This window comes from Sprattus sprattus (genome assembly GCF_963457725.1).
Source record: "Sprattus sprattus genome assembly, chromosome: 1".
Taxonomy (NCBI): Eukaryota; Metazoa; Chordata; class Actinopteri; order Clupeiformes; family Clupeidae; genus Sprattus; species Sprattus sprattus.
Genome location: NC_137920.1, coordinates 33507419 through 33579507, shown reverse-complemented (window position 1 = coordinate 33579507; position 72089 = coordinate 33507419).

Genomic DNA, 72089 nt, shown 5'->3' with positions numbered 1-72089 from the left:
AAGGTAGGTGCATATCATAATAATAATAATAATAATTAATTTTATCTGTTGATTTGTCATTCCACTATGTCAGTGATGCTTTTATTTGAGTGTTTTCTTCTGATGTTTCATTAATGATACCATGCATTCCTATGTTACCATGTTTGTTTCTGCACAGATAGAAACCAGGGACGTGCAGTGAGGTTCAGAGCTGGTGAGGCACAGAAACCGGAAGTGATTACGTCATTTTGAGCTCTAGTTTAAACTATATATATAATGTATATATACATGTATATATGTCTATGGTTTTAAAATTGTCATCTGATCAGAACTGAAAAAACGTTGTTTTATTGTCTAATACCATTATTTTCAAACGATTGTTTTTTTATTGTATTATGATGAGTTATTAATAAGATATTAATAGTTGCAAGCTAGTGTATGTAGCCCTCCCACCAATGATATGGCTCATTTCATTTTGTCTGGAGAAAATATAACTACGGTGGTGGGATGCTAATTTAAATGACCATTTAACCAACTCGGACAGCTTCGAAAAAACAATTCCATATTTATTTACACAACATATTAACATGTAAACAGTTAAACACCGCATACATAGCACACAATACCAAAATGTTCTACTGGCCAGTATAATTTAAAGTTGGTGCACTTTCGTTGGAGCTCATAACCGTCAGTTTGAGGTGAAACAAAATGAATCCACTCACGATTATCAGTATAGATCAGTGGAAATCCGTTGTCCTCTTCTTGAGTGAATGCAGTCAGTGGCTAGTTTAGCTCAGGATTAGCACCTACCTAGTCTGCTCACAACTTCAAGGCAACTTTCCTGCATCAACAGCCTTTAGGTTCTTTAGGTTCGTGTTGCGCATGAATATGTAGTCCCGTTGGGAAACGTGAAATACTCCAATGCAAATGTGTAATACTACTGTGTTAACTTAAAATACTTAAACGTTCTTAGTTAATTCAACATGCCTCAGGTTAGCAATGCAATCTTCCATTTTCGCTGTCAAACTCAAGTAGAGAAGTGAAGAAGAAAATCCAACGTCATATTATATACCCAACAAGTGCCCTCTCGCTCGCCACCCTTCTTGAATCCGTGGTAGTGCGTGCCTCCCTTGCAATATTTTTCAATGCGTTTTCAGCTCAACTCAAAAGGTTCTACGCTTGCGCACGCATGCGTAAAACCCAGTTTGGAGTGATTTCGCAATCCTAGGGGAGGCACTGCCTACCCTGCCCATAGACTGCAATGCATCTGCCTCCCTTGACCGCACGTCCATAGCTCATTGGCTGATCACTGGGAACCGGAAATGTTCAAATTCAGCGATTTTGATAATAAAAATGCTCGAAATGATCGGAATCATGCAGAAATGACACTCGTAACACAGATAACTACAGAAATATGAATATTTATTTTATAATACATAAATATATATGATTATTATACAAAAAAATAAATATTTTTTTTTTAAATATTTTTTTTTTTTTACTTTTCAAAATGACAGGTGAGGCTCTGCCTCCCCTGCCTCCTATGACTGCACGTCCCTGATAGAAACCCATGTCATTTTTGTAGTGACCTTTCTACCCTCAACTCTGTGCCCTCTCTGTATATTCAACTTTGGAAGGACTAATAATAGCATGTCATGTAGATTGTCCGACTGTTGCAGAGCAGGGCACAGGTGCCATGTTTCATGTCGCTCAGATTTTAAAGTAAAATATCTATCACTTTGTTAATATAATTTCCCTTGTAAAGAAACAAAGAGTATTTTTGTCTTTTATTTATAGCATTTTGTTCTGTTGTATTAATGGCATTATAGTAAATGTGTCCTTTACTCTCCTGTAAAAATGCATGCTACACTTTTCTCTATTTTTACTAAAGTCCTGTGTGTAGTACACTGCGTGAAAAAAAGAGGTGTATCCAGCAGTTTTAGGACAAAGTAAGTGCCTGTGAAACCCTGCTGTTTGAAGGACGTATTTATTTTTCAGGAACCCACATGACCAGGCACGTGCACAGATTGACCCCAAGTGGTGCTCAAGCACCAGCCCTTGTGCCCTGGTTGAGAAAAAGTGCCCTTTTTTGCTGGAGACCAATTTTTTTTTCATTCATCAATATTTTTTTAATACAAATTAGTCTCTCGTCATCAATTTCCCCAAATGTGTTTTGATATCTGATGGGGCATTTATTTGAGTTCTTGTGAGAATTTCGCCCCGACATGCTCCGCGGCATAGACATAGAATAAGTATTCTTTGACTATGATCTGCGGTGCTCACAAGCCCCCTCCGCGCCCCTCCCTCCTCATCCCCCACATCAGTGTTGAGCGGCAGGCCAACCGGTGCAGCCTGACCTGCATCAGACAAACAGGTAATGACGGTGTTTGTGCAATCCCCCGATGTTGTTTGTTATAAATTAACAACGACATAAGTGCCTCTACGTCTGAAAACCGGACTGGTCCGACGTTTCCTAAAAAAATAAACAGACAACTTACTTGATTTGAAAGCATTGTCCAGCTGTTTACTGACGTTTGTCAGGTTTAATGACATTATTTGTCTGAAAGTGCATATTTTGTGTTGTATAAATGCCGTTTAGACAATTTCGAAAGTATGTTGAATTTATGTTTATAAATGTCACGAGAATTCACAGCTAGAAAATAGCAGGTAAACTATGCTAGCTCTCGGTGTCATGCTATCCTTGTCCTTCATTGTTTAACGTGATATTTGTGTATCTCTTCGTTTTGCCTGTTTTACAACGATCAAACTTGTATGAGTAATTGCAGATGGTGAAAAAGAGTAAAATAAGGGAAGTGTAAGCTAGCTGTCTAATCCTGCCAAGAGGGAACACAGGCTGAGAACAGCATACTAAGTGTAATGCTGCTTATGCCTTAACCTTCAGAAAACAGTTAAATTATTATCCACAACATTGATTTATCTAATTTACAAAATTTGCAGCATAATGCCAAAAAAGACAGACTCAAGAAGCAGATGGACAGTGAACTGCAGCAAGCAGCTCAGAGTAGCCGCACCCATTTAACTTGGATCAGGCCATCAAGGAGCCAATCAAATGAGGGAGAATCAGTTACCCTACCTGGTCCAGAGGAGCCCAAGTTCAGATTCGATGCACAAGCATGGTGAGGTGGACCAATTACAGAAAAAAGGCACTCCAGACATCATTTGATGTATCAGACGTTAAGGGAGTGGAAGCCAATGAGCGAGAGAGATTTAATTTAAGTAATAATTTTGGTGATGGGCGCCCTTCTTTTTTTTTTTGAGCACCTGCCCCCCAAAATGTCTGTGCACGTGCCTGCACATGACCATAGTCATTAGTTGATGGCTTGGCCTTTCAAACGCTTATAACAGTCAATGGTCTGAGGGGGGCTTGGTAATGAAGGTTGCCCCCCCCCCCACCCCATTAGTAGTTCAGGGGAGTAGGTGTTAATGTTAAATATGTGCTTTGGAAATACTTCTATTCTTGTGTCTGACTGACACTTAAGTACAATTCTCTAAAACCGTCTGACATGACGTGCTTTTTCACATACTGTATGTTGTTAGAAAGAAGTCAAGTTTAAGGGACTCTGAATGACCAAGCAAAGAAAAGCTGATAGCAGAGACATCTGGGTGTGGTCTGGCTTTATATAACAAAAGAAAAACACTTATATGATATGAAACAGTTTATTGTAAAATAAATCTAAAGTATATATAATCTAGAAAAACATATGTCAATGTTGCAGATAACTGGGGCTGTAAAAAATAAAACTTCATAGCACTGTCATATAGTAAGTAGTAATAGCTGAATGTTAACTCAAGAGGAATTTAAATTCTCCCATACTGATGGGACTGGTAAAACAATAAACAATACCCTCAAACTTAATTAATGTGGTTTTAGGAAGCGAGCTCATCTTCACACACTTAACACTGGGTCTCTCTCGGCAACTCTTATAAAACTTTGGCTGAGCAGTCGGGAGAGAAAATGGCTGTCATAAATATCAGTCACCACACTGCCATTCTTAAAATGGTGGTCAGAAGGCTTCACAACCACGGTCTGCACTTCGGTGCACAAAGTTCTCACCAAGGTTATGCATGATGTGATGGGCTAGTGCAGAGTGAATAATACCGTCTCAGTTAATGTACTTTGTAGTTTTACAGCATTCTTTCTTTTGAATTCACAATGGGGGGGGGAGCGCACAATAGAATGTTTCAAATCAGACACAAAAATGACAGTGATGCTTTTATTTGTCTTTGTTTAATTTGGATGTTTGCTATGTTTGCATGTTTGTTTCTGCACAGAAACCCATGTCATTTTTGTAGAGACCTTTCAACTTTAAACATTATGCCCTCTCTGTATATTTAGCTCTGGAAGGACAAATAATAGCATGTCATGTAAATTGTCAGACTGTTGCAGAGCAGGGTACAGGTGGCATGTTTCATGCCACTTACAATTTAAAGTAAAATGAACTTTTTTAACATTATTATTATTTCTTTTTTATATATGGCATCATAATACATGTGTCCTTTACTCTCCAGTAAACTTGCATACCAGACCTTTCTCTATTCTCACTGAAGTCCAGTGTGTAGGAGTTGCTTAATGTGAGTGTGAATGTTACATGGAACACCACTGAAATAGGTTCAGCTTATCATTTAGAACTCTTTAATATCATTTCTGTTCTTTATTAATCCTTGGTAATCAAAAACCCAGATGTTAACTAAACTCTGCCTATGAAAATTGAACAGTGTGAGTGTGTGATGTTTTGTTATTGCAGGGAAAGTGAGATGTGTTTTAAAAGCATGCTCATGTTGAATGCAGTATTTCTTCTGAGGCTGCCAGGTACAGTGGACATAATTTAATACTTCCAAGATATGCTAGGATAATATTGCTTATACACACTGTAAACCCGAACAAGTTCAGAGAACTCAAAACTTTTGATGTAACCGATTACATAAGAAAATTTGAGTACATACTGTATATTATTTTTTTTTAAGTAAACTTAACTCAAAAATTATACATTTTTATTCCTTCATGTATAATTTTTGAGTTAAGTTTACTTAAAAAATATATATTTGTACTCACATTTTCTTATGTAATCGGTTACATCAAAAGTTTTGAGTTATCTGAACTTGTTCGGGTTTACAGTGCACTTTAAATGTATGAATGTGTTTATATAATACATGTATACTATTATTTGATAACCTGTCATGAAGTTTATTAACACTGTTATTTTAACATATTTATTTTACACTCCCAAACTCCCCACACACAGGCATCAGAATGTATCATTACAATACCTGATTATCTCGTCTTTTATCCAAATTGACTCTTCATTGTGTTTCAGGTGTTCAGTGTGGAGGGAGTGTGACCTACTCCTCCCCACGAGTCTGTGGCCTTAAAGGGGCATCAGTGGTCCTGCCCTGCATATATGACTATTCTTGGGAAAGTGGTGGAGACACATATATTGGAGGAGAGTGGTATAAAGATCAGAGTGGGATAGTCAGAGTACACAGTAACTCTGATTATCCTGACTGCAGTCTGAAAATAGACAAGCTTTCAGATGATCACTTTGGTGTTTATTACTTTAGATTTTACACAGCTCTTCACCCGAGTTGGATAACAGGCGGATCTGGTGTTACAGTCTCTGTTACACGTAATGATGAACATACAACTTACAATTTGTCTACTGTTTTCTCATCATAATGGAAATTATATTCAAGGTTAGAGCCACAATGCCTTCTAACCTCTCTTCTCAGACCTGCAGGTGAAGGAGGATGCTGTTGTAGGGAAACAGAATCAGACTGAACTGACGTGCAGCACCTCCTGCAGCTTGAGCTCTAACACTCAGTATGTCTGGTACAAGAATGGACAGCCTTTACTAGACAAAACCACAGCCTCCATACCACTAGACATAAGCAAACCCTTTGAAGTCAGTTACTCCTGTGCTGTGAGAGGTTATGAGGCTCACCGTTCCCCTGCAGTGTGTGAGTAGGGATTTAACTCAAGAACATTACATGACTATTCAATGCTAATTACAAAGGATACTTGGATCTGAAGTTTTATTCAGATTCAGCAGAAAAACTTATTTTTACTCAGGCAACTTGTTTTTTATATTCAGATAACCACATAGATGCCTCTCATAATGATAATCATAATGTGAATGTGTACACTGTTTAATACTCATACTTTACACCTGGCTGTAGGTGCTCCACAGTGTTGGGGTGTGACCTACTCATCTAACAGCATCTGTGTGCTGAATGGTTTATCAGTGGATATTTCCTGCACTTACAAATATCCCAGAGCTCACCGCATCAACACAACCTTCTGGTTTGACAAGCAGAAATCACGGCATCTCCCAGTAGATTTAAGTTTGGATAAAGACTATCAAAACCACACAGAGTATGTTGGTAATAAAGAAAATAGTTGTACCCTGAGACTAAAAGACATGAGAGAATATGGAGAATATGCCTTCAGGTTTACAACAGAACAGGGGGAGGGTTTCTCTGGATTACCTGCAATCAACATCTCTGTTACAGGTAGGCCCTTTTACTATTTTGATGATGACATGTGTATATAGTACTGTGTCCCCCTTCACATACTATATCCTCCAGTTCTGCAGGTGTTGATAACTCCTGAAGCAGTGAAAGAGGGAGATAAAGTGACACTCACCTGTAATACAACCTGTATTCTGAGTAACAACACCACCTTCATCTGGTACAAGAACCGACAGCCTGTGACCTTCAAACACACAACCAGAGACAACAGCCTGCATCTGAACCCAGTCAGCAGTGAGGATGTGGGCAGTTACTCCTGTGCTGTTAGAGGACACGAGAGTCTCTCCTCCACTGATGTGTTTCTCAAAGTCCGATGTTAGTTACTACAAATTACTGTAAATGTGTACAGATGTGTACAAATGTGGTTCAAAACGTATTCCATATAAAATATATGTCTTGATGTTTATTTGTAGGCCTACAGTTTATGTTCTAACTGCTACAAATATCAGATACAGCAATGAAATGTCTTCATTTGTCACCTGCTTGCTTTTGTTAATTATTAAGATTTAACTTGCATACATTTTAACAGACGAGCCAAAGCATGTCTCAGTGTCTATCAGTTCTGGGGAAATACTGGAGGGCAGTTCTGTGACTCTGACCTGCAGCAGTGATGCCAACCCACCAGTTCACAACTACACCTGGTATATGAGGACTGGAGCTGGATCTCTTATTAGGGGCACAGGTGACAGCATCAGCTTCAATGTGACCTCTGATTCCAGTGGACTTTACTATTGTGAGGCAGAGAATGAAGTTGGCTCTCAGAACTCTACTGGAATTGCAATTTCTACAGAAGGTCAGTGTCGTGTAGTTTAATGAGAATACTAAAATGTATCTCTGATTGCTCACAATTTTTTTTGTGATATAATGCTTGCATTGATGATCAGAAGAGACTTGAAACAGCTGTTAATGGTGTTATCATCTTGCCACATTATGGCATTCAGAATGTGAAGCCGTTAGCTTTGCCTGCAAAGTATTACTTACAGCACTGTTGATAATATTACATGTATTAACTGTTTTATCATCAAGATTTTCATTTACCCGTAGAAGTGACTGGCATCATCCTGCCAGCTATTATCACCATATGCATCGTTCTAGCTGTCTTGCTGTTACTTGGATTGGTGTGCTTGAGGTGATTCAGTGAAGTTTGCTTTCTATGAAACAATTTTGTGAGAAACAGGCATACCATGTATGATAACTGCATATTATTTCTTTATATGAATTTATATAACTTTAACTCTTTAACATCACCTATACATGCATATGTCCCATCTACAAAACAGGAAGCAGAATGATGAAATGACTGCAGATACAAGGAATACAACTACTGACATGGAGGTGAGGAACTTGGTGCTCAAATTCCTTAGCTGTATTCTGTTCTGAAATGATTACATTTGTACTCTCCCCATATGAAATATCTGGCACCAGCCAAGCCTAAATTGCCTCAAGTATTCTTCCACCTGAAATCAGAGTTTTATGTCACCATTGTGTCTTATTGTCCATTCACCTTTGCATTAGTCATGATGCAATCTGTTCTCTTTCCCGATCAGAATGACGCAGGTCTCTTGTACAGCACTGTCACAGCAAGGGCCACGACCTCTGACCCCGCACAGAGAGTGCCCACACCTGATCAAAACGACGTTCAGTATGCCAGCGTTCGCATCAATCGCTCCAGAACACATGAATTACCACTTAACACCACTGTCCAGAAGCCTCTAACCTCCACGCAGGACAACGATGTTATCTACTCATCAGTCCAGTTACTTAGAGGGAGTTCTGCCACCAGGTGGGCATGTCTGCTGTTTTAATGCTCAGTAGCCAAACTGCAGCAATGTTATCACACATATTATACTTAAAATGTTGCTGCTTTGTCACAGTCCAACCCTTATTCCTCAGACTAGATGTGTAACAGTACTGCATGCTGTTGTGTGTCTACAGGGCTGACAATGACGTGATTTACAGTGCGGTCAACAAACCCTGACAAGCTTGTGACACAACAGACCAGAAATACCCTCAGGTGATTATAGATGTCCATCAGAACTAGACATGCTCTGTCCTTACAAGATATCCTTTTTAAGTATAACCTTTAGTGTGACATTTGTTAGTGTAACTTTCTGTGTTTCTATGTTGTTATTGCCAAAAAGCAGATGTGTGTGTGTGTTCCATTGTAATAAATCATGACATTTGAACTGTTCACATAGAAGAGTGGATAAGTAAACGTCATGGATGGAAGAAACTTATTATAAATATTTACAGAATTTGGCCTTTAAACTGAACATTTACATAAAACCTTAAAGCTGAGAACTTAGAAATTGAAAGACATTGACAATACATTGGATTTACACAAGTAACACAAACTGTTTATATTTTGGAAAGCATGAAGAAAAACTTTACACACTCTAAGATTTGCATTATTGGTATTTTGTTTAACAACCTTGTATTTAATTGCTGTTTCATACTGTATTATTGGAGAACGTCTTTGTTCTATACATGCTCAAGAGAAAATTTAAGTAACCTTTTCCTTATAGAAGATATTTAAGATATACACTCAAGTCTTTAACAGGGCTTGATTGCTGTTTAGAAACCTTACCTGAAAAATGTACAGCTATAATCTAACAATCTGATTTAAGAAAAATAAAAGATTATTTTATCACACTGTGTGTTCCTAATACTCCAGCCTTCCTTCACTAAAGTTGTTTCTTGGATTATTTGTTTGTCTCTCTATCAGCAGTAATATGTAAAAAATATATATTTTTTAAAACACTTGCCCGCTTTCTGTTAAACTTGGTGAAGGGTTTAGCATGGGCCAAAGAAGAACCAATTATATTTTGGAGCGGATCCAGGAAGATTGTGAGATAGGGCATTAGGCCTTGGCGGAGGTCTGCACTCTCTGTGTGAAACCTTGTGACCTTCTGAGTCCTTCTAGCTTGTTAAGAAACCCAGCCTGCTCAAATCATCCTTAAGTAATGATCGCTATACTTTCTACTCTGGGTGTGGTCTGGAAAATAAGCACTACCTACTACTGTGTGATGTCCTTAAGCTCCACAGCAGAATGGTGGTTCAGTGCTCACTGCTGAGTGTTTATATGGTGGGAAGGTGGTGGTAAACCCCTCACACAACGAAGAAAGTACTTAGAGGTACATAGACAAGATGGAACAAAAATTAACAAACATAGGCCTATTAACACAAAGCAACAAAACATAAATCACTTCATCGGCAACACAAACAGGTAGCATCTGATACAAACACTTGAAATTAATATTTAAAAGAGAGAAAAAAAAAACACACAAAAATAAGTAATATTCCAAACAAAGAACTGAAGGTTGAACTCCACAAACGTGTTCTTGTTATGAAATGCAAAATGACTAACACAAACACTTGTGTATAATCATATAGCCTGAAGATGACTATCATGCACTGTTGTGCTTATATGCCAACCTGTTATGAGAAAATACATGACAGATGATGCCCACCACAATTCAGCTCGATTGAATAGCTTTTTAGGGTAGTCAGTCATAGCAGTCAGGCTCGACACTAACATGTTTGTGTTCAATCAGAGAATTTGCACACCTGCAAACTTGGGGTCAGGAGACCTGACCTTTTGTTTTGACCTTGGACTGCACAGATGCATACACACATACGCATCCCACCAGTAGACACAGGTAAAAATACATGTTTACATGCTCTCACAACCACTGCACGTTTCTAGAGTGTTATATTGTGTGCAATCACCCTACAAACACACTCCTGAAACCTACTGGCTTTGCTGTGAATTCCTTTTTAAAAGATTGATGGATCATTCTGTGGAGCAATCACCTGTGTAACCAGCCGCAACGTGCTGCTGTTCCTGAAGAGGGCCCCAGAGGACTGAAGATGTGAATTGCAGAGACCTGATTGGACACAACACTGCATGATACAAATGAACACACAAAAAAGATTTTTTTTCTTTATTTAAGTATTTCTCCATTCATCTGAATTTGAGGTTTGGTAGTGATTTGTTGAAAGGCCTTTATTTATTTTATTCTCAATGCCATTGTTCATTTCACAACAGATTAAAAACCCATGTGTTTTTTTAAAGATTTATTTCTGGCTTTTTAATGCCTTTATTTGGACAGGACAGTGAAGTGTTATGACAGGAAACGAGGCAGAGAAGAGGTGGGGAGAGGACCAGAAAAATGACAGCAGGCCAGACTTGAACCTGTGTCCACACAGGCAAAGGAGCCTGTAAGTGGGGGGCTTATCGGCTTGCGCCACCCCCAAATGTGTTCTTTTGATTTGTCACGTGCTGGCATACTGTAAGTGGCACTTTCAAACAAGCAACCAATTAGCCACAATGAACCAGTCTGTCAATTCATCAATTAAATAACATCTGCATGTAAGTTATTTATCTACTTATCTTGTGTTCTCTCATTTTCTGTGCTGAGCAGCATGGCATCTCTGGCTGCACAGCACTTCAACCACAAAGTCAGAAACAGGAAGTGGCTCAGGACCCTCTGTGCATCAAACACACCCACACACTTACTGCTGGTCTGCTGGTGTGATTAAGTTTACACTTACTGATGATTTTATTTTAATATCTTTTAGGTTATTAATTTGTAACTGAATTCTGAATCTGAACTTGTGAAGTACATTCGCTTTGCACTACTAACTATTGCATCCTGGCAACAAATGTACAAAACAGGTGGATGATTTGACTGGGGGGAGAGTGGTGCAAAGAGCTGAGAGGGAGGGTGAGAGGAAATGGCAACTTGAAAGGTCCAAAGTGTGACCTGATTCTTGACACACTTTCAGAAAGCCACCCTGGTGTTTATCAATTTCAATTTTACTCAAGCCTAAAAGAGCTGGGTAACATGCTGACCTGGTGTCACTCTCACATTCACAGGTACTGAAGAATATATCAAATATGCACATTAGATTATTTTACTCTGTTTATAGAGTCAGTGGATTACATTTCAGGATGCAGATTTCAGGATGAAGCTTTCATGAATGCTTACCTGTTGTCTTAGACCTGCAGGTGAAGGAGGGTGCTGGGAAACCGAATCACACTGAACTTACCTGCAGCACCTCCTGCAGCTTGAGCATTTTATCAGCTTTTTCTTTCGACAGTCACATGTCCTCTTCAGTCTTTTAATCGAAGTTCTGGTGAGTGAGAATTTGGCAGACGACTCTCCGTTAGAAGGTAGGTGTCTATACTTTCATGTGTAGTCATAATTATGACCATGATGCTTTTATGTGAGAGACAATTATTTTTTTATTCTGATGTTTTACTAATGATATCATTAATTTACCTGGTAGCATGTTTGTATCTACATGGATAGAAACCCATGTTGTGATTGTAGAGACCTATCTAAACTAAACTCTGTGCCCTCTCTGTGTATTCAACTTTGGAAGGACAAATAATAGCATTTCATGTACATTGTCAGACTGTTGCAGATCTGGGTACAGGTGCCATGTTTCACGTTGCTCACATTTAAAGTAAAATATCAATTTAACTTTATTAACATTCATTTTTTGTCTCTCTTTTAAATATAGCATTTTTTCTGTAGTCTTACTGAAGTCCAGTGTGTAGTAGTTGCTTCCACCTTTTCTGATGTGAGTGTGAAAATGGCACTGAACACTACTGAAATGAGTTAAGAAAGTAGTAAGGACAGCCTGTGAGCAAAGTCAAATCTTTAAGATCTTTTCTGATATTAATTCAACCTCGTTAATTAAAAAAATATTTCCCTATTTTCTAAACTCTGCCTTGCAATTTAATAATTTAGTATTATTTGATTTTATTATTACAGGAAAAGTGAGTATGAGTGTGAAAAGTGTGTTTTAAAAGCATGCTCATGTTGACAGCAATATTTCTCCTGAGGCTTCCAGGTACAGTGGACAACTTGCAAGATATGCTGGGATGATATCGCCTTTAATGAGTGTTTATTCTTCAGATGAATCATCCCCTTTAATGAGTGTTTATTCTTCAGATGAAATCTGGACAGCTTTAAACTATAGAATTATTTGAAATAATATATATCATGTATAATCATTTACATTACCAGTGTTATTTTAAAATATGTATTTGTTACTCCCAAACTCCCCACACATGGCCATGAGAATTAATAATTGCAATACCTGGTCAGTGCCAGGAAAATACTCTTCTCAAAGCTTTCTGCATTTTAATCTTTTGTCCAAATTGACTCTTAATTGTGACTGTGACAGGTGTTCAGTGTGGGATACGTGTGACTTACTCCTCCACACGAGTCTGTGGTCTTAAAGGGGCATCTGTGGTCCTGCCCTGCAGATATGGCTATACTTGGATTCATAAATATTTAAAAGGAGAGTGGTACGAAGATAAAAGAGGGAGAGTCAGAGAACACAGTGACTCTTATTATCCTGACTGCAGTCTGAAAATAGACAAACTTTCAGAAGATCACTCTGGTGTTTATCACTTTCAGTTTTACACAAACATACACCCAAGTTGGATAACAGGCAGACCAGGTGTTGCAGTCTCCATTACACGTAATGATGAACATATACTACTTACAATTTGTTTTATTTTCTTTGATCATAATGTAAATGATATTTAAGGTCAAAGCCACAATGACTTCTTACCTCTCTTCTCAGACCTGCAGGTGAAGGAGGGTGCTGTTGTAGGGAAACAGAATCACACTGAACTGACGTGCGGCACTTCCTGCAGCTTGAGCTCTAACCCTCAGTATGTCTGGTACAAGAATGAACATCCTCTACAAGACAAAACCACAGCTTCTATACCACTTGACTCAAGCAAACCCTTTGAAGTAAACAGTTACTCCTGTGCTGTGAGAGGTTATGAGGCTCATCGTTCCCCTGCAGTGTGTGAGTAGGGATGTAACTCAAGTACATTACATGACTATGGGCCTCATTTATAAAACGTACTTACGCACAGAATTGATCTTAGACTGTGCGTGCGATCAAATCCACGTCTAAGTACAGATTTATAAAAACCGTCTTAGACGTAGAAAAGGACGTATCTCTACGTCTGGTTTTAGTTCGTGTAAGTACATTTCCTTGTGGCAATACTGGAGTACTGCAGGAATTTAGAACTCAAAGCGCCGACACAAAGTTTCATCATCATCAATTAAACTATTAGAACAATTCACACATGAATGAGATTCACGTCTAATAGGTATTCCGTTTTAATTTCACAAGTGTAAAACATTTTGCTCAATCTATAGCCTATAGAAAGTCTTATAGTGGCATGGTTTCCATTAGGAGATATGGCTGCATTGGCGTTGTTAGAGGATATTGCCAACTGCGCAATAAGGAGAGAAAGGACTTTTTGACACAAGATGATGTATGGTTGATAAGCAGGTACCGCTTGCCGAGAGCGTTGTGCCCAAAATGAATGACCTCTCGTCTACAGAGGCGCATCAAATGCAACCAGGCCATACACGTTCAGGTTTTGGCTGTTGGATTCCTGGCTACAGGAACGTTCCGAGGAGAAATTGGAGACCAGTCGAGCAATCCCCGTCATCATTAAGCAGAATTTTGCCCGATGTTCTTTGCAGTATTATCCCTCTATATGTGTTGTGCACACTCAAACAGCCTAGGAAGCCCACTTCAATACAGCACATGCCCGTGCGCGGTCGGTAGTGGAGCGCACCAAAGCCATGGTGCTGCTGCCGTAGATGCAGCTACTGGTGCTTCGGAGACGTGTCTACTACATTTCTTATACTTTGCTTTTGCCATTACGCCACCAGACAGGCTTTCTAACGATTTTTTTGGCCCGCATCTGCTGTTCCATCAGCAGAACGTTGATGTCAACCTCACTTTAATTATTCTGTTTACATGTTTCTTTCTTGCTTGCCACTGTCACGGAGAGTTTGTGCATTGAGGATGCGCTCTGTTTGTGCATTGATAATATGTTGATTAGATTAAATAGGGGCGTTTTGAAGGCGGAGATTCAGTTGCGCACAATTTCACGAGCATTTGTGATTTATAACCGAAGGATTGGCGTACACGTGTTTTTTGTGTGTACGTCTGTTTCCTGTGGATCTCACTTACGCTCATTTCAGGAAATGTCTTAGACAAAATGTAGGATGGTTTCTACGCAACGTTTTATAAATGAGGCCCATTTTCATATCAATTACAAAGGATACTTAAATCTGAAGTTCACTTTTCTTCAGATTTAGAGGAAAACATAACATTTGTTTTTGTATATACAAATTACCACATAGATTCTCACAATCATAATGTGTGTGTGTACGTGGATAGATATGGTGTTTAATACTAATATTTTCCACCTGGCGGTAGGTGCTCCATCTGAACAGTGTTGGGGCGTGACCTACTCATCTAACAGCATCTGTGTATTGAATGGTTCATCAGTGGATATTTCCTGCACTTACAAATATCCCAGAGCTCACCGCATCAGCACAACCTTCTGGTTTAACAAGCAGATATCAAGCCGTTTCCCAGCAGATCTGAGTTTGGATAAAGACTATCATAACCACACAGAGTGTGTTGGGAAGAAAGAGAATAATTGTACCCTGAGACTGAAAGACATGAGAGAGAGCCACTCTGGAGAATATGCCTTCAGGTTTACAACAGTACAGGGAGAGGGTTACTCTGGATTACCTGGAGTAATCATCTCTGTTACAGGTAGGCCCTTTAACTATTTTGGTAATGATATGTGTGCACACATAGCACTGTGTCCCCCTACAAATAATATATCCTCCAGTTCTACAGGTGTTGATAACTCCTGAAGCAGTGGAAGAGGGAGAGAAAGTGACACTCACCTGTAATACAACCTGTATTCTGAGTAACAACCCTATCTTCATCTGGTATAAGAACGGACAACCTGTGACCTTTAATCACACAACCAGAGACAACAAGCTGCATCTGAACCCAGTCAGCAGTGAGGATGTGGGCAGTTACTCCTGTGCTGTTAGAAGACACGAGAGTCTCTTCTCCACTGATGTGTATCTCAAAGGCCGATGTAAGTTACTAGACGTGACTGTAAATGTGTACAGATATGTAGACATTTGGTTCAAAACGCATATAAAACACATTGTACATACATTATTTTTGTCTATGTTCTAATCTAACTGCCACTGAAATCAGAGACATCAATGAATTGTCTTCATTTGTCACATGATTGCTTTTGGTATTTATTAAGATAAAACTTGCACACATCTTAACAGACAAGCCAAAGGATGTCTCAGTGTCTATCAGTCCTGGGGAAATAGTGGAGGGCAGTTCAGTGACTCTGACCTGCAGCAGTGATGCCAACCCACTAGTGCACAACTACACCTGGTATATGAAGACTGGAGCTGAATCTTTTATTAGGGGCACAGGTGACAGCATCAGCTTCAATGTGACCTCTGATTCCAGTGGACTTTACTACTGTGAGGCAGAGAATGAAGTTGGCTCTCAGACCTCGACTGGAGTTGCAGTTCATGCAGAAGGTCAGTGTTGTGTAGTTTAATCACAATACTTAAATGTATCACTGCATGTTATAATGCTTGAGTTGATGATTAGGATGATGTTTGAATCAGCTGTTTTCATCATCTTCCCACATGATGGCATTCAAGATGTAAAACCATTTAGCTTGTCCTGCAAAGTATCACTTACAGCACTGTTGATAATGTTGCAAGTTACTGTTTCATTATCAAGTCTTTCGTTTCCCCTTAGAAGTGGCTGGCATCATCCTGCCAGCTATTATCACCATAATCATCATTCTTGCTGTCCTGCTGTTGTTTGGGATTGTGTATATGAGGTGATTCAGTGCTTCCTCTAAAATAATCTTGTTCAAAAACAGGCATGTCATGTGAATTGCTAACTGTATATTATTTCTATGTATTGAATATATATTACTTTCTCTCTTTGGTCTACTCTGACAGGGCAATGCAGAATGTTCATCCTTAAACTGTAGCTTATTAATATGAGCACTGACAGCATATTTTATGAGGCTTACTCTGTTTCTTCATTCAGTAGATGTAAAGGAGTTGTGAGAAAAAGCATAATAAGCCAAAAGGTACTAAGAATCTTCTAAAATCCTTAAAATAAACAGTAAAAAAGTGACATGCTTGGTGACAATGAATTGGGTTTTGTGACGTTGTAAAATAATTTCATTCTACCAACATTTTCATAGTCTGTCCATTCTGATGCCCATGATGAGACAAACACAGCTCTCAACCCCAGGAGCACATCCTCTGAGTATGACACTCTGCAGGTAAGTCATCCTAGACTAATGATAGCACTGCCCTTTGTAAAACCTTAACCACCATCTATCAAAGTAATCAGTCATGACATTGACAATGTCCTCTGTGTTTTAACATACTTCAAAATGTGAGGAATGTGAGTGACACCTACATGCCTCTCCAGAGAACAGCTCAGGCCTCAGTGTATGAGACTCTGCAGAGAAGAGAGGTGCCATAGTCAGAGATGGAACTGAAAGATCTCGGGATGAGATGCCAACACAAACCATGACTTCTGGACTCTCCATATCATACTCACTGCTGCCACAGTCTTACGTTGTTAAGGGATCTTATTATCAGTGCTAACTTTTCCCTTGTTTTCCATGCTAGGGACATTTAATATTTATCCATTGGTGTAGGTCTCTATGACTCTCATCATCATTTAGCACCAGTCAACCTCTAATCTAATCACCTTTCTATTGCATTGGGTAATGAATGCATTGTCGAAGTTACATGTATGTGTATTTTTCTTTTAACCTACACATCCTTAGTTTACCCGCGTGGCTTAGTTTAAAAACATGGCTTATTTGCACAATTTGTCAGGAGCCGTGGTGTCAAGTTCTCTGGATTCTTATTTGATTTTATTTTCTTTAATGTATATCAGGTATGACACAATTCAACGTTTTGGATCACTGTGATCTATGTTGTGAATGAAGTTATCCTCCAGAAATCTGTATTCTGTTTGTGTATTTGATTGCGTACTAAAAAAAAAATCTGTTTCTTAATAAAACTGTTGTGTGCATAATGTTGGAAATGTCCTTTTTTGAGGAGCAAGTGGTCTTTATATGTATGGGGACTTGAAGGGTGGTGAATAAACTTGTGTACGGATAAAATAAAAGAACATTCTTCAACATTCTTTAGTGCTGTAGCATAAAGTTGGCCCTGGTCCTGGTTCTCCCTCCTTGGCCCCGTCCTGCTCCCAGCTCTGGTGCCTCCTCAAAGGGCAGAGGGCCGGTGAGCGGGGGGCCGCTGATGTTGTGGAACAAAACGAAGGTCTGGCTCTTGCCTCCACTGCTGACCAGGCTGGACTCACTGGAGATGGTGTTGGACACTGTGTGTTTGGTGGGTTGCCTGTCTGTCTGACCTGTCCTCGGAGGCAGGGTTGGGAGATGTCTACTGTGTCCCGTTCACAGCTGCCTGGAGGTCGGGGGGGTCTGTGGTAGATAGGATAGCCTGTTTCTCCCTGACCATTCAGAGGCTTGGGAGGATAATTGATTTCTTACTCACTGTTGCTGTGTAAGGCATCAGGTTGTCATCCATCGAGTTGGCGACTGACTCGGGCGAGCCCTGCAAGCTCATGAAGGAGCTGGATTTGGGAGTCCCGATCTCGCTCACGACTTTGAGACCTGATCAGCTTCCCCATTTTCATCGCAATCCAGATGCCTCATCTGTGGTGTATGCGGGTTTTGGAGCGTAAGTATGTGTGTTAATGTGTGTGTAAGCGTGTTTGTGTGCATGTGTTTGTGTATGTGTGTGAGTAAGTGTGTGTGTGTGTGTGTGTGTGTGTGTGTGTGTGTGTGTGTGTGTGTGTGTGTGTGTGTGTGTGTGTGTGTGTGTGTGTGTGTGTGTGTGTGTGTGTGTGTGTGTGTGTGTATATTATGGGGGAGTTTAAACAGCCTCTTTAGTCATGACTGAAGATGTGTAACATCGCAAATTGCACCCGAATGAAACAAGTAATGATAAAAGTTTTTTAAAAAAACATATTTCTCATAGGTTGTATGAGTAAACTGTACCCTTTTGTGGTTGAGGGGTCATCGAACTTGAACAGGTCCATGATCGTTCCCTTCAGTTTCTCTTTTTCTCAGTTCATTCAGTTTGTCTCTGAAAAAGAAAAAAAAAGCACCCTTAGGTGAGACTAAGACATTATTGTCTATGACACCTTTAGTGTCCCTCAACTATGGATGGGGAAAAAACAACTGTCTTAATCAGAAATAAGAGCCTGGTTGTGTGCTAATTACATATACCTTTGCAAAGCATAAGATCGTCAGCTTGGTGTGTAACTGATAACCAACAAAATGCAGTGAAAATGCAGTCTAGTTTAAGTACTTTTATAAGTCTAACATCAGTTTACAAAGAGTGATGAGGGCCATCACTATGGTTGTGTGAGAGTTCTACCTCTGAGACTGAGACTGGCTTTTTGGTGATATGGTTAGAATGCATGGCTATTAGAGGCTGAGGGAGACGGTTGGGGGATGACAGGTTAACACCAATGAGGCCTTTCCTTACATATACTGTCTCTGCTCCACGTGGAACAGGTCCTTGCTCTCCGCGGTCTGCTCCAGTAGAGTCCGGTTTTGTAGCATCAGTGTCTGGATCTGGTCCACAAGGTGCCGGTTCTCCTCCTCCAGTTTTGTGAGGAGAAGACGTCGGTGTGTATATTTTGGATAACATGCTTGTTGCACCAGAATGTCCTAATGCTAGTTGATTGCAACTGAGACTCAATCCAATGTTAGTATCACATGTTGCTTGTCATTTACTTCTACAATGCCAACATCATCAGGATGCGACATTATTAGAATACTGCTGTTTATGAGAGCAATACATTTTCCCCATAGATGGTGCTGCCATCTACTGGTGATGGAAGATATGACATTCCAAATTCATGTGAAAATGAATCACAATGGAGCTAGCACAGGGAATAGTAGAAATAGCTGATGGTATTTAAGCATCACACAGACCCATTATTCAGTGGTTCATAACATTAGAATGTTAATATTGGCAAGAAAGTCTACTGCCACCGCAGCCTAGCATTCTTCATAAAAAGGTAGTTGCATTCATTAAAATGATTTTATCTTTAAAACAGGAACAAAAGGCGGGAGAGGGGTTCCACATATATTTACTGTATCATCTAAGAGGTTTTACTCGTCTAATGGTCTGAAGTATGACAGATTAGTTTCAGAGATAAGAAGAAAAAGAGAAACACAGAAAACCTTTGGAAACAGGAACATCGCAGTGTGGTTGACACCAGTCTTGTACAAACATCTGAATATGTGACCAGGGCTAAAATACACACAATGTTTGAAACACCAGCGACATAAGTTATAAATTACAGTAAATGCATAGACTACTACGCAATGCAATACATTTACCATTTTACAGTTTTAGTCCAAAGATAAATATTTTTCAGGTATTAATCACTTCATCATTATTACATTAGTGTCTTTGTCAATGTGCTCGGTTTGATTGATTTACTTAAATGTAGCTTTATGGACACATATTGCACATGGTCAAGTCTAAAGTGTAACAATGCCTTTTCTTGTTACTTATATTAGAGTGGGTGTTTAATATCCACAAATAAAGGGGGAAAGAGGTTAGTTAAGTAAATGTTTTCTTTATCCATAGTCAGTTCATACCAAATTCTACTTATTTTGATAAACAACTTTTGCAACTTCTGTGCATTGTTAATGTAACACATAGCCTGTATTTTTTCTCTTATTCCCTCTCATGATATGAACCCACACTTTAGTCCTTGTTATGTTTCAGTTTATTTTCATGTTGCTGTGGTTGTGTCCCCTGCACCACTAGTCAGCCTCACCACACCTCACCTCACGGGGGTGAAGAGTTCTTCCTCCCTGACGTCAACTGCTCTAACCTCGGCCCTGATAGAAATACATTGACAATGAATTGGAGAATGTGGCGTCATCTTCATTTCACTGTGCAAAAACCCACAGTGCAAAAAGAGAAGCATTTTATCAGCTTTTGCTTCAACAGTCACACGCTCTTTTTAGTCTTTGCGTTGAAGTTGCCGTTAGTGGGAATTTGACAGAAGCCTCTCCGCTAGAAGGTAGGTGCATATCCATTCATGTATGACAGTGACTGGGACAGTGATGCCTTTATTTGAGTTTTTTTTTTATTCTGATGCTTCACTAATTTCACCATGCATTGTTACCATGTTTGTGTCTGCACAGATAGAAACCCATGTCATTTTTGTAGAGAACTTTCTACTCTCAACTCTGTGCCCTCTCTGTAAAGTCAACTTTGGAAGGACAAATAATAGCATGTCATGTAGATTGTCCGACTGTTGCAGAGCAGGGTACAGGTGCCATGTTTCATGTTGCTCACATTTTAAAGTCAAATATTTATCACTTTGTTACTATACATTTTCCTTTTAAAGAAAAAAAATAGTTTTTTTCTCTTTTATCTATAGCATGTTGTTCTGTTCTGTATTTATGGCATCATAGTAAATGTGATTTTACTCTTTTCTCTATTCTTACTAAAGTCCTGTGTGAAGTACACTGCATGAAAAGAGCTGATCCTGTAGTTTTAGGTCCAAATTAAAGGAATTTAAAATTGTTCCATACTGATAAAATAATACTCTCAAACTTTGTTACTTGTTATGTGCTTTTGGGAAGAGAGCTAATTTTCACAGACTTAACACTGGGTGTCTCTCAGCAACTTATATGAATCTTTGGCTGAGCAGTCGGGAGAGAAAATGGCTGTCATGAATATCCGTCACCACACTGACATTCTTAAAATGGTGGTCAAAAGGCGTCTCAACCACAATCTGCTCTTCGGTGCGCTAAGTTTACACCAAGTTTATGCATGATGTGATGGGCTAGTGCAGAGTGAATAATACCGTTTGAGTTAATGTGCTTTGTAGTTTCAATGGTGATTTTTAGCATTCTTTCTGGTGATCAGATTTCACAATGGAGGGGAGCGCACAATGGAATGTTTCAAATCAGACAAAACTATGACAGTCATGCCTTCATTTGAGAGACAGTCATTTTTGTCACTTTTCTACTCTAACTCTTTGCCCTCTCTTGTATTAAATAGTAGCATGTCATGTACATTGACAGACTGTTGCAGCGAAGGGTACAAGTGCCATGTTTCATACCACTCACAATTCAAAGTAAAATATCAATTAACTTTATAAAAATTCATTTTCCTCTTAAAGAAAAATAGTTTTTTTCTTTTTTGTACATTTTGCATTTTGTTGTGTTAATAATAGTAAATGTGTCCTTTACCCTCCTGTAAACATGCATGCTAGACTTTTCTCTATTCTTACTGAAGTCCAGTGGCAATGTTGATGCTTCCACCTCTTCTGATATGAGTGTGAAAATGACACTGAACACTATTGAAACTAGTTAAGACAGAATAAGCAACCTAAACTCTCTGATAATAATGGATCTTCATTAATCAAAAAATCATTACTTTTCCTAAACTCTGCCTTGATATTGAATAATGTTGTATGGGGATGTTTTATTATTGCAGGGAAAGTGAGAAATGTGTTTTAAATGCATACTCATGTTGACTGCAATATTTCTCCTGAGGCTGCCAGGTACAGTGGACATAATGTAATACTTCAAAGATATGCTAGGATGATATCGCCTATACACTATATATCTATACTATTATTCGAAATCTCATCGTAAGGTATACTTAGAATATTATTTTAACATAGGCATCAGAATTTATAATTACAATACTTGGTCAGTGCCAGGAGAATACTCTTCTTAAAGCTGTCTGCAATAAAATCTTTTATCCAAAATTAATCTTAATTGTGACTCTTTTTCAGGTGTTCAGTGTATATGGAGTGTGAACTACTCCTCCACACAAGTCTGTGGTCTTGAAGGGGCATCACTGGTCCTGCCCTGCAAATATGACAGTTCTCCAGATGATATATATTTCGAAGGAAGGTGGAATAATGATAAAGGAGGGACAGAACACAGTAACTCTGAATATCCTGACTGCAGTCTGAACATAGACACACTTTCAGATGATCACTCTGGTGTTTATCACTTTTATATTCGCAAAAGCCAAAGTGGATTTGGAGATTGGATACAAGGCAAATCTGGTGTAACAGTCTCCGTAACACGTAATGTTGAACAAACCCAACTTACAATTTATTTTATTTTTCCTGATCATAATTTATATGATATTCAATTTGGAGCCACAATCACCTCTAAACTCTCTTTTCAGACCTGCAGGTGTTGATAACTCCCAAAGCAGTGAAAGAAGGAGACAATGTGACACTCACCTGTAAAACAACATGTATTCTGAGTAACAACCCCACCTTCATCTGGCACAAGAACAGACATCCTGTGACCTTCAAACACACAACCAGAGATAACAGGCTGCATCTGAACCCAGTCAGCAGTGAGGATGTTGGAAGTTACTCGTGTGCTGTTAGAAGACATGAGAGTCTCTTCTCCACTGATGTGTTTCTTAATGTCCGTTGTAAGTAATTACCACTGACTGTTAATGTGTACAAATGTGTACAAATGTGGTTCAATACTTAACACATATAAAATATATTGTGTCTTGTTGTTTATTTGTAGGTCTATAAGTTCTAACTGCTACCGATTGTCTTAATTTGTCACATGATTGCTATTGGTATTTATTAAGATAAAACTTGTACACATCTTAACAGACAAGCCAAAGAATGTCTCAGTGTCTATCAGTCCAGGGGAAATAGTGGAGGGCAGTTCTGTGACTCTGACCTGCAGCAGTGATGCCAACCCACCAGTGCACAACTACACCTGGTATATGAGGACTAGAGCTGAAACTCTTATTAGGGGCACAGGTGACAGCATCAGCTTCAATGTGACCTCTGATTCCAGTGGACTTTACTACTGTGAGGCAGAGAATGAAGTTGGCTCTCAGATCTCTACTGGAGTTGCAGTTCCTACAGAAGGTCAGTATTGTGTAGTTTTATGAGAATACTAAAATGCATATCTGCCTGTTCAAATTCTGCTGTTTGTTTACCTAATTCTGGTGAAGAAGTGGTTTAATGCTTGTGTTGATGATTAGAAGTTGGAGATTCAATACAGCTCTGATGGCATTCAGAATTATAACTCAGAAGCAAAGTGTCAGTTACAGCACTGTTGATAATATGACATGTATTTACTGTTTCATTATCAAGTCTTTTATTTTCCCTTATACTAGATGTGGCTGTCATCATCCTGGCAGCTGTTATTACCATAATCATCATTCTTGCTGTCCTACTGTTACTTGGTGTGTTAAAGAGGTGATTCAGTGAAATTGGCTCTCTTTTGTGCAAAAACAGGCACACCATGTGTATTGCGAACTGCATATTATTTCTTTGTAATAATATAACGTTCTCTTTGTAGTCTACTCTGACAGGGAAATTCTCAATGTGCATCCCTTTGCTGTAGTTTAATTATATGGGCACTGATAGCAGATTGTATAAGGCTTACTGTGTTTCTTCATTCAGTAAACGTGGGGGAGCTGAGAGAAACAGCAGAATAAACCAAAGGGTAATACGAAAAATGTAAAATCCCTAAAATAAACAATCAAAAAGCTGCATGCTTGATGACAGTTATTTGGGCTTTGTGAAGTTTTAGAATAATTTCCTTCTACGAATATTTTCATAGGCTGCTCATTCTGATGCCCATGATGAGACATACACAGCTCTCAACCCCAGGAGCACATCCTCTGAGTATGACACTCTGCAGGTAAGTCATCCTAGACTGATGATCTCAGCCTTACCATGTATGGTAATTTTACCAGTAATAGAACTGCCATATATAAAACCTTAACCATCATCTATCAAAGTGTTCAGTCATGACATTGACGATGTCCTCTGTGTGTTAAAATATTTCAGAATGTGAGGGACACCTACATGCCTCTCCAGAGAAGAGCTCAGGCCTCAGAGTATGAGACTCTGCAGAGAAGAGAGACAGCCAAGTCAGAGATCGAGCTGAAGGATCTCAGGATGACACCATGACTTCTGGTCTCCCCATCTCATACTCACTGCTGCCACAGTCTTACATTGTTAATGGATCTTATTATCATTGCTGACCTTTCCCTTTTTTTTCCATGATAGGGACATTTAAGGTTTCTTTGGTGTAGGTTTCTATGACTCTCATCATCATTATTTATCACCAGTCATCCTATGATCTAATCAACTTACTTTGGGTAATGTATGCATTGTAGAATGGATATACATGTCTGTGTATTTTTCTTTTCATTTACACACTCTTAGTTTGCCCATGTGGCTAACATTAAAATGTGGCATATCTGCATCATTTGTTAGGGGCCTTGGGGATAATTGTAATCTATGGTGATGTCCATAATGATGTTTTATCCTTTAGAAATCTCTTTTTTTATTTGTGTATTTGATTCCATTTATTGTTCTTTTTACTTTATTGTACTTCATGTTGATATATATTTTTGTATTTGCCTCTTAATAAAACAAGAATGTTGTGTGCATAATGTTGTTAATGTCTTTTGTTGAGGGGCTAGTGGTCTTCATATTTATGGGGCTTCTAATGGGGGGTTAAGCTACAGATCAAATAAAATACATTTCTTCAGCATGCATTATTGCCGTAGCATAAAGATACCGTAGCATACATCCTAACAGTGGCAGTTAGTTGGGGTTCCCTGTCTTCTTTTGAACATGCATTTTTGCATGACAGGGGTCCAGAATTTTCTTTCTTTTTTGTGTACAAATAAGAAAACAATACAGAATGATACAGTATGGTCATTTATCAATATCGTAAGAAAACATGAGAAAAATAACGTATTAGAAATATAACACGTCTCTGTGTATATTTTTGATCAGGTGTTCTGCTTTGAATGCTGCCTCTCTCTCCCTCCATTTACTCTTTTACTTTCTGATTTGATCATAGACACACCATGGACCTTTCTTTCTACTAAACCTATAGCATCTTTTCTTTGTGTGTGTGTGTGAGTGTGTGTGTGTGTGTGTGTGTGTGTGTGTGTGTGTGTGTGTGTGTGTGTGTGCGCGCGCGCGTGTGTGTGTGTGAGTGTGTGTGTGTGTGTGTGTGTATAGTGTGAGTGTGTGTGTGAGTGAACTGGTGTGTGTGTTTGTGTTTGAGTGAATTGGCGTATGAGTGAATATGTGTTGATGGAAAGATAAAATTAGCGAATGAGTGTGTGAGTGTAAGTTAGATAGTAGATTTCATTAGTCTGTGAATTTGTCCCTGCGAGAGCATGTTACCGGGTTTATCAAAGAGAGACAGCCAGAATTGGACAACGTGGCTAACTCATCCCCTCCCCCGTCTGTCTGTTTCTCTCTCTATCTCTCTTTCTCTATCTCTCTTTCTCTGTCTGTGTGTGTGTGTGTGTGTGTGTGTTAAACGTAGTACTCAACAGCAGTACAGCTGCAGCAGCATGTGTATATGTGTGTGAGTGTGTGTGTGTGTAGGTGTGTGTGTCTGTGTGTCTGTGTGTGTGTTTGTGTGTGTGTGCAGCGGCTGTAATTTCCAGTGGACAATGTGAAGCGTGTGGTTGCCGAGGTGCTGTGTGAGATGGCTGTGGTCGAGCGCTCAGCCGAGGCCATCGACTCGGAGGGAGCACACACACAGAGACTCACACACCAGGGAATGGCTGCACAAACACACACATTCGCCCCCTCAAGCAGAAACAGGTAGACATACATACACACAGGATATATACATACATCCATACATACATACAAACATGTAAACACACACAGGAAAGGTGATAAGTGCATGGAGAGAGGGATCTGCTAAACGAGGGAGGAAGCGTGAGTTCGGAGTGGAAGAAACACGTCATTCCTCGTCTTCACCGCTGTAACTCAATTTTGATGTGATTCTGTTTCCTCAGGACTCCGGATATGCATACAGTATATGTATTAAACAACAACAACAAGCTCGTCGGGCATATCCTGGCAGGCCAAAGAGAGGCACAGCCCTGTCTCAGAGAGATAGAGAGACCGGGCTCACTCCCAGACTGCAGCAGACGAAAAGTAACGCATTACTGTAATTCAACTACTTTTCACTGTAACGAGCATGTAACGAAGTATTATTTTAAATCAAGTAGCGCAGTTACAATTACTGAAATTTAAATGAGTTTGTTACCTGCGTTACACTCTTTTGTTAAAAATTAGACAAGACAAGATAGGCCGACTTTAGCTGCTTCTGATCTTACGTTGCAGGACCTTGGTGGCGCAACGAATGAGCATTTAACCCAGAGTTAGAAAAAAATTTGCCGGTCAAAGTAACCGGCAGAGTTTTCATTATCCGGACATTTTAATTATAAGCCGCCGGTAAATATCTATTACTGCTTCTAAATTAGCCTATTGAAGAAAACTGGCGACAGGCTATGTATCTTAAAGAATGACATACCGGAAGGTGTGGGCGTGGCAGACCCTCAAACTTTGCCAACTTGCCAGTGCTTGCCACAAAACACAAAGTATCTTATAACTCTTGCGTACATTGTTTGATCCAGAGAAAATGTCTTAGGGTGGACGCTGGATCCGGCCCCAACGCGTACATATGCCTGACTGATATCACCTATAGCGCCACCTGTTGGTGGTTGGAAACTTCACTTTGTTTCCACACCTCGCATGTGACTGAACCAATTTACACACACAAAACACATAAAAACACACAAATACACTGACAACCATGACTCATTCTGTGCCCAAACCTACTGAACAGTTCGGTGGTCATATTTTGTAATGCTTTGCGTTACGTCTAGTTTTGTATTAACGTCTAGTTTTGTGCGTGTGCGTGTGCGTGCATGCATGTTTGTGCAAATCCGTAAATGAGATACTGCAGGCTTTGCACAACCCAAAACCTAAACCTTCAGAGGAATGTTGAATTACGATGAGGCTGTGATATAAGCCACAGTCAGCCATAACCACTGAAGTGCTTGGGCACCTCAGACTCATCTGGAGTTCATCGGTTCACACTGCAAAACAAAATGGCCTATAGTATTCTGTTGGTAACACAAAGAGATATAAGTTAACACATATTCAATTTGATGTCGGTGAAAAACACCCCTTAATGCATGTAAGCAAGACTTATATTTGAAAATAGATTCTACATTTGTCATTGATATGTTGATGCCAACCACTCACTTATCCTGGAATCATTCATCAAAATTCTAGATTTCTTCTTCCTGCCATTGTGGACTTAATATCTGTAAATGGCTAATGTGGTTGGAACCTCCGGTGTGTTGATGTCTTCCTGCAGTTATTTAATTATTCTGTCAGGTCTTGAAAGCTCCCACTCATTTGATGGTCTCAGGCCAATGAAAATGTGAGGCCGAATTCATTGAATGTATCGGTGAACACCGTACATGTCATGACTTATCCAGTAGCCGATGGTATGTCCATGAACATGCCCCATTATGCATCAATCCATCCCTAATTGCCTAAAGTAATACTTGGACCAATCCTACAATAATTATAGAAACTGTGCCTCTGGGACTCAAAATGAGAATGTGGGAAATGTCTTTGAGATATTACAACAAAAAAGACTGGAAAAGAGTATAACAGATGGATTATTTTAGGTTGGAGGTATTAAGACCAAGCGGGCAACCAATCAGCCAATCAATCAATGAACCAGTCAGTCAATTCATCATTAATGGACATCTGCATGTTATTTCTCTACTTATCTTGTTCTCTCCTTTTCTGTGCTGCACAGCATGGCCTCTCTGGCTGCTCAGCACCTAGACCACAAAGTCAGAAACAGGAAGTGGCTCAGGACCCTCTGTGCATAACCCACACTCACTAACAGTCTGCTAGTGTGAACAAGTTTATACCTGAGGATTTTATGTTTAGTAAAAAAGTTAAAAAGCTGCATGCTTCGTGACTTGCGCTTTGTCAAGTTTTTCTCAACCCCAGGTACACATCCTCTGGGTATGACATTATGCAGGTAAGTCATCCGATGTGACTGATGAGAGAATGTTTTTGTCTATTGGTCTGAAGTATGACAGACTAGTTTGAGAGAGTTGAAGAAAAAAACAAACACAAAAACACCCTTGTGGTTAAATGGAAACAGGACATAACTATGTGGTTGAAACCAGATATCTGGAGGGCTAAAAACAGAAAAACAGACAGGGCGTACAACCCTAACTAAGACACTAGTTCTTTAAGATACTACTTAAGAATTGCTGTCAATTCATAGAATATTAAGTTTAAAAAGGTATGATGCAATCAATTTACTATTTTGCAGTTTTAGTCCAGAGATAAACCATTATTTATCAGGTCACATTATTGTGTTTTTCAATGTGCTTAGCTTAATTCTACTTCACTTAAATGTAGCTTTGAGGATGCACATTGTCAAGTCTCAAGTGTGAAGCTGCCTTTACTTTACTTGTCACTTATATTAGAGTGAGTGTTTAACGTCCATCAATGAATTGGGAAAGAGGTTATTTAAATTCACTGCTCCAGGAGACCAAAGTTCATGTCAGTAAGTTAAATTAATTGGGAGGCATGGGTTGATGTGAACTACGCTAATCCATGAAAGTTTGGCCTTGTCTTTATCCATAGTCAGTTCATACCAAATTGCCACACTATATTTGTTTTGATTAAAAACTTTTGTGCACTATTATGTGACACATAGTCTGTATGTTTTCTCTCTCTCCCTCTCATAAAGTGAACCCATGCCTTTGTCCTTGTTACGATTCAGTTTATTTTCATGTTGCTGATGTGGTTGTGTCCCCTGCACCACTTGTCAGCCTCACCGCACCTCACCTCACAGGGGGGTGAAGAGTTCATCCTCCCTGATGTAGATTGCACCAGGCTCTGCCCTGATGGAAACACACTGACAGCTAATTGGAGTTTGTGACGTAACACTCATCTTCACTTTACTGTGTGTAAAAACCAACAACGTGGAAAGGGAAGCATTTCATCAGCATTTTGTTTCAACAGTTACACGTCCTTTGTGTTGAAGTTGGCAGAAGCCTCTCCCTTAGAAGGTAGGTGTCTATCCGTGCATGTACTATATTAATAACTATGTGATCACTTTATTTATGAGATAGTTCTTTGTTTTATTCTGATACTTTACAAATTTCACCAGAAATTCCTATGTTAGCGTGTTTGTTTCTGCACGGAACCCATGTGATTATTGTAGACACTTTTCTACTCTAAACGCTGTACCCTCTCTGTATATTTAACTTTGGAAGGATAAATTATAGCATGTCATGTAGATTATCAGATTGTTGCAGAGCAGGGTGCTGGTGCCATGTTTCATGTTGCTCACATTTTAAAGGAAAATATGAACTACCTTTATAAACATTTATTTTCCTCTTAAAGAATATTTTTTTTCTCTCTTTTAAACATAAATAGTTTTTGTGGCATCATGGTGAATCTGACCTTTACTGTTCTGTAAGCATGCTTGCTAGACTTTTCTCTAGTCCAGTGTGCTGTAGTTGCCACTTTTTTTGATGCGAGTAAAAAATAAACCTCAACTCTTTCAGATCCTTTCTGATCTAAATTCGTCCTCGTTAATCTAAAAAACATCACATTTCCTAAACTCTGCCTGTAATGTAGTATGTGATTTTTGTATTATTGCAGGGAAAGTGAGAAATGTGTTTTAAAAGCATGCTCATGTTGACTGCCATGTTTCTCCTGAAGCAGTCAGGTAAAGTGGACATAATTTATTAATTACCAGACATGCTAGGATGATATGGCCTATACACTATAAAAGTACAAATGTATGAATGTGTAAAAAATCTATACTTTTATTTGAAATCATGTCATAAGGTATGCCTACAGTGTAATTTTAACATATTTATTTAGCCCTCCCAAACTCCCCACTCTTATTACAATACCTGATCAGTGTCAAGAAAATACTCTTCTCAAAGCTTTCACCATTTAAATGCATGGATTCGATGTGACTGTGTTTCAGATGTTCATTGTGGAGCGAGTGTGACTTACTCCTCCACACGAGTCTGTGGCCTTAAAGGGGCATCAGTGGTCCTGCCCTGCACATATTACTATTCTTGGGGTCATATATATATGAGAGGAGAGTGGTATGAAGAGAAAAGAGGGAGAGTCAGAGTAACTCACAGTAACTCTGATTATCCTGACTGCAGTCTGACAATAGACAAACTTTCATATGATCACTCTGGTGTTTATCACTTTCGGTTTTATACAAACCTACACTTGAGTTGGACAACAGGCATATCTGGAGTTAAAGTCTCCATTACACGTAATGATGAACATATACAACTTACAATTTGTTTACATTTTTCTGATTATAATGGAAATGCTATTCAAGGGTTAAGCCACAATGACGTCTAACCTCTCTTCTCAGACCTGCAGGTTAAGGAGGGTGCTGTTGTAGGGAAACAGAATCAGACTGAACTGACCTGCAGCACCTCCTGCAGCTTGAGTTCTAACACTCAGTATGTCTGGTACAAGAATGGACAGCCTCTACAAGACAAAACCACAGCCTATATACTACTAGACTCAAGCAGACCATTGAACAGTTACTCCTGTGCTGTGAGAGGTTATGAGGCTCACCATTCCCCTGCAGTGTGTGAGTAGAAATGTAACTCAAGAGCATTACATGATTATTTCACGTCAATTAAAAGGATACTTAGATCTGACAGAAAGCATATTTTTACTCGTTTTACAACTTTTATATATAGACAACCACATATATGTTTTTCCCACAATCATAATGTGCGTGTGTACGCAGGTATAAGTATATGGTTTTTAATCATTTTAATATTTTACACCTGGCCGTAGGTGCTCCATCTAAACAGTGTTGTGGTGTGACCTGCTCATCTAACAGCATCTGTGTATTGAATGGCTCATCTGTGGATATTTTCTGCACTTACAAATGTCCCAGAGATCACCACATAAACACAACCTTCTGGTTTCACAAGCAGAAATCAAGCCATCTCCCAGTTGATCTAAGTTTGGATAAAGACAATAAAAACCACACAGAGTATGTTGGGAATAAAGAGAATAGATGTACCCTGAGACTGAAAGACATGAGAGAGAGTCACTCTGGAGAATATGCCTTCAGGTTTACAACAGAACAGGGGGAGGGTTACTCTGGATTACCTGGAGTCATCATCTCTGTCACAGGTAGGCCCTTTAACTATTTTGATAATTAAATGTGTGTACACGTAGCACTGTGTTCCCCTACACATAATATCTCCTCCAGTTCTGCAGGTGTTGATAACTCCTGAAGCAGTGAAAGAGGGGGAGAAAGTGACACTCACCTGTAATACAACCTGTATTCTGAGTAACAACCCCACCTTCATCTGGTACAAGAACAGACTGCCTGTGACCTTGAACCACACAACCAGAGACAACAGGCTGCATCTAAACCCAGTCAGCAGTGAGGATGCGGGTTGTTACTCCTGTGCTGTTAGAAGACACAAGAGTCTCTTCTCGGCTGATGTGTCTCTCAAAGTCAGATGTAAGTAACTTCAACTGACTGTTAATGTGTACCGAAGTGTACAAATGTGGTTCAAAACAAATTGCATGTAAAATATATTGTGTCGTGTTGTTTATTTGTAGGTCTATAAGTTCTAACTGCTAACAAAATCAGACACAGCAATGAAATGTCTTCATTTGTCACATGCTTGCGTTTGTTATTTATTAAATTTAAACTTGCAAAAATGTTAACAGACAAGCCAAAGAATGTCTCAGTGTCTATCAGTCCTGGGGAAATAGTGGAGGGCAGTTCTGTGACTCTGACCTGCAGCAGTGATGCCAACCCACCAGTGCACAACTACACCTGGTATATGAAGACTGGAGCTGAATCTCTTATTAGGGGCACAGGTGACAGCATCAGCTTCAATGTGACCTCTGATTCCAGTGGACTTTACTACTGTGAGGCAGAGAATGAAGTTGGCTCTCAGAACTCTACTGGAGTTGTAGTTTCTAAAAAAGGTCAGTGTCGTGTAGTTTTATGAGAATACTAAAATGTATCTCTGCCTGTTGTAATTCTGCTGTTTGTTAACATTCTGGTGAGCATGTGATATCATTTTTGTGTTGATGATTAGAAGGAGGATATTTTAAAGAGCATTGACTGTTGTCATCTTCTTGCCATGTCATGGCATTCGGAATGTAAAGCCAGTTGGCTTTGCCTGCAAATATCACTTGCAGCACTGTTAATAATGTAGCATGTATTTACTGTTTCATGATCAAGTCTTTCATTTCCCCTTAGGAGTAGCTGTCATCATCCTGCCAGCTATTATCACCATGATCATCATTCTTGCTGTCCTACTGTTTCTTGGAATTGTATTTATGAGGAGATTTGTTTCCACTGAAAGGATTTTGCGCAAAAACAGGCATGCCATGTATATTGCCACTGCATATTATTTCCATATTTGAATATGTATAATTTCCTCTCTTTAGCCTACTCTGACATGGCAATGCTGAATGATCATCCCTAAAATGTAGTTTAGCTATTCGACCACTGACAGCAGATTTAATGGCGCCTACTCTGTTTCTTTATTCAGTAAACGTGAAGGAGGTGAGAGAAACAGCAGATTACACCAAAGGGTAATAAGACACTTTTATACCAAAAGGAATGAACGTCATAAGTCATAAAGCTGCATGCTTGGTGACATTGAATGGGCTTTGTCAAGTCTCTACGAATATTTTCATAGGCTATGCATTCTGATGCCCAAGATGAGACATACACGGATCTCAACCCCAGGAGCACATCCTCTGAGTATGACACTCTAGAGGTAAGTCATCAGAGACTAATGTTATCAGCCTTATCATGTTTGTTAGTTAAATCAGTGATAGCACCGCAATATATAAAACCTTAACCACCATCAATCAAAGTGTTCAATCATGACACTGACAATGTCTTCTGTGTGGTAACATATTTAGGCCTCAGTGTATGAGACTGTGCAGTGAAGAGAGACGCCCCAGTCACAGATGGAGCTGAAGAATCTCGGGATGAGATGCCGACACCAACCATGACTCTCCATCTCATACTTACTGCTGCCACAGTCTTACATTGTTAAGGGATCTTATTATCAGTGCCAGTTTTTCCCTTATTGCCATGCTAGAGACATTTAAGGTTTCTCCATTGGTGTAGGTCTCTTTGACTCTCATCATCATTTAGCACCAGTAAACCTCTAATCTAATCAACTTTCTATTGCATTGGGTAATGAATGCATTGTCGAAGTTACATGTATGTGTATTTTTGTCTTTTAACCTAGATATCCTTAGTTTACCCGTGTGGCTTAGTTTAAAATATGGCTTATTTGCACTATTTGTCAGGAGCCGTGGTGTAAAAGTCTCTGTATTCTTATTTGATTTAGTTTTCTTTAATGTATATCAGGTATGACACAATTCAACGTTTTGGATCATTGTGATCTATGTTGATGTCCATAATGAAGTTCTATCCTTCAGAAATTGGTTATTTTGGTTGTGTATTTGATTGCATACTAAAAAAAATTTCTGTATCTTAATAAAACTGTTGTGTGCATAATGTTGGAAATGTCCTTTGTTGAGGGACAAGTTGTCTTTATATGTATGGGCCTTTTAGGGGGGGATTAAACTTGTGTACGGATCAAATAAAAGACCATTCTTCAACATTCATTAGTGCTGTAGCATAAAGATGGCCCTGGTCCTGGTTCTCACTCCTGGGCCTCGTCCTGCTCCCTGTGGAGGTCGCCCAGCTGCCTCCTCAAAGGGGCGGTGAGCGGGGGGCGCTGATGTTGTGGACCAGAGCCTGGTTGAGGCAGAGGAAGGTCTGGCTCTAGCCTTCACTGCTGACCAGGCTGGACTTACTGAAGATGTTGTTGGTGAAGACCGAGTCCAGAGTGAAGGGGAACCCAGAAGAGGGGGGGCTCCAGGGCGCCCTCGGGGAGGCTGGGGACCTCTGGGGCCTCTGCGCGGGGGATGCTCTGTATTTTATGTTAGATTAATTTCGCCTCATGGAGACGTCAATACCACTACATTGCTCAGAAGCAGAAACCCAGCAGCCAGCTTTAGCATTAGCATAATTAGCATTAGCCTTTAATATGACAAAGAGCTACGAGGGGGAAGGCGTAATGGTAAGAGCTGAGCTTTTTGTGGTCCTACACAGGGAACGACGGAAGAAGGATTGCCTTTGTCTTTCTCCTTTTGTCTGTTCCAGGGGGAACATTTTCAGGACAATAGCTTTTGCAGCATTGCAGCAAAGGAGGGCAGATCGAGAGAAGAAAGAAGGAGAGGAGAGAAGAAAGAAGGAGGAGAGGAGAGGAAAGGAGAGCAGAGAAGGCACCACACGATCCTATAGGAATGAAACTCAGTTTAAGCCTAATCTTACTGAACAAACAACTGACAACTAGTATATGCAAATGAACCATAGAGTGTCAAAGTACTAATGTAATGTTGTGAAAAATGTTTGCCATAGAGTGATGGACGTGGAGGTAGTGGTAGTGGTAGTGCTGGCTATGGCCACACGGGGTTGCCAGTGTCTCCATCTACCTGTTATCAACATGCTGTTTTCAACTTTCATTAGTGCTGTAGCATGAAGATTGAATAAATCCTGACAGTGGAAGTTAGTTGTGGTTCCCTGTCTTCTTTTGATCATACAAACTCTTTTTTCAGAAAGAAATACAGTGAAGTAATGTATCAATAGCTTAAGAAAACATGACAAACATAAAATATCAGAAATATATTAGGTCCGTGTATATTTTGGATAACATGCGTGTTGCACCAGAATGTCCTAATGCTAGTTGATTGCCACTGACACTCAATCCAATTTTAGACACACATGTTGCTTGTCATTTACGTCTACAATGCGAACATCATCAGGATGTTACATTATTGGCATGCTGTTGTTTCTGAGAGCAATACATTTTCCCCATAGATGGTGCTGCCATCTACTGGTGATAAAAAGTTATGACAATCCACATCCATGTGAACATGAATCTCTATGGAGCCAGCATTGGGGAATAGTAGGAAAGCTGGTGGTATTTAAACAACACACAGAACAATGTTAATATTTGCAAGAGGATGTCTACTGCCACCGCCGCCTAGCATCCTTCATGAAAAGGTAGTTGCATTCATAAACATGATTTTATCCTTAAAGGCACCCAGTGCAACTTTCGAGGCTTAAAAATAAACATTCAATTTCTAGTCTTTTTTACAAGTAGTAAGTTTCAATAACTCCATACCATTACATACCGACATTCAAGCAGCAAAGATGAGACGTCGTTGTGTGGTGAGAACTGATAGAAAATCGATAACAACAACAATCGCCGCCATTTTCTTTATTTTTTGGTAACCTACAATAAATAAAGCAGGTTCCAGTCAATGGAAAAATGGCTTCTCCCCACCGGCGATTGTTCTTGTTTGCGATTTTCTATCAGTTCTCACCACACAACGACGTCTCATCTTTGCTCCTTGAATGTCGATATGTAATGGTATGGAGTTATTGAAACTTACTAAGTGCAAAAAAGACTAGAAATTGAATGTTTATTTTTCATTGAATGTTTACATAAAGTTGCACTGGGTGCCTTTAAAACAGGACCAAAAGCCAGGACAGGGGTTCCACATATATTTACTGTATCATCTGAGAGGTTTTACTCGTCTAATGGTCTGCAGTATGACAGAATAGTTTCAGAGATAAGAAGAAAAAGAGAAACACAGAAAACCTTTGGAAACAGGAACACCACAGTGTGGTTGACACCAGTCTTGTACAAACATCTGAATATGTGACCAGGGCTAAAATACACACAGTGTGTGAAACACCAGCAACAGTAGTTATAAATACATAAATTACAGTAAATGCATAGAATACTAAGTAAAATGTGCAATGCAATCCATTTACCATTTTACAGTTTTAGTCCAAAGATAAATCTTTATCAGGAATTTAACACTTCATCACCATAACATTAGTGTTTTTGTCAATGTGCTTGGCTTGATTGATTCACTTAAATGTAGCTTTGTGGACACATATTGCACATGGTCAAGTCTCAAGTGTAACGTTGTATAATTCTTGTTAATTATATTAGAATGAGTGTTTAACATCCATATATAAAAAAGCAGTTTGTTAATTAAACGTTGTCTCTATCCAGAGTCAGCTCATACTAAATTGTCACTCTATATTTATTTTGGTTAACAGGTTTTGCAACTTCTGTGCATTATTATGTGAACCACAATTTAGTCCTTTTAGTTATGTTTCAGTTTATTTTCATGCTGCTGTGGTGGTGTCTCATGCACCACTAGACCGCCTCACAACACCTCACCTCACGGAGGGGAAGAGTTCATCCTCCCAGACGTCAAGTGCTCTAACCTCAGCCCTGATAGAAATACATTGACGTCATCTTCATTTCACTCTCACAGTGCAAAAAGCATTTTAACAGCATTTGCTTTAATAAGACCTTTGTCAGGTTTTTAATGGCACACACGACACCCTGGAACACACACATGCATATATGGAGGCGACACAGGACACACACACACACACGCAGGCAGGCCTCGTAGGAAATTAATTTTTTGAATTTTCCCATCCTGGACCGTCCTCGCTCAAGGACCCCCCAGGAGCAGTGGGCAGCTTGTAGCGCCCGGGGACCAGGTGAAGTAAACTGTCCATCTTTGGTCAGGGATTGACATGATGCACATGTTGGGGTTCTTAGTGGAGGAAACCCCTTGTGAACACGGGGTGAACATGCAAACTCCACACAGAAAGGCACGGGATATAGCCCACCTGAACACTGAAGGTCTGGGGAGGACCTGCCATCCAGAGCCAACAGCGCCCCATGCATTCTTGCTGTGAGGCGTCAGTGCAAACTGCAAGCACCTGAGCCACCGTGCCACCAAAACTACATGTTACACCTTTAACAGTCACACGTCATTTTTAGTCTTTGTGTTGAAGTTGCCGTTGGTGGGAATTTGGCAGACGCCTCTCCGCTAGAAGGTAGGTGCATATCCGTACCTGTATAATTATAACTATGACAGTGATGCCTTTTTTTTTTAGAGTTTTTTTTTCTGATGTTTCACTAATTTTACCATGCATTTATATATTACCATGTTTGTTTTTGTGTAAAGTGGCCTTTTCTTGTTACTTATATTAGAGTGTTTAACATCCACCAATAAGAGGTTAGTTAAGTAAACTGCTGCAGTGGACCAAAGTTCATATCAGTTGGTTAAGGTCACTGGGAGGCATGGGTTAATGTGAATTAGACTAATCCATGAGAGTTTGGCCCCAGTTCATACCAAATTGTCACACTATATTTATTTTGGTAAACAACTTTTAATACGTCTTTGCACTATTATGTGACACATAGCCTGTATTTTCTCTCTCTCCCTCATGAAGTCGACTCACACTTTTTCATGTGGGTGAAGTGTTCCTCCTCCCAGACGTCAATCACACCAGACTCTCCCCTGATAAAAATACACGGACGATAAATTGGAGAATGTGACGCAAAGCCCAGCTTCACTTCACTGTGCATAAGAACCCACAGCGAAAAAGGGGAAACATTTATCAGCATTTAGTTTCAAGTCACACGTCCTTTTCATTCTTTTTTGCTAAGTTGCAGTTAGTGAGAATTTGGCAGACGGCTCTCTGTAAGAAGGTAGGTGCCTTTCAGCTCATGTATAGTCAAAACAATGACAGTAATGCCTTTACTAGAGAGACAGTTCTTTGTTTGTTTCACTAATTTCACCATGAATTCCTATGTTTGCATGTTTGTTTCTACACAGTGAAAAATCCATGTCATTTTAGTAGAGACCTTTCTACTCTGTATATTCAACTTTGGAAGGACAAATAATAGCATGTCATGTAGATTGTCCGACTGTTGCAGAGCAGGGTACAGGTGCCATGTTTCATGTCGCTCACATTTTAAAGTAAAATATCAATAATTTTATTAATATACATTTTCCTTATAAAGAAACAAAAGTTTTTTTTTCTCTTTTATATATAGCATTTTGTTCTGTTGTATTAATGGCATCATAGTTAATGTGTCCTTTACTCTCCTGTAAAAATGCATGCTAGACTTTTCTCTAGTCTTACTAAAGTCCCGTGTGAAGTACACCGCATGAAAAGAGGGGTATCCGGGAGTTTTAGGACAAAGTTAATGCCTGTCAAACCCTGCTGTTTGGCGGACATATTTATGTTGCAGGAGCCTGCCTGACCACAGACGTTAGTTGATGGCTTGGCCTTTCAAATGTTAATAACAGTCAAAGGTATCAGGACTCTGTGTGCACGGCACCACCAAGGGGGGCTTGGAATTTAAATCCTCTTGAAGGCACTTGTAAAACAATACTCTCAAACTTTTTTACATGAGTTTAATAAATGCGGTAAATGAGATCATCTTCACAGACTTAACATTGGGTCTGTGCCAGCAATGCTTATGAATCTTTGGCTGAGCAGTCGGGAGAGAAAATGGCTGTCATAAATATCAGTCACCACCACACTGCCATTCTTAAAATGGTGGTCAGAAGGCTTCACAACCACGGTCTGCACTTCGGTGCACCAAGGAGTTTTCACCAAGTTTATGCATGATGTGATGGGTTAGTGCAGAGTGAATAAAACCGTGTAAGTTAATGTGCTTTGTAGTTTCGATGGTGATTTTTAGCATTCTTTCTGTTGATCGCATTAGGTGGATTTCACAATGGAGTAGAGCACACAATGGAATGGTTAAAATATAACACAACTATGACAGTGATGCCTTCATTTGGGAGACAGTTCTTTGTTTTGTTCTAATTTTTCACAAATTTCAGCATGAATTAAAATAATAGCATGTTTGTTTCTGCACAGATAGAAACCCATGACATTTTTGTCACCTTTCTACTCTCAACTCTTTGCCCTCTCTGTTTATTCAACTTTGGAAGGACAAATTAAAGTCATGATATAGTCATTTACATTTACAGACTGTTGCAGCGAAGGGTACAAGTGCCATGTTTCATACCACTCACATTTCAGAACCAAATATCAATTCACTTTATAAACATTCATGTTCCTCTTAAAGAAAAAGAGTTTATTTCTTTTTTTATACATTTTGCATTTTGTTTTGTTAATAATAGCAAATGTGTCCTTTACTGTCCTGTTAGCATGCATGCTAGACTTTTCTCTATTCTTACTGAAGTCCAGTGAGAAGGTTCTTCCACCTTTTCTGATATGAGTGTGAAATTGACACTGACTGAACACTACTGAAACTAGTTAAGAGGAGATAAGCAACCTAAACTCTCTGATAATAATGTATCCTCGTTAATCAAAAAATCATTACTTTTCCTAAACTCAGCCTTGAAATTAAATAATGTGAAAGGATTAAGAGTAAGGACAACCTGTGAGCAACCTAAACTCTTTCAGATCATTTATATCTTTGTTAATCAAACAATCATTACATTTTCTAAACTCTGCCTATTCAAACTGAATAATGTAGTATGCGGTATTATTCTATTGCAGGGAAAGTGAGAAATGTGTTTTAAAAGCATGCTCATGTTGACTGCAATATTTCTCCTGAGGCTGCCAGGTACAGTAAACATAATGTAATACTTCCAAGATATGCTAGGATAATATGGCCTTTACACTATAAATCTCTACTATTAATTGAAATCTTATCATAATGTAAACTATCAGTGTTATTTTCACATATTTATTTGACATTCCCAAACCAACCACATATGTATAATTACACATCATTTATCCAATTTGACTCTTCAATGTGACTGTGTTTCAGGTGTTCATTGTATAATGAGTGTGACCTACTCCTCCACACGAGTCTGTGGCCTTAAAGGGGCTTCAGTGGTCCTACCCTGCAAATATTACTATTCTGCAGATCGTTTCTATATACATGGAGAGTGGTATGAAGAGAAAAGTGGGAGAGTCATAAAACACAGTAACTCTAATTATCCTGACTGCAGTCTGAAAATTGATACACTTTCAGATTATCACTCTGGTGTTTATCACTTTCGATTTAGTACAAGTCTTAACAGAATTTGGGAAACAGACAGATCTGGTGTTACAGTCTCCGTTACACGTAAGGATGAACCTATACAACTCACAATTCGATTTTCACAATGATAATTTGCATGTGTACGTTGGTAGATATGGTGTTTAATACTCATATTTTACCCCTGGCCGTAGGTGCTCCTTTTAAACAGTGTTGGGGTGTCACCTACTCATCTAACAGCATCTGTGTACTGAATGGGTCATCGCAGGATATTTCCTGCACCTACAACTATCCCACAGATCACCACATCAACACAACCTTCTGGTTTAACAAGCAGAAATCAAGTCGTCTAGCAGTAGATCTAAGTCTGGATAAAGACTATCAAAACCACACAGAGTATGATGGGAATAAAGATAATCATTCTACCCTTAGACTTAAAGACATGAGAGAGAGTCACTCTGGAGAATATGCCTTCAGGTTTACAACTGAACAGAGGGAGGGTTACTCTGGATTACCTGGAGTAAACATCTTTGTTACAGGTAGGCCCTTTAACTATTTTGGTAATGAAAAGTCTGTACACATATCACTGTGTCCTCCCCCTACACATAATATATCCTCCAGTTCTGCAGGTGTTGATAACTCCTGAAGCAGTGAAAGAGGGAGAGAAAGTGACACTCACCTGTAATACAACCTGTATTCTGAGTAACAACCCCACCTTCATCTGGTACAAGAATGGACAGCCTGTGACCTTTAAACACACAAACAAAGACAACAGGCTGCATCTAAATCCAGTCAGCAGTGAGGATGTGGGCAGTTACTCCTGTGCTGTTAGAAAACACGAGAGTCTCTTCTCCACTGATGTGTTTCTCAAAGTCCAATGTAAGTTACTAGAACTGACAGTAAATATTTACAGATGTGTACAAATGTTGTTTAAAATGTATTGCATAAAAAATATATTGTGTCTTGTTGTTTATTTGTAGGTCTATATTTTCTAAATCCTACAAAAAGTCAGACACATCAATGAAATGTCTTCATTTGTCACATGCTTGCTTTTGCTATTTAACATGATAAAACTTGCACACATTTTAACAGACAAGCCAAAGAATGTCTCAGTGTCTATCAGTCCTGGGGAAATAGTGGAGGGCAGTTCTCTGACTCTGACCTGCAGCAGTGATGCCAACCCACCAGTGCACAACTACACCTGGTATATGAGGACTGGAGCTGAATCTCTTATTAGGGGCACAGGTGACAGCATCAGCTTCAATGTGACCTCTGATTCCAGTGGACTTTACTACTGTGAGGCAGAGAATGAAGTTGGCTCTCAGAACTCTACTGGAGTTGCAGTTTCTACAGAAGGTCAGTGTTTTGCAGTTTTATGAGAATACTAAAATGTATCTTTTTTTGTTCAAATTCTGCTGTTTGTTTACAACATTCTGGTTAACATGTGATGTGATGCTTGTGTTGATCACCAGAAGGACAAGGTATGAAACAGCTGTGACTGTTGTCATCATGTTGCCACGTTATGGCATTCAGAATTTAAAGCCAGCTAGCTTTTCCAGCAACGTATCACTCACAACACTGTTGATAATGTTGCATGTATTTACATTATGAAGTCTTTAATTTTCCCTTAGAAGTGGCTGGCATCATCCTGCCAGCTATTATCACCATAATCATCATTCTTGCTGTTCTGCTGTTACTTGGAATTGTGTGCTTGAGGTAATTCAGTTAAGTTTGCTTCCTCTGAATAAGTGTTGTGCAAAACAGACATGCCATGTATATTGCTAACTGCATATTATTTCTATATATGGATGCATATGAGTTTTCTTCTGCAACATCAACATAACATCCATATGTTTAATCTGCAAAACAGCAAGCAGAATCCTGAAATTACTGCAGATACAAGGGACACAACTCCTGACATACTGGTGAGGAACTTGGTGTTCAAAGTCATTAGCTGTAGTCTGTTGCGCAAAGATTACACATGTACATATCTCCCCATGTGAAATATCTGGCACCATCCAAGCCTAAAAAACCTTAGGAACTCTTGCCTCTGAAATCAGAGTCGTATGTCACCATTGCAGCTTATTGTCTCTTCACCTCTTCATCATTCATGGTGTAATCTGTTCTCTTTCCCGATCAGAACGACTCAGGTCTCGTGTACAGCACTGACACAGCAAGGGCCACGACCTCTGACCCCGCACAGAGAGTGCCCACACCTGATCAAAACGATGTTCAGTATGCCAGCGCTCAATCCAAAATAATTTTGTGGAAACATTTTGTGCCGTGTATATTGCTAACTGCATATCATTTTTTGTAAATTTGTATTGAATATATGTATTGAATATATATTACTTTCTCTCTTTGGCCTACTCTGACAGGGCAATGCTAAATGTTCATCCCTAAACTGTAGTTTAATTTTATGAGCACTGACAGCAGATTTCATGAGGCTCAATATGTTTCTTTTTCCAGTGGACATGAAGAAGCTGTGAGAAACAGCAGAATAAACCAAAGGGTAAAAAGACACTTTTAAAAATCCCTAAAATTAACATTCAAAAAGCTGTCTGCCTGATGACAGTAAATTGGGCTTTGTGAAGTTTTAGAATCATCTCGTTCTACCAATATTTTCATAGGCTGTCCAGTCTGATGCCAATGATGAGACATACACAGCTCTCAACCCCAGGAGCACATCCTCTGAGTATGACACTCTGCAGGTAAGTTATCCTAGACTAATGATATCAGCTTTATCATATGTAAGTTAAATCAGTGATAGCACTGCCTTATATAAAACATTAACCACCATCTATCAAAGTGTTCAGTGATGACATTGACAATGTCCTCTGTGTGTTAACATATTTCAGATTGTGAGTGACACCTACATGCCACTCCAGAGAAGAGCTCAGGCCTCAGTGTATGAGACTCTGCAGAGAAGAGAGACGCCCCAGTCAGAGATGGAGCTGAAGGAACTCGGGATGAGATGCCAACACCAACCATGACTTCTGGACTCTCCATCTCATGCTTACTGCTGCCACAGTCTTACGTTGTTAATGGCTCAGTGCTAACTTTTCCATTGTTTCCCATGCAAGGGGCATTTAAGTTTTCTCCATTGTTTTAGGTTTCCATGACTCTCATCATCATTTACTGTAGCACCAGTCAACCTCTAATCTAGTCAACTTTCTATTGCATTGGATAATAAATGCATTGTGGAAGTTACATCTATGTGTATTTTTCTTTTAACCTACACATCCTTAGTTTACCCGCGTGGCTTAGTTTAAAAATATGGCTTATTTGCACTATTTGTCAGGAGCCGTGGTGTCAAGTTTTCTGGATTCTTATTTTATTTTGTTTTATTTAATGTATATCAGGTATGACACAATTCAACGTCCATAATGAAGTTCTATCCTTCAGAAATCGGTTACTCTGTGTATTTAATTGCGTACTCAAAACAATTCTGTATCTTAATAAAACTGTTGTGTGCATAATGTTGGAAATGCCCTTTTTTGAGGAGTGAGTGGTCTTTATATGTATGGGGACTTGAAGTGTGGTGAATAAACTTGTTTCTAAACCTGATTGTTCAAATCCTTGATTGTGATTGGCTAAAAACAGTTGTAAAATCCAGCATTACCTTACAATTTGACCTGATTACATTCCATATTACTGTGCAGCGAATGGCAAGGCATTCATATCATAGACATATGTCTATGATTCATATAGCGCATTTCATACCCAGTGTTCCATCTGGCTGTTGGGTTGCTTCAAGGGTTGCGTGGCAACAATTTATTTAGGAACTATAATTTTTAGTGGCGGTAGAATGACGGTTTATCATTAAACTATTGTTTCTTAAATTGAATTATCTTTATTTATGAAACCATATCAAATATGTGTAGTAACAGGTTTAGAAAAGCAATAAGCCCCACGAGTCCCTGCTTTGCGCTGATTTTAGAAAAGGTAAGGGGGTTTAACGGCATTCCGCTTCGCGTTGTGCCTAACAACTCCCCTTACCTGTTCTAAAATCAGCGCAAAGCACGGCCTCTTGGGGCTTATTGCTTAAATACTGATCAAATAAAAGAACATTCTTTAGTGCTGTAGCACAAAGATGGTCCTGGTCCTGGTTCTCCCTCCGGGGCCCATCCTGCTCCCTGTGGAGGTCGCCCAGCTCTGGTGCCTCCTCAAAGGGCAGAGGGCCGGTGAGCGGGGGGCTGCTGATGTTGTGGACCAGAGCCGGGTTGAGGCAGAGGAAGGTCTGGCTCCTGCCTGCACTGCTGACGAGGCTGGACTCGCTGAAGATGGTGTTGGTGAACACCGAGTCCAGAGTGAAGAGGTTGCCGAAGAGGGGTGGCTCCAGGGAGGCCTCGGGAGGCTGGGGACCTCTGTGGAGGACTTTCCTCCTGGCTCATCGAGCACAGAGGCGGGGTTGGCGGTCAGGTTTGTGGTCAGGCTGATGTCCTTGTCTGCGGTAGTATCATGGGGCGAGGGTGTGGCTGACTTAGACATCATGCTGTGGAAGCTGGTGTGGCGGCTGGAGCCCTCAGAGGTGGAGATGATGCTACTGGCACGGGAGGGAGCGTGGAGAAAGTCCATGCCACCCGGCCATGATGACCCCTTGACCTTGATCCCCTGACCTTCACCTTGACCATCCATCCTCACCATAAAGAGTTTGTAACTTTACACACAAAGACAATGAGAGAACTTACTCTGCCGAGTGTTTGCATTTTTAAGGGGTAAGGACATGGTGGAATGAAGCATTTTTTACGTTAGTCAAATTTCGCCTCATGGGGACGTGGATGCAGCTCCATTGCTCAAAAGCAGAAACACAGCGACCAGCTTTAGCGTTAGCATAATTAGCATTAGCCTTTATGAAGACAAATAGCTATGAGGGGGCAGCAAAGAACACAGCAGCCAAAGCGAGACCGTCAGATCAGAGCGGATCCTTACTGTGTCTTACACAGGGAGCGACAGAAGAAAGACTGACTTTGTCTTTCTCCTTCTGTCTGTTTCACAGGAGGGGGGACATTTTCAGGACAGCACGTTTTACAGCATTGCAGCAAAAGAGGGTGGATGGAGAGAAGAAACAAGGAGGAGAGGAGAGGAGAGGAGAGGAGAGGAGAGGAGAGGAGAAGAGAAGAGAAGAGAGCAGAGGAGAGAAAAACACAATATGGCACCCAAAGAATCAAAGCTGTGTGTCAAATAATTTAGTAATGCACACGTAAACTCACACACACACTTACACACACATATGAAACATGACACACATCACAGCACACATAAAGGGTGATATAGTTTGACAGGTAACAAAACCACAACACATATGGTCAGTCACCAATAAGCACTTTTATTCTCTTTTTTATTCTCTCTTCTCCTCTCTTATCTTCTTTATAAAGATTTATATAGAATTATAAAAATAATATCAAAATTATTTCACATGTTTGGGAAAAATCTGTCCATCAAAGCCTGCCAAGGGTTGCCTGTCTGTCTGACAGGTTGTCGTCCAGCGAGCCCTGCAAGCTCACGAAGGAGCCGTTGTCGAGGCCTTTGCATGACTCGGAGCAAGTGGGTGTCAGCTAGCAAATGCGTTTCAGGAGAGGGGAGTCCGGTTTTGAAGCAGCAGTGTCTGGATCTGGTCCACAAGGTGCCGGTTCTCCTCCTCTAGGTTCTTCTTAAGCTGGGTCAGCAGCTGGTTGGGTAGATCTCAGAGACATTTCCTATGCCGGATGGATGACAGACAGGGTGGCGCTCTGGAGCAGGGGGGTAAGTGAGGGGGGCAATGGCGTTACTGTTATTCAAAGGTGTTGAGGGAACCAAAAATTATGTAATTATGACCTCCTGGCTCTCCCGCTGCCACTCTCCCCCTGAGCAGAGCCTGAGCATTAGCCACACCCACCCACTCCTGCCTCTGCCTCTGCAGTGCCTCATAGCTCAGCTTTACCTGGGCAGATGCCAAAGGTCAAAGGTCACTATATAGTAATGCTGCATATTGTCAACGCCGTGTGTAACCAATGAGAATGTGTAAGAGGTGTAAGAGTGTTTCTCTCTCCATGTGTGTTTGTGTGTGCGTGTTTGGACGGGTAGATGATATGTGACGTGTGTGTGTGTGTGTGTATGTGTGTCTTTTCTTTTTTGTGTACATATCAGAAAAGAATACAGTGCAGCCATTTTTAAATAGCATAATTAAAACATGACAAACATAACATATCAGAAATATTACACATCTGTGTGTATATTTTGGATCACGTGTTCTGCTTTGGCTTGTTGCACCAGAATGTACCAATGCTTGTTGATTGCCACTGACACTCAATCCAAAGTTAGTACACATGCTGCTTGTCATTTATTTCTACAATGCCAGCATCATCAGGATGCTACATTATTGGAATTCTGTTGTTTCTGAGAGGAATATACTTCTCCCCCCTTATTGGTGCGCCATCTACTGGTGATGTAAAATATGGCATTTCACATCTAGGTGAAAATGTATCTTTTATGGAGCTACCATGGGAAAAAGTAGGAAAGCTGGTGGCTATGCTTGGTGGCTAAAAGTAATTGTGTGTTTAAACAACACACAGACCTATCAGTCGTCAGCGGTTCTTAACATGACAGTGGCCATTGGGGATCCGGGGAAATCACTGGTGGGCCCACGGGGTTTGGGCCGGTACAATATATCCACGTCAATCTAAATAGTCTGAAGGCGGAATATGTGCGCAGGGGGAGGGGGCGTTGTGGCGGCGGTTAGTGATCCACCCTAACAACTTCACAGTTTCAAGTGTTATAGGCAGAATATGTGCACAGGGGGAGGGGGTGTGGCGGGGTTACAAACATGAAAAAAGTTACGCCCCTACTCCCAGGCCACTTTTTTTCCCCAGTCCGCCCCATAAAGAAGAATGTTTACTGACACTGCAACCTAGCATCCTTCATAGAAATGTGTTACATGCATAAAAAATATATATTATATTTAAAACAGGAACAAAAGCTGGCGCAGGGGTTCCATATATATTTACTGTATCATCTCAGAGGTTGTACTTGTCTAATGGTCTGAAGTTTGACAGATTAGTTCGAGAGATAAGAAAAAAGAAAAGAAACGCCTCTTGGAAACAGGAACACCACAGTGTGGTTGACACCAGTCTTGTACAAACATCTGAATATGTTACCAGGGCTAAAATACACACAATGTGTGAAACACCAGCAACATTTATTATAAATTACAGTAAATGCATAGAATATTAGGTAAAATATGGAATGCAATCCATTTACCATTTTACAGTTTTAGTCCAAAGATAAATCTTGCTTTATCATGTATTTATTGGTTCATCACTATTATATTAGTGTTTTTGTTTGATTGATTCACTTAAATGTAGCTTTGTGGACATGTATTGCACATGGTTAAGTCTCAAATGTAACAATGCCTTTTCTTGTTACTTATATTAGAGTGAGTGTTCCATCCAAAATCCACCAATAAAGGGTGAAAGAGGTTAGTTAAGTAAAAGTTGTCTTTATCCATAGTCAGTTCATACCAAAATTGGAGTACGTGACGCCATCTTCATTTCACTGTGTAAAAACCCACAGTGCAAAGAGGGAAGCATTTTATCAACATTTGCTTTAACAGTCACACGTCCTTTTTAGTCTTTGTGTTGAAGTTGCTGTTTGTGGGAATTTGACAGACGCCTCTCCGCTAGAAGGTAGGTGCATATCATAATAATAATAATAATAATTAATTTTATCTGTTGATTTGTCATTCCACTATGTCAGTGATGCTTTTATTTGAGTGTTTTCTTCTGATGTTTCATTAATGATACCATGCATGCCTATGTTACCATGTTTGTTTCTGCACAGATAGAAACCCATGTCATTTTTGTAGTGACCTTTCTACCCTCAACTCTGTGCCCTCTCTGTATATTCAACTTTGGAAGGACTAATAATAGCATGTCATGTAGATTGTCCGACTGTTGCAGAGCAGGGCACAGGTGCCATGTTTCATGTCGCTCACATTTTAAAGTAAAATATCTATCACTTTGTTAATATAATTTCCCTTGTAAAGAAACAAAGAGTATTTTTGTCTTTTATTTATAGCATTTTGTTCTGTTGTATTAATGGCATTATAGTAAATGTGTCCTTTACTCTCCTGTAAAAATGCATGCTACACTTTTCTCTATTTTTACTAAAGTCCCGTGTGTAGTACACTGCGTGAAAAAAAGAGGTGTATCCAGCAGTTTTAGGACAAAGTAAGTGCCTGTGAAACCCTGCTGTTTGAAGGACGTATTTATTTTTCAGGAACCCACATGACCATAGTCATTAGTTGATGGCTTGGCCTTTCAAACGCTTATAACAGTCAATGGTCTGAGGGGGGCTTGGTAATGAAGGTTGCCCCCCCCCCCCCCCCCCCCCCCCCCACCCCATTAGTAGTTCAGGGGAGTAGGTGTTAATGTTAAATATGTGCTTTGGAAATACTTCTATTCTTGTGTCTGACTGACACTTAAGTACAATTCTCTAAAACCGTCTGACATGACGTGCTTTTTCACATACTGTATGTTGTTAGAAAGAAGTCAAGTTTAAGGGACTCTGAATGACCAAGCAAAGAAAAGCTGATAGCAGAGACATCTGGGTGTGGTCTGGCTTTATATAACAAAAGAAAAACACTTATATGATATGAAACAGTTTATTGTAAAATAAATCTAAAGTATATATAATCTAGAAAAACATATGTCAATGTTGCAGATAACTGGGGCTGTAAAAAATAAAACTTCATAGCACTGTCATATAGTAAGTAGTAATAGCTGAATGTTAACTCAAGAGGAATTTAAATTCTCCCATACTGATGGGACTGGTTAAACAATAAACAATACCCTCAAACTTAATTAATGTGGTTTTAGGAAGCGAGCTCATCTTCACACACTTAACACTGGGTCTCTCTCGGCAACTCTTATAAAACTTTGGCTGAGCAGTCGGGAGAGAAAATGGCTGTCATAAATATCAGTCACCACACTGCCATTCTTAAAATGGTGGTCAGAAGGCTTCACAACCACGGTCTGCACTTCGGTGCACAAAGTTCTCACCAAGGTTATGCATGATGTGATGGGCTAGTGCAGAGTGAATAATACCGTCTCAGTTAATGTACTTTGTAGTTTTACAGCATTCTTTCTTTTGAATTCACAATGGGGGGGGGAGCGCACAATAGAATGTTTCAAATCAGACACAACAATGACAGTGATGCTTTTATTTGTCTTTGTTTAATTCGGATGTTTGCTATGTTTGCATGTTTGTTTCTGCACAGAAACCCATGTCATTTTTGTAGAGACCTTTCAACTTTAAACATTATGCCCTCTCTGTATATTTAGCTCTGGAAGGACAAATAATAGCATGTCATGTAAATTGTCAGACTGTTGCAGAGCAGGGTACAGGTGGCATGTTTCATGCCACTTACAATTTAAAGTAAAATGAACTTTTTTAACATTATTATTATTTCTTTTTTATATATGGCATCATAATACATGTGTCCTTTACTCTCCAGTAAACTTGCATACCAGACCTTTCTCTATTCTCACTGAAGTCCAGTGTGTAGGAGTTGCTTAATGTGAGTGTGAATGTTACATGGAACACCACTGAAATAGGTTCAGCTTATCATTTAGAACTCTTTAATATCATTTCTGTTCTTTATTAATCCTTGGTAATCAAAAACCCAGATGTTAACTAAACTCTGCCTATGAAAATTGAACAGTGTGAGTGTGTGATGTTTTGTTATTGCAGGGAAAGTGAGATGTGTTTTAAAAGCATGCTCATGTTGAATGCAGTATTTCTTCTGAGGCTGCCAGGTACAGTGGACATAATTTAATACTTCCAAGATATGCTAGGATAATATTGCTTATACACACTGTAAACCCGAACAAGTTCAGAGAACTCAAAACTTTTGATGTAACCGATTACATAAGAAAATTTGAGTACATACTGTATATTATTTTTTTTTAAGTAAACTTAACTCAAAAATTATACATTTTTATTCCTTCATGTATAATTTTTGAGTTAAGTTTACTTAAAAAAAATATATTTGTACTCAAATTTTCTTATGTAATCGGTTACATCAAAAGTTTTGAGTTATCTGAACTTGTTCGGGTTTACAGTGCACTTTAAATGTATGAATGTGTTTATATAATACATGTATACTATTATTTGATAACCTGTCATGAAGTTTATTAACACTGTTATTTTAACATATTTATTTTACACTCCCAAACTCCCCACACACAGGCATCAGAATGTATCATTACAATACCTGATTATCTCGTCTTTTATCCAAATTGACTCTTCATTGTGTTTCAGGTGTTCAGTGTGGAGGGAGTGTGACCTACTCCTCCCCACGAGTCTGTGGCCTTAAAGGGGCATCAGTGGTCCTGCCCTGCATATATGACTATTCTTGGGAAAGTGGTGGAGACACATATATTGGAGGAGAGTGGTATAAAGATCAGAGTGGGATAGTCAGAGTACACAGTAACTCTGATTATCCTGACTGCAGTCTGAAAATAGACAAGCTTTCAGATGATCACTTTGGTGTTTATTACTTTAGATTTTACACAGCTCTTCACCCGAGTTGGATAACAGGCGGATCTGGTGTTACAGTCTCTGTTACACGTAATGATGAACATACAACTTACAATTTGTCTACTGTTTTCTCATCATAATGGAAATTATATTCAAGGTTAGAGCCACAATGCCTTCTAACCTCTCTTCTCAGACCTGCAGGTGAAGGAGGATGCTGTTGTAGGGAAACAGAATCAGACTGAACTGACGTGCAGCACCTCCTGCAGCTTGAGCTCTAACACTCAGTATGTCTGGTACAAGAATGGACAACCTTTACTGGACAAAACCACAGCCTCCATACCACTAGACATAAGCAAACCCTTTGAAGTCAGTTACTCCTGTGCTGTGAGAGGTTATGAGGCTCACCGTTCCCCTGCAGTGTGTGAGTAGGGATTTAACTCAAGAACATTACATGACTATTCAATGCTAATTACAAAGGATACTTGGATCTGAAGTTTTATTCAGATTCAGCAGAAAAACTTATTTTTACTCAGGCAACTTGTTTTTTATATTCAGATAACCACATAGATGCCTCTCATAATGATAATCATAATGTGAATGTGTACACTGTTTAATACTCATACTTTACACCTGGCTGGAGGTGCTCCACAGTGTTGGGGTGTGACCTACTCATCTAACAGCATCTGTGTGCTGAATGGTTCATCAGTGGATATTTCCTGCACTTACAAATATCCCAGAGCTCACCGCATCAACACAACCTTCTGGTTTGACAAGCAGAAATCACGGCATCTCCCAGTAGATTTAAGTTTGGATAAAGACTATCAAAACCACACAGAGTATGTTGGTAATAAAGAAAATAGTTGTACCCTGAGACTAAAAGACATGAGAGAATATGGAGAATATGCCTTCAGGTTTACAACAGAACAGGGGGAGGGTTTCTCTGGATTACCTGCAATCAACATCTCTGTTACAGGTAGGCCCTTTTACTATTTTGATGATGACATGTGTATATAGTACTGTGTCCCCCTTCACATACTATATCCTCCAGTTCTGCAGGTGTTGATAACTCCTGAAGCAGTGAAAGAGGGAGATAAAGTGACACTCACCTGTAATACAACCTGTATTCTGAGTAACAACACCACCTTCATCTGGTACAAGAACCGACAGCCTGTGACCTTCAAACACACAACCAGAGACAACAGGCTGCATCTGAACCCAGTCAGCAGTGAGGATGTGGGCAGTTACTCCTGTGCTGTTAGAGGACACGAGAGTCTCTCCTCCACTGATGTGTTTCTCAAAGTCCGATGTTAGTTACTACAAATTACTGTAAATGTGTACAGATGTGTACAAATGTGGTTCAAAACGTATTCCATATAAAATATATGTCTTGATGTTTATTTGTAGGCCTACAGTTTATGTTCTAACTGCTACAAATATCAGATACAGCAATGAAATGTCTTCATTTGTCACCTGCTTGCTTTTGTTAATTATTAAGATTTAACTTGCATACATTTTAACAGACGAGCCAAAGCATGTCTCAGTGTCTATCAGTTCTGGGGAAATACTGGAGGGCAGTTCTGTGACTCTGACCTGCAGCAGTGATGCCAACCCACCAGTTCACAACTACACCTGGTATATGAGGACTGGAGCTGGATCTCTTATTAGGGGCACAGGTGACAGCATCAGCTTCAATGTGACCTCTGATTCCAGTGGACTTTACTATTGTGAGGCAGAGAATGAAGTTGGCTCTCAGAACTCTACTGGAATTGCAATTTCTACAGAAGGTCAGTGTCGTGTAGTTTTATGAGAATACTAAAATGTATCTCTGATTGCTCACAATTTTTTTTGTGATATAATGCTTGCATTGATGATCAGAAGAGACTTGAAACAGCTGTTAATGGTGTTATCATCTTGCCACATTATGGCATTCAGAATGTGAAGCCGTTAGCTTTGCCTGCAAAGTATTACTTACAGCACTGTTGATAATATTACATGTATTAACTGTTTTATCATCAAGATTTTCATTTACCCGTAGAAGTGACTGGCATCATCCTGCCAGCTATTATCACCATATGCATCGTTCTAGCTGTCTTGCTGTTACTTGGATTGGTGTGCTTGAGGTGATTCAGTGAAGTTTGCTTTCTATGAAACAATTTTGTGAGAAACAGGCATACCATGTATGATAACTGCATATTATTTCTTTATATGAATTTATATAACTTTAACTCTTTAACATCACCTATACATGCATATGTCCCATCTACAAAACAGGAAGCAGAATGATGAAATGACTGCAGATACAAGGAATACAACTACTGACATGGAGGTGAGGAACTTGGTGCTCAAATTCCTTAGCTGTATTCTGTTCTGAAATGATTACATTTGTACTCTCCCCATATGAAATATCTGGCACCAGCCAAGCCTAAATTGCCTCAAGTATTCTTCCACCTGAAATCAGAGTTTTATGTCACCATTGTGTCTTATTGTCCATTCACCTTTGCATTAGTCATGATGCAATCTGTTCTCTTTCCCGATCAGAATGACGCAGGTCTCTTGTACAGCACTGTCACAGCAAGGGCCACGACCTCTGACCCCGCACAGAGAGTGCCCACACCTGATCAAAACGACGTTCAGTATGCCAGCGTTCGCATCAATCGCTCCAGAACACATGAATTACCACTTAACACCACTGTCCAGAAGCCTCTAACCTCCACGCAGGACAACGATGTTATCTACTCATCAGTCCAGTTACTTAGAGGGAGTTCTGCCACCAGGTGGGCATGTCTGCTGTTTTAATGCTCAGTAGCCAAACTGCAGCAATGTTATCACACATATTATACTTAAAATGTTGCTGCTTTGTCACAGTCCAACCCTTATTCCTCAGACTAGATGTGTAACAGTACTGCATGCTGTTGTGTGTCTACAGGGCTGACAATGACGTGATTTACAGTGCAGTCAACAAACCCTGACAAGCTTGTGACACAACAGACCAGAAATACCCTCAGGTGATTATAGATGTCCATCAGAACTAGACATGCTCTGTCCTTACAAGATATCCTTTTTAAGTATAACCTTTAGTGTGACATTTGTTAGTGTAACTTTCTATGTTTCTATGTTGTTATTGCCAAAAAGCAGATGTGTGTGTGTGTTCCATTGTAATAAATCATGACATTTGAACTGTTCACATAGAAGAGTGGATAAGTAAACGTCATGGATGGAAGAAACTTATTATAAATATTTACAGAATTTGGCCTTTAAACTGAACATTTACATAAAACCTTAAAGCTGAGAACTTAGAAATTGAAAGACATTGACAATACATTGGATTTACACAAGTAACACAAACTGTTTATATTTTGGAAAGCATGAAGAAAAACTTTACACACTCTAAGATTTGCATTATTGGTATTTTGTTTAACAACCTTGTATTTAATTGCTGTTTCATACTGTATTATTGGAGAACGTCTTTGTTCTATACATGCTCAAGAGAAAATTTAAGTAACCTTTTCCTTATAGAAGATATTTAAGATATACACTCAAGTCTTTAACAGGGCTTGATTGCTGTTTAGAAACCTTACCTGAAAAATGTACAGCTATAATCTAACAATCTGATTTAAGAAAAATAAAAGATTATTTTATCACACTGTGTGTTCCTAATACTCCAGCCTTCCTTCACTAAAGTTGTTTCTTGGATTATTTGTTTGTCTCTCTATCAGCAGTAATATGTAAAAAAAAAATTTTTTTTTAAAACACTTGCCCGCTTTCTGTTAAACTTGGTGAAGGGTTTAGCATGGGCCAAAGAAGAACCAATTATATTTTGGAGCGGATCCAGGAAGATTGTGAGATAGGGCATTAGGCCTTGGCGGAGGTCTGCACTCTCTGTGTGAAACCTTGTGACCTTCTGAGTCCTTCTAGCTTGTTAAGAAACCCAGCCTGCTCAAATCATCCTTAAGTAATGATCGCTATACTTTCTACTCTGGGTGTGGTCTGGAAAATAAGCACTACCTACTACTGTGTGATGTCCTTAAGCTCCACAGCAGAATGGTGGTTCAGTGCTCACTGCTGAGTGTTTATATGGTGGGAAGGTGGTGGTAAACCCCTCACACAACGAAGAAAGTACTTAGAGGTACATAGACAAGATGGAACAAAAATTAACAAACATAGGCCTATTAACACAAAGCAACAAAACATAAATCACTTCATCGGCAACACAAACAGGTAGCATCTGATACAAACACTTGAAATTAATATTTAAAAGAGAGAAAAAAAAAAACACACAAACATAAGTAATATTCCAAACAAAGAACTGAAGGTTGAACTCCACAAACGTGTTCTTGTTATGAAATGCAAAATGACTAACACAAACACTTGTGTATAATCATATAGCCTGAAGATGACTATCATGCACTGTTGTGCTTATATGCCAACCTGTTATGAGAAAATACATGACAGATGATGCCCACCACAATTCAGCTCGATTGAATAGCTTTTTAGGGTAGTCAGTCATAGCAGTCAGGCTCGACACTAACATGTTTGTGTTCAATCAGAGAATTTGCACACCTGCAAACTTGGGGTCAGGAGACCTGACCTTTTGTTTTGACCTTGGACTGCACAGATGCATACACACATACGCATCCCACCAGTAGACACAGGTAAAAATACATGTTTACATGCTCTCACAACCACTGCACGTTTCTAGAGTGTTATATTGTGTGCAATCACCCTACAAACACACTCCTGAAACCTACTGGCTTTGCTGTGAATTCCTTTTTAAAAGATTGATGGATCATTCAGTGGAGCAATCACCTGTGTAACCAACCGCAACGTGCTGCTGTTCCTGAAGAGGGCCCCAGAGGACTGAAGATGTGAATTGCAGAGACCTGATTGGACACAACACTGCATGATACAAATGAACACACAAAAAAGATTTTTTTTCTTTATTTAAGTATTTCTCCATTCATCTGAATTTGAGGTTTGGTAGTGATTTGTTGAAAGGCCTTTATTTATTTTATTCTCAATGCCATTGTTCATTTCACAACAGATTAAAAACCCATGTGTTTTTTTAAAGATTTATTTCTGGCTTTTTAATGCCTTTATTTGGACAGGACAGTGAAGTGTTATGACAGGAAACGAGGCAGAGAAGAGGTGGGGAGAGGACCAGAAAAATGACAGCAGGCCAGACTTGAACCTGTGTCCACACAGGCAAAGGAGCCTGTAAGTGGGGGGCTTATCAGCTTGCGCCACCCCCAAATGTGTTCTTTTGATTTGTCACGTGCTGGCATACTGTAAGTGGCACTTTCAAACAAGCAACCAATTAGCCACAATGAACCAGTCTGTCAATTCATCAATTAAATAACATCTGCATGTAAGTTATTTATCTACTTATCTTGTGTTCTCTCATTTTCTGTGCTGAGCAGCATGGCATCTCTGGCTGCACAGCACTTCAACCACAAAGTCAGAAACAGGAAGTGGCTCAGGACCCTCTGTGCATCAAACACACCCACACACTTACTGCTGGTCTGCTGGTGTGATTAAGTTTACACTTACTGAGGATTTTATTTTAATATCTTTTAGGTTATTAATTTGTAACTGAATTCTGAATCTGAACTTGTGAAGTACATTCGCTTTGCACTACTAACTATTGCATCCTGGCAACAAATGTACAAAACAGGTGGATGATTTGACTGGGGGGAGAGTGGTGCAAAGAGCTGAGAGGGAGGGTGAGAGGAAATGGCAACTTGAAAGGTCCAAAGTGTGACCTGATTCTTGACACACTTTCAGAAAGCCACCCTGGTGTTTATCAATTTCAATTTTACTCAAGCCTAAAATAGCTGGGTAACATGCTGACCTGGTGTCACTCTCACATTCACAGGTACTGAAGAATATATCAAATATGCACATTAGATTATTTTACTCTGTTTATAGAGTCAGTGGATTACATTTCAGGATGCAGATTTCAGGATGAAGCTTTCATGAATGCTTACCTGTTCTCTTAGACCTGCAGGTGAAGGAGGGTGCTGGGAAACCGAATCACACTGAACTTACCTGCAGCACCTCCTGCAGCTTGAGCATTTTATCAGCTTTTTCTTTCGACAGTCACATGTCCTCTTCAGTCTTTTAATCGAAGTTCTGGTGAGTGAGAATTTGGCAGACGACTCTCCGTTAGAAGGTAGGTGTCTATACTTTCATGTGTAGTCATAATTATGACCATGATGCTTTTATGTGAGAGACAATTATTTTTTTATTCTGATGTTTTACTAATGATATCATTAATTTACCTGGTAGCATGTTTGTATCTACATGGATAGAAACCCATGTTGTGATTGTAGAGACCTATCTAAACTAAACTCTGTGCCCTCTCTGTGTATTCAACTTTGGAAGGACAAATAATAGCATTTCATGTACATTGTCAGACTGTTGCAGATCTGGGTACAGGTGCCATGTTTCACGTTGCTCACATTTAAAGTAAAATATCAATTTAACTTTATTAACATTCATTTTTTTTTTCTCTCTTTTAAATATAGCATTTTTTCTGTAGTCTTACTGAAGTCCAGTGTGTAGTAGTTGCTTCCACCTTTTCTGATGTGAGTGTGAAAATGGCACTGAACACTACTGAAATGAGTTAAGAAAGTAGTAAGGACAGCCTGTGAGCAAAGTCAAATCTTTAAGATCTTTTCTGATATTAATTCAACCTCGTTAATTAAAAAAATATTTCCCTATTTTCTAAACTCTGCCTTGCAATTTAATAATTTAGTATTATTTGATTTTATTATTACAGGAAAAGTGAGAAATGTGTTTTAAAAGCATGCTCATGTTGACAGCAATATTTCTCCTGAGGCTTCCAGGTACAGTGGACAACTTGCAAGATATGCTGGGATGATATCGCCTTTAATGAGTGTTTATTCTTCAGATGAATCATCCCCTTTAATGAGTGTTTATTCTTCAGATGAAATCTGGACAGCTTTAAACTATAGAATTATTTGAAATAATATATATCATGTATAATCATTTACATTACCAGTGTTATTTTAAAATATGTATTTGTTACTCCCAAACTCCCCACACATGGCCATGAGAATTAATAATTGCAATACCTGGTCAGTGCCAGGAAAATACTCTTCTCAAAGCTTTCTGCATTTTAATCTTTTGTCCAAATTGACTCTTAATTGTGACTGTGTTTCAGGTGTTCAGTGTGGGATACGTGTGACTTACTCCTCCACACGAGTCTGTGGTCTTAAAGGGGCATCTGTGGTCCTGCCCTGCAGATATGGCTATACTTGGATTCATAAATATTTAAAAGGAGAGTGGTACGAAGATAAAAGAGGGAGAGTCAGAGAACACAGTGACTCTTATTATCCTGACTGCAGTCTGAAAATAGACAAACTTTCAGAAGATCACTCTGGTGTTTATCACTTTCAGTTTTACACAAACATACACCCACGTTGGATAACAGGCAGACCAGGTGTTGCAGTCTCCATTACACGTAATGATGAACATATACTACTTACAATTTGTTTTATTTTCTCTGATCATAATGTAAATGATATTTAAGGTCAAAGCCACAATGACTTCTTACCTCTCTTCTCAGACCTGCAGGTGAAGGAGGGTGCTGTTGTAGGGAAACAGAATCACACTGAACTGACGTGCGGCACTTCCTGCAGCTTGAGCTCTAACCCTCAGTATGTCTGGTACAAGAATGAACATCCTCTACAAGACAAAACCACAGCTTCTATACCACTTGACTCAAGCAAACCCTTTGAAGTAAACAGTTACTCCTGTGCTGTGAGAGGTTATGAGGCTCACCGTTCCCCTGCAGTGTGAGAGTAGGGATGTAACTCAAGTACATTACATGACTATGGGCCTCATTTATAAAACGTACTTACGCACAGAATTGATCTTAGACTGTGCGTGCGATCAAATCCACGTCTAAGTACAGATTTATAAAAACCGTCTTAGACGTAGAAAAGGACGTATCTCTACGTCTGGTTTTAGTTCGTGTAAGTACATTTCCTTGTGGCAATACTGGAGTACTGCAGGAATTTAGAACTCAAAGCGCCGACACACAGTTTCATCATCATCAATTAAACTATTAGAACAATTCACACATGAATGAGATTCACGTCTAATAGGTATTCCGTTTTAATTTCACAAGTGTAAAACATTTTGCTCAATCTATAGCCTATAAAAAGTCTTATAGTGGCATGGTTTCCATTAGGAGATATGGCTGCATTGGCGTTGTTAGAGGATATTGCCAACTGCGCAATAAGGAGAGAAAGGACTTTTTGACACAAGATGATGTATGGTTGATAAGCAGGTACCGCTTGCCGAGAGCGTTGTGCCCAAAATGAATGACCTCTCGTCTACAGAGGCGCATCAAATGCAACCAGGCCATACACGTTCAGGTTTAGGCTGTTGGATTCCTGGCTACAGGAACGTTCCGAGGAGAAATTGGAGACCAGTCGAGCAATCCCCGTCATCATTAAGCAGAATTTTGCCCGATGTTCTTTGCAGTATTATCCCTCTATATGTGTTGTGCACACTCAAACAGCCTAGGAAGCCCACTTCAATACAGCACATGCCCGTGCGCGGTCGGTAGTGGAGCGCACCAAAGCCATGGTGCTGCTGCCGTAGATGCAGCTACTGGTGCTTCGGAGACGTGTCTACTACATTTCTTATACTTTGCTTTTGCCATTACGCCACCAGACAGGCTTTCTAACGATTTTTTTGGCCCGCATCTGCTGTTCCATCAGCAGAACGTCTGTTTACATGTTTCTTTCTTGCTTGCCACTGTCACGGAGAGTTTGTGCATTGAGGATGCGCTCTGTTTGTGCATTGATAATATGTTGATTAGATTAAATAGGGGCGTTTTGAAGGCGGAGATTCAGTTGCGCACAATTTCACGAGCATTTGTGATTTATAACCGAAGGATTGGCGTACACGTGTTTTTTGTGTGTACGTCTGTTTCCTGTGGATCTCACTTACGAATTGAATTGAATTGAATTGAATTGATACTTAAATCTGAAGTTCACTTTTCTTCAGATTTAGAGGAAAACATAACATTTGTTTTTGTATATACAAATTACCACATAGATTCTCACAATCATAATGTGTGTGTACGTGGATAGATATGGTGTTTAATACTAATATTTTCCACCTGGCGGTAGGTGCTCCATCTGAACAGTGTTGGGGCGTGACCTACTCATCTAACAGCATCTGTGTATTGAATGGTTCATCAGTGGATATTTCCTGCACTTACAAATATCCCAGAGCTCACCGCATCAGCACAACCTTCTGGTTTAACAAGCAGATATCAAGCCGTTTCCCAGCAGATCTGAGTTTGGATAAAGACTATCATAACCACACAGAGTGTGTTGGGAAGAAAGAGAATAATTGTACCCTGAGACTGAAAGACATGAGAGAGAGCCACTCTGGAGAATATGCCTTCAGGTTTACAACAGTACAGGGAGAGGGTTACTCTGGATTACCTGGAGTAATCATCTCTGTTACAGGTAGGCCCTTTAACTATTTTGGTAATGATATGTGTGCACACATAGCACTGTGTCCCCCTACAAATAATATATCCTCCAGTTCTACAGGTGTTGATAACTCCTGAAGCAGTGAAAGAGGGAGAGAAAGTGACACTCACCTGTAATACAACCTGTATTCTGAGTAACAACCCTATCTTCATCTGGTATAAGAACGGACAACCTGTGACCTTTAATCACACAACCAGAGACAACAAGCTGCATCTGAACCCAGTCAGCAGTGAGGATGTGGGCAGTTACTCCTGTGCTGTTAGAAAACACGAGAGTCTCTTCTCCACTGATGTGTATCTCAAAGGCCGATGTAAGTTACTAGACGTGACTGTAAATGTGTACAGATATGTAGACATTTGGTTCAAAACGCATATAAAACACATTGTACATACATTATTTTTGTCTATGTTCTAATCTAACTGCCACTGAAATCAGAGACATCAATGAATTGTCTTCATTTGTCACATGATTGCTTTTGGTATTTATTAAGATAAAACTTGCACACATCTTAACAGACAAGCCAAAGGATGTCTCAGTGTCTATCAGTCCTGGGGAAATAGTGGAGGGCAGTTCAGTGACTCTGACCTGCAGCAGTGATGCCAACCCACCAGTGCACAACTATACCTGGTATATGAAGACTAGAGCTGAATCTTTTATTAGGGGCACAGGTGACAGCATCAGCTTCAATATGACCTCTGATTCCAGTGGACTTTACTACTGTGAGGCAGAGAATGAAGTTGGCTCTCAGAACTCGACTGGAGTTGCAGTTCATGCAGAAGGTCGGTGTTGTGTAGTTTAATCACAATACTTAAATGTATCACTGCTTGTTATAATGCTTGAGTTGATGATTAGGATGATGTTTGAATCAGCTGTTTTCATCATCTTCCCACATGATGGCATTCAAGATGTAAAACCATTTAGCTTGTCCTGCAAAGTATCACTTACAGCACTGTTGATAATGTTGCAAGTTACTGTTTCATTATCAAGTCTTTCGTTTCCCCTTAGAAGTGGCTGGCATCATCCTGCCAGCTATTATCACCATAATCATCATTCTTGCTGTCCTGCTGTTGTTTGGGATTGTGTACATGAGGTGATTCAGTGCTTCCTCTAAAATAATCTTGTTCAAAAACAGGCATGTCATGTGAATTGCTAACTGTATATTATTTCTATGTATTGAATATACAGGGTGCGATTTGTCCAAAAACCAGAGGGGGGGATGTTTTGTTTTTTTTTAATCATGAAAAAAAAACAAGCAATACATAGGCCTAATTATCTTCATATACATGCATCATATATGTCTATGATATGATAATCGCTGCTAGACGCTCAGTTCTTGTGCTCCCTCTCATTCACGTTGAAATACTGAAACCGAAAATGAAACTTTGAAACTGAAACGCAACCTTTTTGGACAGAACTCACTACAGTAGCCTATACACGGAAATTAGCAAAGCCAGCGAATTCTGAGAATGCCGACAGTTCGGGTAAGGTGAACGTTACTGCCAGCATGTAGGCAAGTGTAAGAAAACGCTGTCACAACCTGTCTGTTTTTTCATTGTTTTTTTAATAATTGAGGGTTATCCCCCCCATGTATGAAATTCATCCAGCTGAGGTGGGGATGTAAAAACCAGAGGGGGGGTAAATCCCCCCCATCCCCCCCGGCAAATCGCACCCTGTGAATATATATTACTTTCTCTCTTTGGTCTACTCTGACAGGGCAATGCAGAATGTTCATCCTTAAACTGTAGCTTATTAATATGAGCACTGACAGCATATTTTATGAGGCTTACTCTGTTTCTTCATTCAGTAGACGTAAAGGAGTTGTGAGAAAAAGCATAATAAGCCAAAAGGTACTAAGAATCTTCTAAAATCCTTAAAATAAACAGCAAAAAAGTGACATGCTTGGTGACAATGAATTGGGTTTTGTGACGTTAAATAATTTCATTCTACCAACATTTTCATAGTCTGTCCATTCTGATGCCCATGATGAGACAAACACAGCTCTCAACCCCAGGAGCACATCCTCTGAGTATGACACTCTGCAGGTAAGTCATCCTAGACTAATGATAGCACTGCCCTTTGTAAAACCTTAACCACCATCTATCAAAGTAATCAGTCATGACATTGACAATGTCCTCTGTGTTTTAACATACTTCAGAATGTGAGGAATGTGAGTGACACTTACATGCCTCTCCAGAGAACAGCTCCGGCCTCAGTGTATGAGACTCTGCCGAGAAGAGAGACACCCCAGTCAGAGATGGAGCTGAAGGATCTCGGGATGAGATGCCAACACCAACCATGACTTCTGGACTCTCCATCTCATACTCACTGCTGCCACAGTCTTCTCACAGGGATCTTATTATCAGTGCTAACTTTTGCCTTGTTTTCCATGCTAGGGACATTTAATATTTATCCATTGGTGTAGGTTTCTATGACTCTCATCATCATTTAGCACCAGTCAACCTCTAATGTACTCACCTTTCTATTGCATTGGATAATGAATGCATTGTGGAAGTTACATGTGTTTTTTTTTTTCTTTTAACCTACACATCCTTAGTTTACCCGCGTGGCATAGTTTAAAAACATGGCTTATTTGCACTATTTGTCAGGAGCCGTGGTGTCAAGTTCTCTGGATTCTTATTTGATCTTATTTCTTTAATGTATATCAGGTATGACACAATTCAACGTTTTGGATCACTGTGATCTATGTTGTGAATGAAGTTCTGTTTGTGTATTTGATTGCGTACTAAAAAAAAATCTGTTTCTTAATAAAACTGTTGTGTGCATAATGTTGGAAATGTCCTTTTTTGAGGAGCGAGTGGTGTTTATGGGCCATTCTACCGAATTGGTGCAAAGTCAGGTCGGAAATATTTTGATTTTTTTTATGTTTTATTCCCAAAACTTTGTCCGTATGTATATTGTACCATATCTAAAGTACACTTATCTAGTAAAAGAACAGTCAATTTTTATATTGTATTTTCAGAATGTGTTGGAATGTTTTTCCTCTTCCAAAAATTGTCACTACCGAAACATCACATTTACTATAGTAAAAAAGTATTATTATTGACCTGTTCAGATTGTGTTTCCTTCCCTTCTCTGAAGAGTATTTTTACAAATATTTCTTGAAGGTTTTTACAATGAAATCCATAAAAATGAATTTTTTACCAAACTTTCAAGTTCAATTTATACAATTCATCAAAATCTAAGTGCAATATTTCTTTGTACAATGCAAAATACTGATCATATTGATTCCAGAGTTGTTCATTGATGAAATTGAACATACATTAATCCAATCAGTATCATAACAATTTAGTTGATTACTCAATATACTTAATTTTTTACAAAACATCCTGTGTTTCGGTAGTGCTGCACTGTTTCGGTAGTGACATCCAGTGTTTCGGTAGTGACTGCACTGTTGGATGGATGTTCATTTCTCTCCCAAAATCTTCCAAAAGGTGCTCTGGGCCGCCCTTTAGTCCACACAACACATTTATTTAAAAATTATGGGATTGAACTACTTACCATTTCATTTTGTCACTACTGAAATCATCAGGTCACTACCATATGTTTCGGTAGTGACTGTTTCGGTAGTGACAATTCTAGCTAACTTTAAGCATAAATAAAGAATTCTAACAAGCACACGGCATGCAAATACATCTTTGAAGAGGTGAACACACATACAAACATAAGATTTTCCATGAAACCCCAAAAGGTTTACTTAATTGAAGAAAACATGCGTTTCGGTAGTGACAATTCTTAAGGTTACACGTCGATTTTCAGACTTTGGAACACATTTATACAAAAACTATGGGATTTAGCTACTTACCATTCAACCATGAGGGTCAGAGATGCAGTGTCACTGCATGGTCAAAAATGCAGAGTCGTGGCTAAAACACAGGCTCAGCCAATGTACTAAAACTCTTGTGTTTCGGTAGTGACATGAAAACTAGGGACATGATTTTTTGAGTATAGAAAATTGATTTAAAAATTAAACCCGGAATAAATCTAAATATTCCAAGCTCTGTTTCAACCCAATCATAAAGATCTTTGAAATGAAATCATTGAAAAAAATCTAAAAAAATTGAAAAGTGTTATTTAAAGGCATTGAAATTTAGATGTCAGGGTTGGGGACAGCTACTTCCCAATAGAAAGTACCCTATAAATGATGATTTTGTATATATTTAGCTTATCACTATCTCATGTAATGCATTGGGTTTATATAGACCATAACATTTTCTAATTAAATATTTATGCCTAAATACCTAATTGTTTTGTAAATAGTTTTTATTGTTGAGGGACTGCATATTACACGAATTCGGTAGAATGGCCCTTATATGTATGGGGACTTGAAGGGTGGTGAATAAACTTGGGTACGGATAAAATAAAAGAACATTCTTTAGTGCTGTAGCATAAAGTTGGCCCTGGTCCTGGTTCTCACTCCTGGGCCTCGTCCTGCTCCCTGTGGAGGTCGCCCAGCTCTGGTGCCTCCTCAAAGGGCAGAGGGCCGGTGAGTGGGGGGCCACTGATGTTGTGGACCAGAGCCGGGTTGAGGCAGAGGAAGGTCTGGCTCTTACCTCTACTGCTGACCAGGCTGGACTCGCTGGAGATGGTGTTGGACACTGTGTGTTTGGTGGGTTGCCTGTCTGTCTGACCTGTCCTCGGAGGCAGGGTTGGGAGATGTCTACTGTGTCCTGTTCATAGCTGCCTGGAGTTCTGGGGGGTCTGTGGCAGATTGGATAGCCTGTTTCTCCCTGACCATTCAGAGGCTTGGGTGGATAATTGAGTTCTTACTCACTGTTGCTGTGCTAAGACATCAGGTTGTCATCCATCGAGTTGGCGGCTGTCTCGGGAGATGAGTCCAGAGTGAAGGGGTAGCGGAAGAGGGGTGGCTCAAGGGAGGCCTTGGGGAGGCTGGGGACCTTGGGGGCCTCTGCGTGGGGGATGCTCTGTATTTTATGTTAGATTAATTTTGCCTTATGGAGACGTCAAAACAGCTCCATTGCTCAGAAGCAGAAACCCAGCAGCCAGCTTTAGCATTAGCATAATTAGCATTAGCCTTTAAGTAGACAAAGAGCTACGAGGGGCAAGGCGTAATGGTCAGAGTGGAGTGGAGCTTTTCGTGGTCCTACACAGGGAATGACGGAAGAAGGACCTGACTTTGTCTTTCTCCTTTTGTCTGTTCCACATGAGGGGGAACATTTTCAGGTCGGTAACTTTTGCAACATTGCAGCAAAGAAGGGTGGATGGAGAGGAGAGGAGAGAAGACAAAGGTGTGTGTCAAACACAACTACATTCAGTAATGCACAGGTAAACACACACACACGCCTACACACACATATGAAACATGACACACATCCAGCACACACAATGGGTGGAACAGTTTGACAGGTAACAAAACCACAATCCAGATAAACAGTCAGTCACAAACAACCCTGTTTGTGTGCTAATTACATGCACCATCGCAAAGCATAAGATTGCCAGCTTGGTAACAGACAATCAGGTGAAAATGCAGTCTAGCTTAACACAACTACTATTCTTAGTCTAACATCAGTTTGCAAAGAGTGATGAGAGCCATCACTGTGGTTGGGTGCGAGGGGATTACAGGTTAACACCAATAAGGCCTTTCCTTAGATATACTGTCTCTGCTCCACGTAGAACAGGTCCTTGCTCTTCACGGTCTGTTCCAGTAGAGTCCAGTTTTGTAGCATCAGTGTCTGCATCTAGTCCACAAGGTGCCGGTTCTCCTCATCCAGGTTTTTCTTCAGCTGGGTCAGAGGCTGGTTAGGCAGATGTTTGAGACAAAATGGCAGCCAAAGCCACGTTGCATAGAGCCCAAATGGACTTCAGTGCATTGGTCAATGCAGATGGAAGAAGATATGGGCTTGACCTATAGGAAAGGCTTGTATGCCTCTACTTCAGTTCAATTCAATGAACAACTTACATTTACATTTTACATTTAGTCATTTAGCAGCCGCTAATGCCAAAGCGACGTATAATTCAATCTAAGAGCAATAAAAACCTGGTGTAAAAATACAAACTACTTTACATAAGAAATAGAAAAACGACATAGAAGGAAAAAAAGAAGTGCAGGAATGTAACTGCTGAAGTGAAAGTTGAGCACTAGTCAAAGTGCCAGTTAGGAAGGGAGTAGCTCTCTGAAGAGCTTTGAAGGGACCGGTCATTTGAAATTCATAGTTAATAAGGAAAGTGCCATAGTCAATAAGTCGGTACCACTTTACAGTAAGACTCCATTATAAATGGTTTATAAATGGTTTATTAATATGTTATTAATTAGGTTGTAATCCCTTTGTAAGTCATTAATAAGCCCTTGTAAATGAGTTATAAACACAGTTTTTATTCGTTGATGCGGGCTCACTATTTGGGAAGATCCCCATCTTGGCAACCCACTGTCTATCCCTTAACTTGCTCTGCTAGCCTGTGAAGATGTGTAGCCGTGACAGGCAAGTCTGGCAGAGATGCAGGTCCACAAGAAGGTTTCGGGCAAAAGGTTGAGGGTTGTTTTTATTTCTCCCAAGCCAAAATCCGTTCAGATAGTTACAGTGTGAATAAACTAAAGTCACAAATGTAAATAAACAAACAATGACACGAGGGTCAACAGAAAAGAGACAATAAACGGACACAAGCTAACGCAACAAAAGTTAACTCAAACTAACTTTCTGCTACAAGGTTACTCACTTAACTGAGTTCTGAGGCTCTCACTTACAATAGTGTGCACGCATGGCAGGCCTTTCGGTAAGGTGACTCACTGTACTGAGTTCTGAGGCTCTCACTTACAATAGTGTGCACGCATGGCAGGCCTTTCTCCTCTAAGACTGAGAACACCGGACATTTTAAAGACGCATCAATTTCCCCTAAGTAATTGGAACAACCCAATAATGCAGAAACTAGGGGTTAAAAATACAGAACATGCTTTTACAGACACATTAGAGACATTATCTGAACAGAAAAGAAACGTTCCTAATACAGGAAATAACAACCATCACACTCGTACCATAATATTAAAACCAAACGCTTAATGAGCGAATATTACCTGGATTGGACCATACCATTGTCAGCTCACGCACGAGCGCAGTGCGCGAACGCGCCCCAGTCGGCAACAGCAGTATATCAGGCTTGGCAGTGGAGGTGCGCGCCCCTTTAACACTGCAGCCAGAGATGCCAGGAGAAAACGGTAAACATTTGAGACTACTTTACTTTACTTATTTACTCAATAAACCTTTGTGGATCTGAAATAGTCCGTCTGCTTGTTGTTCTTGGACTCTGTTGTATTTTAAAACATGTAGCATTTCGCTAGGTGGTCAAACGGCATTGCAAACAAACAATTGTCAACAACGTTGCGAGGTTGGTGCGTGCACTCACCCTCTCGCAGGGAAACTACTCACAGGTTTACAAGCAGGTGTTTGAAAGCAGTCCAAGGTCTTGGTACATCCACACGGTTTAAAAGTAAAGGTTAAAAGTAGTCCATTTAACGATCTCAGTTAAAATCTTACCAACAGAAGCCATTACCTGGCTGGTTGTTGTGTGACTCAGTCACGTGATGTAGAGACGCCAAGTCACAGCATCACATAGCCTAATTGCACACTCCCTACCATTCTTGTATCTGTTACTACAGATTAAATCCCAGGAGGGGGGTGCTCATGTTACTAGCCTCAAGCCTAGGGGAACTTGGGCTAGTACAAACAGGTCCTTTGCACTTGAGAAGTGAAGGACAAAAGCAGTTGTCAAAAGCATGAAGTTCAACCACATGCTCCCACATTCCTTCTCTTATCCCTGCCCTGCTGAGAGCTTTCAATGACCCCTCACTGCTCCCTAGTGGCCTGGAGTGAACCAGGCATGATTGGATGCATGTGTGTGTGTATTGGTGTGCTGTACTACTGGTAGCCCGTTACACTCTCCCCCACTTTTAGAGGAGGTCTCCTGACCTCTTACACACTTACAACCACTACCCAGTGCTAATAGCCCCACAAGACTGGTCTCAAATAGGGATGCCACGCAAGATATGCAGGGTATGGTAACAGGTCATTCTGGAAAGGGGGGTGGCATCTTACTGCCTGGACTCCAGGTCTGAAATGTTGGTATGACGGTTGACCCAGACTTTGGTTGGTGAGCATTTCTCTTGGTCTCGCTGTGCGTTCTGATCTTCTCAGCATGGGCTCTTCCTGCTCTTGCACTGGCTCCAAACCCTCAGGGTCATCACAGACATTTTCCCAGGCTTCTGGCACTTCCTGAACCTGTGCAGGTTGTTCCAGCTGATTAACTGGCGGTTCCTGCTCTTGCACTGGCTCCACACCCTCAGGGTCATCACCGACACTTTCCCAGGCTTCTGGCACTTCCTGAACCTGTGCAGGTTGTTCCAGTTGATTAACTGGCAGCGCAGGGGGCTGCAACTCTGCTGCTGAAGGCCTTAATGTTGGATGACCATTGTCTGGTTGACTCCTTGGGTGAGATGAGCCAGGCTGTGTTCTAACGTCTCTGATACGATGGGGCATGGGACGCAGTGTAGCTTTCTTCCTCACCCTCCTCTGAGTCACTTTGGCTCATGCAGTCAGAGTCCCTCTTTCCATGGGGTCTCCTTTTCCTCACCGGCCGTTGGTGCCCTGATGAGCCGGCTTGGATGTCCACATCCAGCTGGAGGTCGCTGACTGGTAAGAGCAGGTTCCTATGTAGGACACGTGCACGCTTGACTCCCTTTTCATCTTGGACTTTATACACCGGGCTGGCCACCTCTCCCACTCTGCTGACGACCCGAAGGATGGTCTTCTCCCAGTAGCTTTGAAGCTTCCCCGGACCATTCCGCTCTGACAGGTTTCGTACCAACACCCCGTCACCTGGCTGAAGTGTGACCCCCTTGACCCCACGATCATAGTAGCGCTTCGCTTTCTCAGATGATTTCTGACTGGTCTTAGAGGCAATGTAGTAGGCATCCTGCATTCGTCTCGCCCACTTTTCTGCAAAGGCTTGTTTTGTTTGTTTCTCAGTGGTAGAGTTCAGGTCAAAAACTAGGTCTACTGGCAACCGGGGTGACCTCCCAAAAAGGAGATAGAATGGTGAGTACCCTGTTGAGTCATGTTTTGTACAATTATATGCATGAACAATTTGAGGCAGATGGTTCCTCCAGTCTGATTTCTTTTCCTCTTTTAGGGTCCGGAGCATCTGGAGCAAAGTGCGGTTTAGCCTTTCTACTGGATTCCCCTGGGGGTGGTACGGGGTTGTTCTAGAGTGCAAGATGCCAGCCAATTGCTCTAACCTCTGGAATAAACCATTTTCAAACTCACAACCTTGGTCATGGTGGAGTTTTTCCGGGAAGCCAAAACGGGGAATAAAGTCATTAAATAGTTTCTCTGCAGCTGTTTTGCCAGATTTATTTTTAGTGGGATAAGCTTGGGCAAAGCGTGTGAAATGGTCAATTATGACCAAGATATACTCATAACCACCCCTACTTGGTTCAAGGTGGAGGTAATCAATGGCAACTAGCTCAAAAGGTGAACTTGTGGAGATGGAGCCCATTGGTGCTTTGTCTCGCATAGAGGGATGTTTTTGCTGAATGCATGCACACCTTCTCAGGACATAATCCTCCACCTCCCGCTGCATATATGGCCAATAGAATCTTTCTCGCATCAGATTAAGGACCTTCTCAACACCTACATGGCCCATGTCATCATGCAGATATTTTAGAACAAGGGGCCTGAATTTTGTTGGGACGACCAGCTGCTTTTGAGGTCCAGCTTGTCGGTACAATACCCCATTTTGTATGAAGAGCCTGCTCCACTCCCCCATCAACCTTCGGGCTTCACTGGACACACTCTTTCTGTCCGTCTTGGTGGGAATTTTCCCTCTGCTTTTCAATTTCATGATTTCCTCAATTGCCTTATCTTCGTGCTGTGCACCTCTTACATCCTCGGGTGGAAAAATCATTGAACTTGGGGGTTCCGGTTCATCGTCAGCAGTCAGCTGCAGAACAGCAATCCATGGCACATCCTTCTCCTTGGCCACCTGGTTCCCCTGCCACACTGCTGTTACCACCTCTGGAGACAGAACTTCGGTATACTTTCCAATGTGCTGAGTAAGTGAGACAGGGAAACGAGAAAGTGTGTCAGCGTCTATGTTATTCTTACCGGGGCGATACTTTATATCAAAGTTGAAGTCGGCTAGCTCGCCCACCCAACGATGCCCAGCTGCATTGAGTCGGGCTGTGCTCAGGACATAGGTAAGGGGGTTATTATCTGTGTAGACAGTAAATGTGGAGGCATAATAGAGATAGTCCCGAAATTTGTCACAAATGGCCCATTGTAATGCATAGAATTCAAGTTTTCCTGAGTGGAGATGGTAATTCCGTTGTGTGGGCGTCAGTGACTTGGATCCATAGGCAATCACCCGCAGCTTGCCCTGTTGACGTTGATAAAGGACAGCACCGAGCCCTTCATTTGATGCATCAGTATGGAGAACAAAGGGCAGGTTGAAGTCAGGGTAAGCCAAAATTGGTGGATTAGTCAGCATGGAGACAAGCAGGCCCACAACAGCACTATGTTCATCAGTCCACTGGACTGGTGTTCTTGATGGCAATTGTTGGCTTGATTTATTTTTAGCTGAACTGTTTACTCTTAAGCCCCGCTCTGTATTCTGCAGTAGTCCAAACAGAGGTCTGGCCACACGGGAAAAGTCTTGAATAAAGGAACGGTAATAGCTCAGAAAGCCCAGGAGTGCCCTCACTTCCCCTACTGTTTTCGGCTTCTTCTACTTTAACTGAGTCACTGATTCCAAATCCTTGGGGTCTATCTGGACTCCTTCCCCTGACACCAGTCGGCCCACATAACGCACTTGTCTTTTGAAGAGGTCGCACTTATTGGGTCGCAGTTTGATTCCACTGGCTCTCAGCTGGCACAGCACTTTCCGTACATCTTCCACATGTGCTATGAAAGTTTTTGAATAGCAAAGGACATCATCGAGGTAAGGAGAGCAACTGTCATCTCGTAGACCCTCAAGGACTGACTCCATACACCTCTGGAACACAGCTGGGCAATTCCTCAAGCCAAATGGAAGCCTGATCCATTCATAAAGGCCCCATGGCGTGCTGAAAGTAGTGCAGTGTTGTGACCCCTCATCCACAAATCCCTGATGGTACGCACTTCCCTGATCCAGAATTGTGAACCATGACTGCCCCCCTAAGTTGTCAAGGAGGTCTTGGATGCGGGGTAAGGGGTGCCGGTCAGGAATGGTCTTGCGATTAAGTTCCCGAAAATCCACACAGAGGCGCAGACTAGAGTCTTTTTTTCTAACACAAACAACAGGGGATGAATATGAGGAATTTGACTTTTTAATCCACCCTCGCTCTAGGAGGTCTTGCACATAGGTCTTTACTTCATTGTAAAGAGGTTTTGGTATGGCATTATAGCGCTTTTGGACTGGGGTGTCATCCTTTAGATTAATCTTCAGCTGTAAAGATGGAACGCACCCAATGTCACCCTCCCCTCTAGAGAACACATCTGACACTTCATACAACATTTGCCTTACTGTGTCTTGTTCCTCTGCACTCAAATGGGATAGGTCTACTGGAGGATTCCACTTCTCAGCCAAATCATGTGCTCTGGGCTGGGTAGTAGTTTGACCGGTCTGAGCTGAGGTCACTGTGAGGGGAATGCCTTGATTCTGCTGTGGTGTCAACACAGGGAGAATGGAGATGGCGTTCTCTAGATGGCCCAACACTGCCCGCCGGGGGAGAAATACATCATGCTGA